The sequence below is a fragment of the Ceratotherium simum genome, chromosome 16 (genome assembly GCF_057802395.1).
Source record: "Ceratotherium simum simum isolate JZ-2026a chromosome 16, ASM5780239v1, whole genome shotgun sequence".
NCBI classification, from domain to species: Eukaryota; Metazoa; Chordata; class Mammalia; order Perissodactyla; family Rhinocerotidae; genus Ceratotherium; species Ceratotherium simum.
In genome coordinates, this window is record NC_141915.1 from 19,832,445 (window position 1) to 19,902,845 (window position 70,401).

Genomic DNA, 70,401 nt, shown 5'->3' on the forward strand with positions numbered 1-70,401 from the left:
GCTTTCTATCAAAAGACTATTCGGCCGGCCCCGCGGCCTTGCGGTTAAGTGCGCGTGCTCCACTACTGGCGGCCCGGGTTCAGATCCCGGGAGTGCACTGACGCACCGCTTCTCCGGTCATGCTGAGGCCACGTCCCACATACGCCAACTAGAAGGACGTGCAGCTATGACATACAACGATCTACTGGGGCTTTGGGGGAAAAAAGGAAGACGATTGGCAATAGATGTTAGCTCAGGGCTGATCTTCCTCACAAAAAAAAAAGAAAAAGACTATTGATCGAAAGGGGCAAAAGACAGGAGATTTTCACACATTGAGGTGTATGGGGTGAGTATTCGGGTTCAAAACTGATTCGGCCTGGACTAAAGAAGCCTGACTTATGGCCTATCTCACATACTACATACAGCTCCTTTAACCATTAAAGTAAGAATGCACTGTCTTAAGAGAAGAATGCGTACTTCCCCTCCCACCCCTTTTTGGTAATGCCACCCACCTTAGTCCCTTTCTTGGCATCAGGGTCATGTTGACCTGCTAATTTGCAACTGAATACCTCTTGGAAACTATGATGAAAATGTATCCTGGATGTGTTTAATGTACGTTCTTTGTTCTAAAAAAGATATAAGACTGTATTGAAAATCATGTTTCTCCAGAAGGTTTTCTTCCATTCTGGAAAAGGCTTTCCTGGGTTATAATTCTCACTCTGGCTCAAGTGAAACTCACCTATCTCTCTTATCTAGAGAACGGTTATTGGTTATTTTACGTCAACAACATGTAAGCTCATTCGTCTTATCATCACCAGGTAGGAACTTAGGAATCTTTCCCCTGGAGCACGCGGTGGGTCTGACACCCCTTGGGAATAGAGGTGGTTGGGGAGGAGGTGCAGGGGCTAGGTTCTAATCTTACCTGGTGCCTCCTTTGTTGGGTGGATAGGCAAGCCTTCCCCGGCAGTGTGGAAGAAAGACCTGAGTCATGGAGGAAGTGGCCTGGGATTTGCCATGTTTCTGGAACACCACAACCATCACTGCCTGCAGCTGGGCCCATTATGACGGTTGCTGGGAGGGGGCTGAGGAGCAGCTGCTACATGTGGAGAGAACTGTAGGGCTTTAGTCGGTGAGAACCACCGAGTGATATGGCTGCCCCCCAAAATAAAATCATCTTAGGCTGCATTCCTAGAGCTAGAATATCTAGAAACAAGGGAGGTGCAGGCCCCATATTGTGAGGTGTTGGCCAGATTCCTTGGGTACAGTGTCCAGTTCTGGGCACACACCAGGAGGCCAGGGACAAGCAACAGAACATCACTGAGTGTCTCCTATGCGGCAGGGCCATGCAATATGGTGATTTATAAGAAATATACATTTAGTCATTTAGATGATCAAAATATATTTCTCATATATGTTTGGTCTTCATCCACAGTTCCTGGTTCACAGCTCCCAAAACCCTTGGAATTTCTTGTTTATGTTACTGAAGATGACTTTCGGACCCACCCAAGGGAGGGGGCTGGTTGCCAGGAGAACCATCCATGTGATCAGAGGATTGGAACTTTCAGACCTACCCCCTGATTCCCGGGGTGAAGGGGTAGCAGGAGTGGGGGGCTCGAGGTGGAATCAATTCCCAACAGCCTAGTCAATCACGACTACCTAATGAAGCCTCCAGAAAACCCCAAAGCTCAGCTGTCTTTTTCTAAGAGCTTCCAGGTTGGTGAATACACGGAGGAGCTGGGAGAGTGGCATGCCCAGAGAGGGCGTGGATGCTCCGCACCCTTCACTCATTTCTTGCCCTACGCATCCCTTCCATCTGGATGCTCATCTGTATCCTTTATCACATCCTTTAATAAACTTAGTGAACCTAAGTAAGTGTTTCCCTGCGTCCTGTGAGCCGTTCTAGCAAAGGAATCGAACCTGAGGAGGTGATCATGGGAAGCTCTGATTTATAACCAGTCACTCAGAGGCACGGACAACAACCTGGACTTGCAACTGGCGTCCTGAGGTGGAGGGGTTGTTGGAACCTCCAGTCTGTACTGATCGATCAGAAGCACAGTGACAACTTGGACTTGCGACTGGCGTCTGTAGTGGGGGGCGGTCTTGTGGGACTGAGTCCTTTACCTGTGGAATCTGATTTTATCTCTGGGTAGGTAGTGTCAGGACTGAACTGAATTCTCAGACACCCAGCTGGCATCCAACAATGGCTTGTTGGTGTAGGGGAAGCCTACGCACACACACACACACACACACACACACACACACACACTGGAATCGGGTCCAGGCTGGGGTCAGGTGTTATGGCCAAACCAGTTTCATCTGCACCTGGCAAATACCACTGGCTGCCAGCCGGTCCGTCATCCCGCCCTCCGGCTGGTTTAGGGACTGAACCCAGAGGAGGGGTCGCTGAGAAGCTTGAACTTCAGGGCCCTTCACTGCATGGGCGATGGGTCTGCATGGTCTTAGGTGTCTGTAACGTTTGCAAAAGTTAAGACGTGGTAAATGAACTGATTAACCCTACTGTCTCCTTCCCCTCCATCACTCTTCCTCTTGAGTCAGGTAGTGTTGCAGAGGCTGTAACCACAGGCCTGTTTAGAGCCAGTTCCAACAGACTCCATCTCTTATCAACAAAGTGATTAAGGATTGTCTTTCAGAAAACTGCCAAGTCACGAAGCCCTAGCAGGCGTAAAAGAAGAAATCATGACCTGAAATGACCTCGAAACTAAAGACCCTCCTCCCGACGGAACCCAAGGGCCAGGACTCCACCGGAACTTGAAAGTCAGACTCTTATCAGAAGACAGGGGTCCCTCATTCAGGAAGGTCCTGTGTTAAAATGCCTTCTAGACCCCATCATAAATGTTTAGAACCCCATCATAAATGTTTAGAACCCCATCATAAATGTTTGTAACCCTGTCATAAATGTCTAAAACCTTACCATAAATAGTTGAAGTCCACCAATCAAAGCCTGTCCCACTAGTGTTTCCATGTGCCAACCTGTTCTCCCTAACCTCTTAAATTTGGCCCCAAATCCTGAATCGGGGAGACAGATCTGAGGGCACACTCCCCTAGTCTCCTTGTAGATCGATCTTGCAGAATAAAAGCTGATTTCTCTTCCCAACGGCTGATGCCGTAATTAATTGGCTTGTTTATGTGCATCGGGCAGAGAACCCCAATTTTGGGTGTTAACAATTGGCGACCCAGAAGGGACCAAGATCCTGTGATGGTCCACCTCTGTGACTGAAGGCTTCTCAAGGGACGGAGACATGTTTCCTTTTCAGGGGTGAACAAGGAGGGAGCTCAGGCAGAGGCGAAGTGGGGGTCTGGCAAAATCTGACCCCCAGCTTGGCTTTGGCCTCCCTGTCCTTGGCTCCCCGCCCACTTCTCCCCTCCCCGCTCCCACGAAAATGAGGGGGGGTAACGGGGGCATGCCAACCTCCACTGTACCAGAAATGCATCTGGGACCTGGTCAAGAATGCGGTCACCTAACCCGGTGCCCTTCACACTCTGACCTAACATGCACACCACCCCGCTGGTATCTCATTACAATGCAGACCTTGGTTCAGGAGGTCTGCCCCAGGGCCCAGCTTCTGCATATCTAACAGGCTTCCAGGTGCTGCTCGGTGCTACCGGCCTGAGGACTACACGTTGAGCCGCACCCTGGTTCCCGAGGCCCTAGATTCTTGATGGAGTTCAGGATGTGTCGGCATCATATGGACCTAGAGCCGGGCCACCTGCACCGCCCAGTGGCTGGCAGAACCCCACACACTGAGCCATTTTCCCCACCACACCCCAACCACTGAGGCCCAAGGCTAGCAGACCCATAGCAGAACCCCACGAACAGGACTCCATTCCAAGTCAGCTTCTCCAGACCCCACCTGCCACCTCCTCCGGCTGAGACACAGGGTTCTGACGAGCTGGCCCTGCCATCTAACGCCCCTGTGGGCTCAGGCCCAGCCCTTGGCCCATCTCGGGAACATGGGGCTGTTTCCTGGGTTCTCCTCTGTTCCCAAGATTCCTGCGTCAAAGATTCCTGCCCAAGAGGCCTGAGCCCGGCCTGCCTTCTCCCACACCCTGGTGGCGTTTGTAGTGGACCCACTGGGAGCAGGGGTGGATGTAGGGACTCCCCCCCAATCAAAACGAGCCCACACTCTCTCCTCCCGCCCACCTCAGCCAGGATCCCCCCAATTCCAGAGACTCCAAAATGTCTCCAAACACGTTAAAAGAGCCACAATCATCCCGGACACGTGTGCCGACAAGCATTTTTCTTTCTTTCTCTGAATGACACCGGGAAGGGGAGAGCCCCCTGCTGAGACAGTTCCCATCAGTTGGTGGAAACCAGCGGGGTGTCCCCAGGGCAGCTTTCCTGAAGCTGGGGTGCAGGTGCGGGAGAGGCGGAAGGTGGGAGAACGGGGAGTGGCCGAGGACACCGCCTCCCTCGTGGAGGGCACAGCTGGTGGCCTGGGACTGAGGTGGAGCTGAGTGGGGTGGGAATGTCATTGAGGGGCAGATGGGGTGTAGGCCTGGGCTGGGTGCTTGGGATGGCCCAGGACCTCCCTTTCTGCCGAGGGGACTGACCACAGGGCTTCAGCCTGCACGGACCACCCCTCTCCTCGGATGGTAGGACTTGGGCAGCTGGAGCCCCAGGTCCTGCCCCGACTGAGGAAGGCAGTCCCAGCCAGCTGCCCTCGCCACTCCAGGCTGGCTGCAGGCTCAGCAGGGCCAGACAAGGAAGGGGTCTCCCCAGCAGAGATCCTCAGCAGGCTGGGAAGCGCTGGGTCTGAGGCAGGGACAGGGAAGGTGGAGGTGATAAGCAGATCCGGACAGCAACATGCCCCAGCCCTCGTTCCCTGGGCAGGGATCCCGCCTATGTCTGCACGTGGCTCAGCTGGATGTCGCCCCCTACTTCCACGTTGTTGATAGCACGCAGGTTCTTCAGGCGGTGGTAGTATTCACACAGGTGCCCACCATCCACGGTCACCCTGAGGCAGTGGCTTTCACACGTGATACACACCTGGACAGAGACCACGTATTTGCACTCGGCTTGGAAAGTCCTCAACCCTAAATGCAGGCTTGTGTCTCCCTCCCTCCTTCCTGCCTTCCTCAAACAATAACCAAGCAGGCCCCACACCTGCCTTCTAGCCACTCTGAGGGATTCATTCTGCACTAAAAGCCGTGTGCTCTCCTGCCTGTACTTTTGCATATTCTGTTCCCACCGCCCGGGATGCCCTTCCTCCTCTGCTCCCCACTCTGCACACCTTGCCCACAGGGATAACTGTGCTCACCCTACTGCATTCTCCCCCCTACCTCCAGGAAGGCGAGCCTTCCCTGCCTTCCCCACCTCCTCACGCCCTCCTAGTCGAGTCAGGTGCCCCTTCAGGCCACGGCCCCACCCCCATCCTCATTCTCCAGCTGGACCCTGAGCCTCCAGGGGCAGGAATGCTGGCTTCTGCCATCCACGTCCCTAGTACCAGGCACACAGGAGTGCTCCGCACCTGCACTCCTGCAGGGCAGCCTCCTAACTTGTCTTTTTCACCCCAAACATTCTCCAGGAGGCTGTCAGAGCACGTCTGTGAAAATGTCATCACCCCATCGCAATAGCTGACCCTCGCACACTTACTGCACACCAGACACTGTCCTCAGCATGTCACAAACACGATTTCACTTCATTCTTACATCTCTATGAGATGATGTTATTATTTGCCCATTTGTAGATGAGGAAACTGAGGCACAGAGCAGTGGTCAGTTGCCTCAAGTACCACAGCTATCTATATATCACAGTATATGGCACTCTGGCTTGACACACACCAACACACTGTATTAAAATCCAAACTCCTTTCCATGGCCCTCAAGGCCCTATATCAGTCATTTTCCACCCTGGGTGAAGCGTATCAGGGTGTATTTAAAAATATGGAGGCCCAGGCTGACCCCCTCATTGGCCTGGGGCGGGCACAGGCATCGATTTTTCTTCTTTAATTTCCCCAGGGGACTTGACTGCGTAGTCAAGGCTGAGAACATCTGATCTGTGTGAGCCGGGCCTCAGCTGTGCCACCCACCCCTCTCTGTCCCACTCTCTCCAGGGAAGCCCCTGGCGCCCAGTTCCAGGACAGGCCACGCCCATGGCTCTCTGCCTTTGCAAAAACAGCTGCTCCCTCCGCTGCCCGCCTGAATGCACCCCGCAGATCTCTGGGAGGCGGGCTCCTTCTACCATTGAGGTCTCAGCTGCCCGGTGGCCTCCTCGGAGAGCTGTCCCCGTCTAAGGCAGCGTGGCCCCTGCCCCCGGGCTCACTTTGTCCTCTTATTCTGTGTTGCCTTCTGCAGAGAACCTGCTGTCATCTGCAAGGATCTGTCCAAGCATCTGTGTCCTTGTTCCTCTCCCACCTGAACTGTCAACTCCCTGGGCGCAGGACCCCGTCTGTCCGTTTCATGGCTGGCCCCCAGCTCCTGGGGCACTTCCTACACAAAGTGGGCCCTGATAGAACAGCTGAGAAATGATTGTTGATGAATGAGTGAGTGAGTGAGTGAGTGAGTGAGTGGATGAGGAATGACCCTCATTCTTGGGTTCCATCTGGCGCTGATCTGCTGTGTGACCTCAGGCGAGTAACCTGCATTGCGAGTCAGTTTCCTCACCTGTAAACAGCAGAGCCCCCACCTGCCATATGTGACAGAAACAGCAAAATCATAAGAATGGATTGAACACTTTCTCTTCTTCTGGGCCCAGGCCTCACCCAGAGTCATCAGCTCCCATCTCGTTCCAGGGGCCCCCAGCGCCCCCACCCCTTGCTCCGTTGGCCCCATGGGAGCCCCTCTGAGCGCAGCTTACCGAGAAGCTCTGGCCCCTGGTGAAGGGCATTTTTCCTGACAGGCTTCGCTCCTCAGGCCCCCAAGAACCGTTGACCTGCGTGTTGCGGACCACGGCATTCTCTTTGAAACGGGGGTTCAGGTGGAAGGCGATGTCATTCCCAGAGTGCAGGTTGATGTAGAACCTGGGGGTGGGCAGCTCACGTGGACCTCCTCTGCCCACTGAGCTCTGGGTCCCTGGCCCTCCCCAGCCTACCCAGAGCCAGGAGGATGGCCAGAAGGACCTTGGGCCGTCTCTCCTCCCCGAGAGCCCTGGCTTACCTCTGAGCACTGGGCAGGACGGTGCCCGACACGGTGATGCTCTTGGAGGGGTACAGCCCACCCAGGATGCTGGTGAAGAATGGCAGCGTCTGTCGGGAGGAGAGGGCCAGGTCAGCCCCAGCAGACAGAGCAGGCGCCACTGCAGAGGGCACTTTGTGCCAATTTCCATGAATCTGGACTGTCAACTGAGTTTGACAACCATGCCTCTCAGTCACACGTTTTCAAGAAAGAACTCCATGGTATCTTTACTTGGTTCAGTAAATGCCACATGAAAACTTCCCAGCGTCCCTCAAATGAATGGGCTTAAACTGTCATGAAAAGACCTTTGGCCAGGCACGACAGGACACTGGGCTGAGAGGGGAGACCGCATATATGCCCATGGGGAAGGGACAGTTTTAAAGGTGAAGCTCCTGTCAATAGTCTCCTCGTTTACTCGGGTGTTTGAGGAACTTCAGCCACTGGAAGATGCCTCACTGTTGTCACTGTCCCTCGCCTCCTGCCCTGCCCACTGCAAACCACATCCCCGCCCCCATGGAGCACACTCACATAGGCTGGGTTGGGATATGCTGGAGGTGGGACTAAGGGATTCTGTTGAGAAGGGACTAGGAAATTCAGTGTGGGAGTGACACACACACGGGCCCCACACTTTCGAGACGGGATGCTCCGCTGTGACACAGAGGTCGTGAGGCTTCAGCCCTTGGATTCTCCATCACCTTCCTTCTCATGTCAGCCTTGGTGGGACTTCCTGCCATGTTCCCAGACCCCATCAGGGTCACCTGCCCTTCCACCCACAGCAGCCCCACCAACTCTAGGCCTCCCGTCTGCTCTGCACTGGCAGGAGGAGGAACAGCAATGATATAACAGGGCTTGTCCTTGGATGCTGGGCCTTCTCCCCCAATGCTGGTCCACTGTACTCCCCTCCCAGTGACAGCAGGACCAGGTAAATCCAGTCTGCTCCAGACTGTGTTGGCCTAAGAGGAGTTTCACTCCATGTCTCCTGAGCAGAGGGCCCAGCCCCAGTGTCCCCATCCCCTTGCTACACTGCTTTCTCCCTGACTCTGGCACCAGAGAATTCACCCCCTTGGTGAAGGGGGAAGTGGGCGGGGCCGGGGTTGGAGGAGGGGACATGCGCATTGGCTCCTCCAGAGGGAGAGGAGGACGAGTCAGAGGTGGACCCGTCCGCTTCCCTTAGCTCCCAAGGCTCAGGGCCGCATTTCACCCGGAAGGTGAAGACTAGCATCTACTGAGCGCCTATCGCGTGCCGGGCTCAGCCTTCAGTGCCTCACGAGGGAGGCGATCCCGGCTCCTGTTTCCCTAGGGAGGCAGCCAGGCTCCGAAGGGCTAAGCAACGTGCCCAAGTTCGCCCAGGTAGCAGGGGATAAATCCAACATGGTGCCCGGTCTGTCTGGTTGTGTCCCACGCACCCTGTCCTGCCCAGGCCGGGGCCCAAGTCGGGCTGCCCTGCAGGGCTCCCTGGAGCTCCACAGTCCTGCAGTCAGCGGAGCAGGATGTGGGTGCCCGAGCGGGACAGTGATGGGCCCCAGGACGGCTGGGTGGAGAGACACCCCTTCCCCCCCACCCATCACTCGAGGAGCCAAATGAGGAGCCCTTCCCGTCCTCTTACTTTCCTGGGCCCTGTCCCCCCAGCAGACTGATCTTCCTGCCCTGATTGGTTTCCTCTTCTACTGGCTGTGCAAACCACATTCCACATTCACTTCCTGGGTCCCTCTTGCTCACCCGGCACTGTGCAGAGTGCTGGGGACACACAACTGAACAAGCCACAGTCCCAGCCCACAAGGCTCATGGGCAGAGGGAAGAGTGGGTGGAGTGATGGGGACAGACAGGTAAGCACAGTTAGACTGGGACATGGTGACTGGCACAGCACAGAGAAGTACAAAGTCCATGGGGACACGGGGGTGGGGGTGCATCCAGTGATCCTCAGGCAGGGAAGATGCTCCTGAGGAGGGACATTTAAGCACAGCACTGAAGGGCTATTAGGGGTTGGATGGGATTTCAGCACCAGGAGAGCATGTGTAAAAGCCTGGTGGCCCCGGAGAGCCTCGAGTGAGCAGTGGCGGCTGCGTGAGCTTCACGGGGGAGGGCTGAGGCCGGGAGATGCACTGGGGCAAGACTGGGGAGGATGCTGCACGTCCTGCTGGGGGGTTTGGCTTTCTTTAGAAGGACTTGGGGCCTTTAGGATTTTTAAGCAGGGAGAGGATGTGAGCAGATTGGCTTATAGGAAGGTCAATGCCGCAGCAGGTGGGTGTGAGGGGAGTGGGGAACTGGACCAGGGTCCTGGTGGTGAGGGGTCAGGTGGCCTGGACCAAGGCAGTGGCTTTGGGAGGGGGAGGTTTTGGTGCACTGGAGAGAGATGAAGGGAGGGAGGGAAGAACCGAGGATGACTGTGGGGTCCCCACTCTGGGTGCCTGGTGGAGGGAGATAGAGAACCATGGGTGGGGCCTGTAGGCCCTGGCTGGCCTGCTGGCCGGAACCAGCCTCTCAGACCCTCTGTCCTTCCTGCTAACTGCTCGACTTCCCGGACTCTTCGTGTTTAACTCTCTTGCAGTTTGTGCCCCTTGGACTTGTGTGGGAAATGGGCAACCTGGGAGAAGTGCATCGTGGAGAAGGCGGGCTAGACAGGGGCTGCGCGGGTGTTCTGTTAAAAGAAAAGGCACCAGGGGGTGAAGAGAAGCATTAATGAAGCCAAGGAGGAGCGGAAAGGCAGGGCCTGGGGCAAGAGGGAGAGAGCCAGGCAGACAGGGGGCGGGAGGGTGTTCAGGACCTCGTGGAGGGGCGGCAGGGACAATTAGGCTCCAGTGGGTGACAGCAGGATGGTGCTGTCTCTGTCTCTGTCTCTGTCTCTCTCTCTCTCTCTCTCTCTCTCTCTCTCTCTCTCTCTCTCGGCACAGCTTTCTCTCTCTCTCCCCCTCTCACTCTCTCTCCCCCACCCCTGTAGGGGAGACAGTTGGATAGGGAGGAATATGAGAGATGAGGACCTAAGAGAGAGGAGCTCATATTTGCTGAGGGCCTTTGTGTGTTGTCCCCATCTCAGGAGCACACGAAATACCGAAAGTGGTAACAACAGCTCCAGTCCAGCCTCCTGGGGCCTGTGGGAATGTGGGCCCAACATACCCCAATCCCTCCAGTTTTCAGAAAACACTAGAAATCCAGATTTTCATGTGATGTTTCCTGACATTTTTTTAAATTGTTGTAAAAAACACATAAAATATACCATCTTAACCGTTTTTGAGTTTACAGTTCAGTGGCTCTAGTGCATTAACGCCATTGTGTATACACCACCACCTTCCAGCTCGAGAATTTTCTCATCTTATAAACCTTTACTGACCTTTTATATGTTGGCAACACCTTCAAACATTTTAAAACACAGAAATGGTCAAGTAGACCCTGGTGTGGGCCCAGGCGGGCCATTTTACAGCCTCTGACATATATCACCTCACACAGTAACCCATGGGGTAGCAGCGACTATGCCCCTTCCACAGATGAGGAAACTGAGGCTGGGAGAGAGGAAGCCGCTTGTCTAAGATCCCACAGCCAATGAGAATGGCAGAACTGGGAATCTGAGCTGGATTCAGTTTGATTCTCAGGCCTGGGTTCTTTCTGGAACCACATGGCCTCCTAACCAGGGGGGAAATAGAGAGTGACACAGACGAGTGGCCTAGGAGTCTGGGAGACGGGGGCAAGTGTTCCAGAAGAGACGGCAACACCAGAAGGATGGGACACAGGAGCTGGAGGTGAGTCCCCAGAGTCACCTGGGTTTGGGCTCACCCAACAGAGCCAGGGCACAGCTAGACTGGGCCCGGCCCCCACCCCTGGGACAGGTGCCAGGTGGACCATCTGACCTGGAAGCTGATGGAGGACAGCTGCACAATGCCGGTGACAGAGAGGGTGTCCACGCGGTGGAAGGGTACACGGTGTGAGTACTGCACAAAGAAGCTCCTGTTCACTTTCACCTGCCAAGACGAGCACACATTCCAGGAGAGGGGTCCCAGGCCAGGGCGGGGGCACACCTGAGCCTATGGGACCCTGGCTTCTAGAAATTAAGACCTGCATCTGGTTTTCACACCCATCCCTGTGGGTCGGGGCACCAGCCTTCAGAGCTGTGCCAGGTACAGGAACATGCGTGGGATCCAGAGGGCATCCGCACTCATCTCTGCTTGGCTCTAGTTGTTGGCTTTTTGTTCTCACGGTTGTTCATTTACGCCAGTAGGTTTGTCTGTCTGATCATGGCTCACCTGGGGTGTTATTTAAATATGCCTCACAGTGTTCATAGGGAACAGAGGAGAGACGACCTCGGGTGGAATGTGGAGGGAATGGGAACATCCGCCTTCACTCAGGGAAGCGCAGACACAGATATATGCACCCCGACCAGTCTTCCCAATCCCAGAGACACGGCTCTGCTGGCAAAAGCAGTTTGCAATGCCTTGCAAAACCAAGCCATCAATAGAACTTGGATAAAGGCTGCAACAATGTTGCTGAAAAAGAAATGATCTCAGGGACCTGGATGGACAAATGGCTACAGAAGAGGAACAGAATTAACTCCAACTTTAAACACCCAGGAGGCCAAAAAACACCATGGTGACCTATCTTGTTCTTATTTCCTGAGTGAAAGAAGCAGCAGGTGCCCCTGTGGGTGCAGGTGAAGGTGTAAGGAGACTGCAGCCATCAGTAACACCCTTACCAGGAAATGATCCTGTTATCTGTCTAATGGCGTTGCTCAGCTAGACCTCAATGTGGGTGATTATTTTAAGGCTATCCACCATGCCTGTGAGGGCTGAAGGGACTGGCTGCGGGAGGGAGGGGACGAGAGCTCCTGCTCACCTGGAAATGTGATCTCTGCACCAGAAAGCTGAGCTCAAAAGGACTCCCTTCCTGAAAGGGTAGGTGCTTCTTCCTCTCCTCCGGCCCCCAGCGTCCGTTCTGCTTCGTGTTGCAGACCAAATACCCGCCTCTTTCAAACCGAGGGTTGAAGTGGAAGGCAATGTCATTGTCACTGGGGCCAATCTGAAAGTTCACAGCAAACCTAGGCGAGGGAAATCAGACAGTCACCTGTAGCCTGGCTCATGCCAACGGCAGGACCGGGAGGGCCTCGCCTTTGACTGGAGTCTGTCTGAGAACTTGCAAGGGACCTGCGATCCTCAGTCTGTTGCCTTCCTTTCTGTTCACCTAATTAGCACTTAGTGTCTTTTTGTGCAGTTATTGCATTTTGCCTTTACAGTGTGATTTTCTAAAAACAAGTAGAAATTGGGTAAAGAAAAATGTTCACGCTAGCAACAGGAAGCATAGGTCTTGGAAAGTAATTACAAATTTGTGTCAAAGAGAGAAGTTGGGAAACATGCCTAGAAGAGCCTTCAGCACCCAGTGGACACTCATTGGAGGCCGGCCCACGTGTACTCAATTGGGAAAGAAGAGAACAAGTTTAAAGAACATGTGACATTGATGGGAATATACCTACATAGACAAGGCCTAAAAGGGGAGGCGTAACCAAAAAATAAGTAAAATAAAAGGGGAGGCATAGAATAAATGTGAGCTCTCCAGGTGTGAGAACTTTCCTCAAATTACATTTGATGGCAAGTTTTAGTATTTCCCCAGTAGCCGGGTGAGGGTTCCGAGGTAGATGATGGCAGTTCCGGGAAATAGAGGAAGTGATATTTTTGCACCTCTGAGTCATCAGGTGAAAAGTTCAACCCTGTAAATAATCATCTGTCTCTGGCTTGCCTGCTTCTCTCCTAGACTGCGAGCTCCCGTCATCTGCATGTCTACAGGGAGTCTGTGTTAATGGGGCCCACACACTATTGTTAGAGGGCAGTGGTCCCATTCAGCATGGGCAGGGGCCGGGCCCCACTCATCTGGCATCTCCAGGAGCAGGCAGCTCGGAGAGTGTTGGGTGAACCAACCTGAGCGGACAGGTGCCATGGTTTGCAAAGGGGCGAGGCTGCAGAGAAACCACAGTTCCAGGTACCTGGTTCCACCGGAGGCTAAGACGGCTCCCTTGACAGTGATGCAATGTCCCTCCTGGAGACCCCCTTGGATGATCCCAGAGAAGGGGACGACCTGCAGAGAGAAGACAGATTCTCCTCTGAAGCCTCCAGAAGGAAACAGCCTTCCAGACACTTTGATTTTAGATTACTGACCCCCAGAACTGTGAGAGGACCGATTCATGTGGTTTAAGCCTGGCCAGCCAGGGCTGCTGTGGAGTTTGGACCTGTGTACGTGCATGGGTGTGTGCGTGTGTGTGTGAGTGTGTGTGAGTGAGGGATCTTAGCAGGAAATAACAGCACTCACTTGTGCTCCCTATGGAGCAGGAGGATGGGTTTTATGGCCCCACAGGCCTGGGCTCACCTGCAGCTCCCTGTGTGAGCAGCTCTGCTGTCGGGCAGGTCACTCGAGCTGTCTGCACCCCAGGTCCCTCCGTGGAGCAGCGACACAAGAGCACCAGCCTGGCAGAGTTCTCGAGAGGACTAGATGAGAGCCATGTGGAAAGCCCCGGGCTCGCCAGCCTTGACGGTGGCAGGTGTTTGCATCTGGAGGAATTAGTCTCTGTGCCCAGTCAGAATTGCTCTCTGCTTCTGGCTGTGCCTGGAGCCTGAGAACTTTATCCTTCCCTTCTTATCCAGAAGTCCAGACAGCAGAGCCAGGCCCTACAGGCCAGAGGGTGGGTAGCCTCTTTCTGGAGGCCCCCTGTCACCAGAGGGCACCCAGCCCTGCTGGCAGAGGGAACTCACCTGCAGGAGGCAGTGCGAGGCTTTTCGCCAGAGGACGCTGCTGCCCCAGACGTCCCGAGGCCCTTCTGGTGGCCGACGTTCCTGTCTGCGTTATCTCATTATCCTCATAACAACCCAGGCCGTGATTAGTGCCACCTCTACAGATGAGGAAACTGAGGCACAGAAAGGTTTGGGAACTTGCCCAAAGCCACACAGCAGGTGAGTGACAGAGTGGGATTTGAACCCCAGCACCCACGCTTGTAACCACCACACAGGCTTCTTCTCACGATGAAGCACAGAACACCCTCGCTCCTGGCTCACCAAGTGCTTCCCGGACCAAACAGCAAGTCCTGTGCTGCCTGTGGTCGCAGCTTCTGTCCTGGCCCTCTGAGGGGGCTGGGACTGAGCAGAACAGCTGGGCCCATGACCTCCAGCCGCACTTTGGAGGCAGCAGCCTGGTTCCTACCGCTGGAGGTCAGGGGGTCACCAGGGGCTCCGGGCGCCTGTGGGGATTGCACCCATCCTTTTTCTCGTCCCGACTCCAAGGCCCTGTTTGAACTCCGTGCTGCCCGTAGGAGGGTTGTCCCTCTGAGTGGAACAATCTGGCCTTGGAATCCATGGACTGGAAAGTAAAAACCAGTCCCCAGAATAATAAAGTGGCAGGGCCTTGACGGAGCCCCGGGCTCCCACACCTGACGGAGACGGTGCCCAGGGTGACATGTTCTGTCCCGGAGGCCCTTGCCGCCTGCCTGCCTTCCCCATTATCGCTCTCTCTGTGGGCGCCCCCCTCCTCTGGGGTAAATCAAGGCACCGTCCTTCTCGGCCTCTTACCATCGGGGACATTGGCCTGTGGCCCCAGCCTCCCTGAGCCGAGTTTTCCCCTGTGAGACACGGGGATGATGAGCCTCACGGGGTGAAACGAGACCACCTGCAGACAGGGCCTCCACACGTGTGGCAAAACGGTGCCAAAGGCAGCCCTTTGTGCCCCCACTGAGGGACAGCCCCTGTCCTCCCTCACTCCGGAGATGGGCCCCCTGCAGACACCCTTGACCCGCCCCGCCTTGTTAACTCACCCTCAGGGAGCAGACCCTCCTCGGGAGGCCTTCCCTGCTGCGCCCAGACTCCTAACAATACTAAACTCTTCCAAAGCCCCCATAGGTGCCAGGCATGTTCCGGCACTCTAGAGATGCTGCTTCCCTCAATCCTTACCCTAACCCTGGGAGGCGGGCCCCAAGATTATCCCCATTTTACAGACGTGGAAACTGAAGCCCACAGAGGTAAAAGGCACTTGCCTGAGGCCATCCAGCTAGGAAGTGGCTGACCCCAGGAAGGCCAGCTCCAAAGTAAGTGCCCTTGACTGCCATGCTGGGTTGTCATCCTCCCGACAAGTCCTGTTTACGGCACTTTCATGCAACCAGAACATCCCTCTTCCAGTTATTACGCCCGCCTGTCTTCTACCACCTTCCACCAGCCCCTAGGACAAGGCCCGCAGAGGGAGCTCAGTCAACCTCGTCAAATGCCCGAGTCCTGGCGCTTATCAGCCCTCCAGTCCTGAGAGGCACAGGGGAGACCAGCCTGGGACAGACGTTGTGTCAGGACTGCCCCATCGGGCACTTCTGCTCTTCTTGTGGTCTCTTTAGGATGCTGCCACCCAAGAGCTGTTTCCTCAGAGACCCAGAACTGCTTCCTCCCAGGGGCCGAGGCAGCCAGCTCAGCCTGGGCCAGCACCGCCCTCATGCCCACAGCCCGGGACTCACTGGGTCCTCGTAGGGAGGCTGGGTGCTGCTGGCCATCTCTCCACCGCCTCTGTGGCCACTGCTGCTTTTCACACCAGCTGGGCAGTTCTCTGTACTGGGGAGGACTTCACAAACACATAGATACCAACACAATTTGGCAGTCATTCAATGGGGAGGAGCCAGGAGCAAGAGGACGTGGATCTAGAGAAAAAGACAAGGTGGAGTCCCGGGAAGGAGGGGGAAGGGTGGGAACCGGAGAGAGGGAAGTGGACATTCCCCGCCCCAGTGACCCTCCCCCCCCTCCCCTCTCAGACCGAATCATATTTGGTTCATGTAGGTTCAAAGAGCCTGACCACACTGACATGACAGTGAGTTTCTAGACGATACCACCCATTGTATGTACCTGTCTCCTGAGCATGCTCGGTCAGTGTCCAGAACACAGTGGGGCTACATGACAGGGCCTGTGTGGCTGGACATGCCTGTGCCCAGGCTGGTGGTGGTGGTGGTGGGAAGGCCTGGTTATACCCATTTTACACACAGAGAAACCGAGGCTCAGAGAGTCTAAGGGACATGCTCAAGGTCACACAGCTCACTAGTGGCAGCCTGAGCTGTATGAGGACACGTACGTTCTCAAAAAAGTATTTCTCCCCTTTAAAATTCTATTCATCGTGTAAAAACATTATCACGTAGAAAGAAATGTTTTTCAAGAGAGTATGTCATAAAGGACATTGTTGCCCCGGAGTGCAGTGGTGCCCTGAAGCTCCCAAGCCCCTCTGTCTCCTTCTGCTCTTCTCCTCTCTCCCTTTCTCTGGGCTTCAGAAGGGAGACAGCAGAAGTCTTGGACATAAGAGAACATTCCAGGTGACATGGGGTGGGGAGGACATAATAAATAAACTGTCCTTACCTGGCTTTAGCACCCAGTTAAGGGACGTGATGGACTGAAGGAGACGAGCAGGATAGGCGGGGTGAGGGGAGTGGGGAGGAGGGGAGCCGTGAAGTCCAGCAGGCCCCTGCAGTGTGCCAGGGAGAGGCCCAGCGGTCAGCCGAGCATGAGCCGTTCAGGGTCCTACAGGCACCAGTGGGTAGAAGGCGCCCAGGGCCGCATATCTGTCTGCACCCCCTTCCTTCTTGCACCTTGCTCGATGCACCAACATTTGCAAAGACTGACTTCTTTGAGACGCTCCCATAGACAAGCCCCGGGCCCCCTTGCCCTCCCTCCATCCCCACTATATTCCCGGATCAATCAGCGTTTGACCAGATTGAAGGGGCCGACAGCACAGTTGGAGCAGAAAGGAGGGAAAGGAAGGGAAATTCTTTGCCATCCTCTCCGACACCAGGCACACCAGGGACACCGGGTACAACGTCATTGTGATTGGGATGTGGAACAACTGGAACCCCATTCATTGCCAGGTTGGAGCGTAAAATAACATAACTTTGGAAACTTTTGATGGATTCTAGTAAAGTCAAGTATCTACCTCTCCTGTGTCCCGGCTATTCTACTCCTAGCTATTTGCCCGCGAGAGGTCAAGACCCAACATATGTTCACACCAGCTTGACTCGCCACAGCCCCAAACTGGAAACCATGCAAATGTTCCCCAACTGGAGAAAGGAGACACAAACTGTAGTATTGATACGATGGAATAGCTGTCAGCAATCACAAGGAGCTGTGGATACAGGAAACAGCATCAATGAACCTCACGGTAGAGCAGAAGAAGCCAGACAGCAGCGAGCACGGCTGTGGTAAGAGGTCAGAAGAGCGATTTCCCTTGGAGGGGCCCGAGGAGTCTTCTGGGGCTGGAAGTGTTCTGAGCTTGATCTGGATGGCGGGCACACAGCTGTTTACATACGTAAGACTCATCCAGCAAACTAGGATTCCTGCATTTTACTCTACAGATATATCTCAGTAAAGTCCTGTCAAGAAAACCAAATGACTCCCAGAGCCCAGAGAGACACAGGGACAGCCAGAGTGCCAGCAAACAAGCGCTATGTCGTTGCCATGTACCTTGGAGGTGAGTCAGATGAGTCCAGCCCAGAAAGAGAGTCCCAGGGCCCTCTGCTCCCACCCTGCAGGGAGGGGCGATAGTCACACCAAAGAGCAGTGGGTTTTCTGACTAATTAAGACAGTAGGGAGGCATCTTCAAGACACAGCCCCAGGGCACAAGTGACCTCGGCAGCCTGGCATCACCGTGTAGTCACCACGATCCATTCCCAGGGCCTAGCTCTGGGCTAAAGGAGGCAGGAAGCAGCACTTGGGAAAGTTCCATCTCAGAGTTCTGTTGTTCCAAGTCCCAGACACTTGTCTAAGGCTCTCTGTTCACTGCACTATAGATCGAAGGATCTGTTCAAAATGTGAGTCTGCCACCACACACACACTCGTTAGGATGGCCACTGTCAAAAAACCAGAAAATGACAAGTTGATGAGGATGTGGAGAAGGAGCCCTTGGGCACTGTTGGTGGGCGTGTAAAATGGTGCGGCTGCTGTGGGAAAGGTAGTGAAAGTGCCTGACACTAAGCTTTTGATTGCTGAGGCATCCGTTTTGAAAGACATCCATCTTGAATGAACATATTGCCAGCTGTATGACACTGCTACTTGTGAAACAACCAGATAAGGAGCTAAGCTGTCCCCACCCATGAAGTTCTCTCTTTTGGAAATCCCTGGGTGACCTAGATAAGTGACTGAGTGAGTGACCCCACTATTCCCTTCCTGTACCCCAATCCCACCCAGTGACCCCACCCTTGGAACTCCAGCGTCTGTGGATTTTGGTATCTGTGGGGTCCTGGAACCAATCCTCCACAGATACTGAGGGATGACTGTTTGATTGATACAACAAATAGACAGCAAATCATTAAACAGAAGGATGATTTAAACAGTCAACCCAATTTAATTGTCATTTATGGAACAGCACTCTCAACAAGAGTAGGATATACCTTCTTCTCAAGGACACATCAAAATCAAATCAAAATCCCGGCAGACTTTTTTCTAGGGGGTCAGGGGTAATTAACAAGCTGATTCTAAAATTTATATGAAAAGCCAGAGGATATAGATGAGTCAAAACAATCTTAAAAAAGAGAAACAAAGATCATTTACACTATCTTGATTTCATGACTTACTCTAATACAAGCCCAATCAGAATAGTAAGGTATTGTTATAAAGATAGACAATTAGGTCAGACAGAATAGCAAGTCCTGAAGTAGACGCCCACTTCTTTGGTCAATTGATTATCAGCAAAGACACCAAAGCAATTCAATGTGGAAAGGAAATCCTTTTTAACAGTTGGTGCTAGACAAACTAGCTGTACATACGGAAAAATGTGAACCTTGAGCCGTACCTCACACTATACTCAAAAAAAAATTTAGAAATGGATTATAGACATAAACATAAAATCTAAAACTATAAAGCTTTTCGAAAAGAAATATAGGAGGTTGTCTACAACCTTAGGATAGCCAAAGGCTTCCTGGACAGTGCCAAAAACTCACAACCATAAAAGAAGAAAAATGATAAAATAGATTTCATCAAATTGAAAACTTCTGTTCATTAACCTCCTAAAATCGCCACAACTATAAAGACTGACAACACTGAATGTTAGCAAGAGTATGGAGCAACTGGAACTTTCACTAATTGCTGGTGAGAGTGTAAACCGCACCACAATGGTAAGGCACATTGGAAACTGTTCTGGTAGTTTCTCATAAAGTTAAACATGCCTTCCTTATAACCTAGAAATGCCACTCCTGGGTATTTACCTAAAGTAAATAAACTCACATGTCCACTCCTAGGTATTTACCTAAAGTAAATAAAATCACATGTCCACACAAAGACTTGTGCAAGAATTTCCTCACAGCTTTATACATAATAGCCTAAGTGTCCCTCAAAAAGCAAATGGATGAACACATCATAGGGCAGTCATACAATAGAATACCATACAGTCATAAAGGAAAACAAACTACTGATAAACACAACATAGATAAGTCTCAAAAATGTGGTGCTGAGAAAAAGAAGGCAGACACAAAATGTACACACCAAATGCTTCCGTTTATAGGAAGTTCCAGAACAGGCACAAGAAATCTGTGATGAAAGAAATCAGACAGTGGTTGGCGCTGGGAGGAGTGGGGGTTGCCTGGGAAGGGGCCAGAGGGACCTTTCTGGGGAGATAGAAATGTCCTCTATCTCGAGAAGAGAATGGGCCACTTGCCTATAAGTCGTTGTCAAACTCACTAAACTATACACGTAGGTCCTGTGCTTTTCTCTTGCATGGTAAGTACACTTCAATTTCTAAGAAATAGCTTGAGATAGACCCAAGGAACTCAATTCTGTTTGTACTTCAAATTAAAAAAAAAGCAAACAACCAGCCCTGCTGTATGCCAGCAGGAGAGACAGTGAGAGTGGAGAGACGCCTTGTGTCTCCCAGGAGACCCCGTGCAAATGAGGTCCCTGAGTCGTCTTCCAGCCTGGATGGGACCACCTCCAGGTAGGGCTGACTCTCCCACTGGCCTGGGGTCTGCAAGGGGGAGCGTCAACGTGGGGACAATGCCCTCCATCAGCAAAAGCTTTCCGCTGCCTTAGTGAAGGCGCTCCTCCAGCTCTCACCTCCTTCTCTTAGCCTCTGCTTGGCCAAGGCTCACATGGGCTCTGGCCCCAGGTTCTGTACAGGGCGAATCAAAAGGCAGCCGGGCTTCCCGGGAGTGACTCCCTGAGACCCAGTGATAAGGCCACCTGCACCCCAGGCCTGACCTTTCTCCACAGAGGCTGGTACCTGAGTCACTCCTTTCCACCCTCAGAATCAAAACTGAACACTTCTTTGGAAGGAATGGGGAGGGAAGGAGGCGGCTCGGCTTGGAAGGGGAAGGAGACGAGGACCCCTTTGTGAGGCAGAGAAGGGACCCTGGCAGGGCAGGTTGCAGGCTTCCCCCTAGCTTGACCCCCAGACGCTCTCCACCCCTCCCTCCAGCTGAACTCTCATTCGCAGAGCCTGGCGGGGCAAGTCTTGGCCTGAGGAGAAGGGACTTACACTATTTGGAGCTCAGGAGCCCCTTCCTACTGCAATCAGTTGTTTTCCAGGAAAAAGTGGGGTGCAGATGCCACCACTGCAACGACTCCCTTTTGAGCCCTGAAGCAAATACTCCGAGCACTGGGGGAAGAGAAGAGGCAGTCAGCATATGATGCTCAAACTTTGGTGAGTCCAGACTCTCTCCCAGGGGTTCGTAGTTTGAGGGTAGGGCTGGATATCTGCATTTTCAACAAGCACCCAGGCAGATCTGGGTTTGGTGGGGCAGCTTTAAGAAAAAAGTGTCTGTTTTCCAAAAGTAGATGACCATATACACAGGTTGCTGCAGCCTGAGCCTCGTTGACCTGCCCAAGTCCACCTCTGAGCCCAGGGGCTTCTGGTGGGAGAGGAAAGAGAAACTCTCTTGAAGAAGCACAGATGAGCACTTCATTCACAAGCATTTACTGAGCACCTGCTGGATGCCTGGCCCTGGGCTTGGCTCTGGGGACCACAGACCAAGAGGACATTGTCATTTCCTCCATTGTCATTTCCTCCAAAGGTGCAAAAATCATTAGAGTTGGTAGTGATGCCAATTATTAAATGCACCAACGTGCTATGAAGGAAGTGTATTCAGCTTCCAGTGGGCACAGCAGCTGGGGAAGCCAGGCAGGTTACTTGAACTCTCTAAGCCTCAATTTCCTCATCTGTAAAATGGAGCTAATCACAGGCCATATTTCATAAGGTTGCTGTGAGGATGAAAGGAGCTAAGGCACTTAAGTCAATGCCTGGCAGAGAGAGCACTCCATCAATTATATCTGTGTTTTCACGTGTCTTACCTGTGGGTGATGAGGCCAGGATGGAGTTCAGAGAGGAGGTGGCCCTTGGGCTGAGTCTTGAAGATCCGTGGTGTCCCTTCCATGGATGGCAGGACAAGGAGTGGCAGAGCGTGTAGCTCCGTGGCATCGAGCACACTCCGAGTCACTGTTTGGCCACACTTCCTCAGCGGGGAGCACATGTGAGCAAAGCTTTAGTTCCAGACGTGCAAAGGATTAGTGTCTTATCACTTAATTAGCCAGACACACAGCCGCCCCTGCCTTTAGTCCTCGTGGGACCAGCCTGAGACCAGCCTTCCTTCCCAATTTCCTTTAAATAAGCTACGATGCATTTATTTTAGAAGCAAACTTTGTGCCATGACCATAAATGAAAACCACTACCACTTCCATAAATAAAAACTAATGGTGAGTGAACTGGGTGATGGCGGTCATATGAATTTTGGGGGGACACAAACATTCAGACCATAGCAGTTGACAGATACCCCAAACACTATAATATCCAGAAAAATAATATTTTTATTCATTAATTTCCTGGCGCTAGAATACTTTCCTAGTTTTTTGCCTACATACTCTTTGCTTCTTCATGTGATGAAGATCTGACATATTTTCTATAGAGGAGTAGAAGATCACTCTGTGTTTCCAATGGCTTGCTTCTTCTCTGCTGCCCGCGTACTTTGGGTACCACACAACATGGGACACGTTCCTTCATGACGCACCTCTGGCCCTGCATCTTTGCATCTGGACCCAGGGAGGTGACACAATGAGCAGGAGGAAGCTTCCAGGAGCCAGTTCTAAGCTGGAACAGTTGGGAATAGCTGAATTACTCATGGAAGTGGCTGTCAACCACATAAACATGTCTCATTGAACCTGGAATAAATGTATGCCTAACTCAACTCCTCCTTAGCCAGATCCCCAAAATACATATGGCCTCTCCAACACTACCAGACTCAAGAGGAAGAGTGATGGAGGGGAAGGAGACAGTAGTGTGAATCAGTTCATTTAATATGCCTTAACTTTTGCAAATGTCACAGACCCCTATGACCATGCAAACCCATTGCCCAGGCAGTGAAGGGCCCTGAAGTTCAAGCTTCTCAGTGAACCCTCCTCTGGATTCAGTTCCTAAACCAGCTGGGAGGATGGGATGATGGACGGGCTAGCAGCCACTAGTGTTTGCCAGGCGGCCATGAAACCTGGTTTGGCCCTAGCCCACGCCCTCCCTCTTGGCTGCTCCCCATTCTTCCTTCTTTCCCCGCTCTGTGCTTTCAGGAAACAAAATTCCTCTTTGGTTCACCGTGAACACTCTCCAGGAAAGAAACCAGTTTACTAAAACCAGATTGCTCTCTGCCTGGCTCCTGGCCAGAGATTTTACATCTGTCATCCCTGGTCAAGCTCCTGGCAGCTGTCCCCAGGTTGAATAATTGATGACTCTAAGGATGAGAGAAGTGCCCAGGGCCACGCATGTAATGAGCAGCAGAACCAGATAAAAACCAGCTCAGCCTGGCACCTAGGTCTGTGTGCTCCCCCACCCCCAGCAGCCCCCACCCTCCATTTGGGTGTAGATTGAAGAGACCCCCTGAGGCAGCTGCCTGAGCAACCAGCAACCAGCTGCTGAGCTGCTGAGCTGAGCCCACCAGGGTAGATTCATCTAGTCCTTGTTCTGGTTACCTCTTGCTTCATAACAATTATACTAAAACTTAGCAGCTTAAAACAATGACAACACTTATCTGGCTCCCAAACCTGAACTTGGGCAGGGCTGGGTGGGGAGAGCTCATCTCTGCTCCACTCAGCGTCGGTTGGAATGGCTCAGAGGGTGGGGCTGGAATCATCTGAGGCCTCCTTCACTCACACGTCTGCCAGTTAGTCCACGCTGGCCGTTGGCTGAGAATTTGGCTGGTGCTACTGGCCTGAACACCAACAACTGGACTGTCCACATGGCTTGGGCTTCCTCACAATATGGTGGCTGGATCCCAAGGGTGAGCATCCTAGAGAGCAGGAGCCAGGTGGGAGTTGTATCTCTTTTATAACCCAGTCTCACAAGTCATGCTGCATCATTTCTACCACACTCTATTTGTTGAGGCAATCCCAAATGCCCCACCCAGGTTCAAGAGGAGAGAAGAGACTTTACCTTCTGATGGGGAGCATCAAGAATCTGGAATAGCATGTGGGACCTGAAATATTTGGAAAATCCAGTGATGGCCACAGTCAATAAACAAGGGCAGGGCCCCTCCTGGGCACTGGGGTACAGTAAGGACTTGGGCACAGTCCCTGCCTTGAGTAGCTCGTATTCCCACGGCTTAAGACATATGTACAGCTGGGAGCTAGATGGGCATAGAGGAGGGAGTGCTCAGAGATTGTTTCTAAGTTAATACCTATATGGTGTTGATTATGTGCTAGGCATCATTCTGAGTGCCTTACATTTAATCCTCCACCAGCTTTATCAAGTGAGTGCAATTAATTATGCCTCTTCTATCTGGGAAGAAAGGAAGGTACAGAGAGGTGAAGCAGATTCCCAAAGGTCACACAGCTAGAAAGTATCAGAGCTGGGACTCATCCTAGGCAGTACAGCAATGGAGCCTCTTCCACTAACCACTGCACCACTCTGCCTCACTTCTCAGATGGCTTCTCATGGGATGTGCCTCATTTCATGGGACCCAGCATGTCACAGGGAACATATGCCCACGTGGCTCTGTTCTTTGTGCCCCCAGGAGTAAGGAGGGCTCTGCCAGAACTGGTCTTTAGGTTTCTTTTTCTTTTTCTTTTTTTTTTTTTTTTTTTTGGTGAGGAAGATTGGCTCTGAGCTAACATCTGTTCCCAATCTTCCTCTTTTTGCTTTAGGAAGATTGTCCCTGAGCTAATGTCTGTGCCAATCTTCCTCTATTTTGTATTTGGGATGCCTCCACAGCATGGCTTAATGAGTGATGTGTAGGTTTGCACCTGGGATCCGAACCTGGGAACCCCAGGCTGTTGACGTGGGGCCTGCAGACTTAACCACTACGCCACTGGGCCGGCCCTCTTCGGTTTCATTTTTGATCAATATTTTCTGTACCTGGGGAGTGGGAGGCCCAGAGTGTCAGGCTCAGCTTTGGGTCCTGTCAACACCCTCTCATCCATGGCCCATTCCAGAGGAGTGGCAGGGAACGGGGGTGGGGGCTGATCTGCTGAGCAGGAAAGAACAATGAGTCCTTTCTCTTTTGTATCCAGGGACCCCTGAGAAGAATGTGATGTGGAATGAAACAGTATTTTCCACGGAGTGGAGCATCATCTCATAGGGGAGCCCAGGTGTGAAGCAAGAGCACACACTGTGGGAATCAGCCAGACGTGGCTTCAAATCCAAGCTCCTCCCTTGCTGGTTGGATGACCCCGAGCAGGTCACTTCACCTCAGTGACCCCCCGTTTCTCCTTCTGTAAATGGGGGTAATACTTGTCTCCCATCATTTTTCTGATATGAAATGAGAGATCACAGGTAAAGCACCTTGCACGGCTGCAAAAGTTCCTGGACCCGATTCCAACGTGTGTGTGTGTGTGTGTGTGTGCGCGCGTGCGTGCGCACGTGTGTCTGTGTGTGTAGGCTTCCCCACACCAAGAAGCAGTTCTCGGATGCAAGCAGAGTGTCTGAGAATTCGACTCAATTCTGACACTCTCTACTCTTTTCTGCCCAACCTGGATAACTGGGTAAATCCACAAAATAAAGGCCCAGCTCCAAGGGGCGTGAGGGACCCAGGGCAGGCAGCAACCACCCTTGCACCAGGGACAGTAACTTGATCATCAATGCTTTCCATCAAAAGATTATTGATCATAAGAGGAAAAATGATAAAAAGAATAAGAATATTAAGAAGTTTTCACACACTGAGGCATGTGGGGAAGCTGTTCTAGTTTAAATCTGATTCGGCCTAAAGCTTGTTTTTCCCAGAGCAGCGTGACTTATGGCCCAGCAAACATGCATTGTACACCTGCTCCCAACATTTCCCAAAGGAAAGAAAGAGTCCACTCTTTCAAGATAGGGATGAATGTCTGCCTCTCTCTGATGCTGATATGAGTACTTCTTTTAAGATTAGCTTTTTTTCCCGGAACCAAGGTCAAGTTGACCTGCTGTGTATGTGCCAAACTGCAGCAAAATATCTCCTTGTGACTTTGGGAAAAAAACTGTATTCCTGTCATGCTTGATGTATGTTCTTTGTTCTGACATGGTAACCAGGCTATAAACCACGCTTCCCCTCAGTGCTTTCTTCCCTGGGGAAGGGATCGCTTCCGGACTAGTCCTCACATTAGGCTCAATAAATATCACTCTAACTTATTATCTGTAAATTGGTAATTGATTATTTGGGTTGACATTTTCCTCCCTTTTTCTCCACAGACCAGCCTATAACACCTGCCAGCACCGCCCCCAGCCCCCAACAAATCCTGGGGAAGTTCCTCCCTCTTGTGTCCAAATCTGGACCCATCTGCTCCTGCAGAGGCCATGGACCTGCTTGAATGGAAGAGCAGGTAAAGATCAGGTTTCAGGGCACAGAGGTAACTAGGAAACTTTAGATGTGAAACAACGGGTCAAATGCAGAGCCGTTGTCTGCCAAATGCTCCCTCTGCCTACTGCTTTCTTTTTTTCTTTTCTTTTCTTTCTTTATTTTTTTTGTGAGGGAGATCAGCCCTGAGCTAACATCCGATGATGATCCTCCTTCTTTTCCCTTGCTGAGGAAGATTGGCCCTGAGCTAACATCTGTGCCCATCTTCCTCTACTTTATATGGGACGCCACCACAGCATGGCGTGACAAACAGTGCGTCAGTGCACGCCTGGGATCCGAACCCGTGAACCCCAGGCTGCCAAAGGGGAACGCATGCACTTAACCACTTGTGCCACCGGGCCGGTCCCATGCCTACTGCTTTCTCAGACAATCAGGAGCTTAGATTAGAGGTAGGACAAAGGGACTCTCACCAGGAGCTCAAAGTGCTCTAGTTAATCTCTAACCGAACCCACCTTCACTCAGGCCCAGATTTTATTTGAATGAAGGAAAGAACAGAGCAAGCCAGTCTTTGAAAGGAAGGGAGAGAGGAGTCCGCTGGCATTAGCAACGATGCATCAGTAGGGCCAGCTTGACTGGTAACCCCTGTGGCCACCAGCACCCTTGTGTCTGGTCTCCACTAACCACGGGCCAGTTTCCCAGCTTGGGACCTCGGCACCTGCTTCACTTCCTGTCCCTTGTCCCTTAACCCTTTCACTACAAGGGGAAAGCAAGAGAAATTCAACCCATTTGGCTCTTTGTTCACAACTTTCAGGAAAGGTTTGGCAGGGAAGAACCTTTCCCCGCCAGGAGAGGCAAGTGTTGTGAACTCTCCACAGGTTTTGTTTATCTGCGCTGCCCTCCCCCATTCATTAGGAAAACTGGGCTTTGTTTTAGTAACTGGATTTGTGCTGGGGACAGGGAAAGGTTTGTCCCAACGCCCACGTATCTCCCAGCGGGATGCTCTCTTTAGGCAGAGTCTGTGGGCAAGCCCTCGGGGGCTCAGAGGGCTGCACAGGGAGGGGTGCGGCCCATCCTCTCCCCACAGGGAAGCCACAGGCCTGATCAGCCCCAGGGCCCTCTTGAGCGCCCCAGCGTCAGGGGACGCTGGCGACCTGTGCTCATGGAACCAGGCAGGAAGATGAAAGGAGGGCACATTTCCTAGGGAAACTGGCCCACCCATCAGGGAGCTCTGGAGGAAATCCTGCTGGCGTTCACCAGAGGCTTCTTTTTCCTTCTCCAGCCGCACCACCCTCCTGGTGGAACTCTCCATTGAGGCCAGCCGAGGGCTGAGCTACCTGCCAGGGGAGCACCTTGGGGTTTTCCCAGGCAACCAGCCAGCTCTGGTCCAAGGCATCTTAGAGCGAGTGGTGGATGGCCCTGCACCCCACCAACCCGTGTGCCTGCAGACCCTCGACGAGAGCGGTGAGCCCTCTGCACGGAGCCTCCGCTGAGGTGGCCCCGCATCCTCCTGCATATCCCCCACCTGGCTGACAGACTGGGCCCGGGCCTGTGCTGGGGCAGCTAACCCTGTCCTTCCTGCTGAGTGGGCGGGCCACCCAAGCCCGCACTAAAGCAGCCTTGCAAACAGTCCTCGCCCGGCTGGCAGGCCAGCAAGAAGGGCCGCTTCTTTGGGACGATCTGCCCAGCACCAGAGCCTGGGGACTCTTTTTCCGTTCATCCTGCTGTTCACTAACCACTTTTTTGTCGATAGACTGATTCATTTATTTTCCTTCGAAATTTTAACTGTCACATCTATACACCTGGCAGGTCCTGGGCGACAAAGAGGAGTGAGACTCAGTGTCTGCCCTCAGAAAGCTCACCACCTAGTACAGGAGGCAGACGCAAGAATATTCGTAAGTGTTATCATAATAAGAGGAGCAGCTAGCATTTGTTGGGTGATTACTACATGCCAGCATTTTACATGCATTGTGTCTTTAGTCCCTGCAATAGGCGTGTGTGTGCGGCTTGCTTGGTGACGGAATAGAGAAATGTGGAAACAGTGTAGAAAGGGTGAGCTTTGAGGGTTCAAGTCCCTGAGCCATCACTTACTAGCTGTGTGACCTTGGACATAGGAGTTCACCTTTCAAGGCTTTCTTTCTCTGTCTCTAAAATAGAGACAACAGAGCCTTGCTTGTAGGGTTGTTGTGAAGAACAAATGAGCAGACATACGTGCCAGCTTCACAATTCCTGGCACCAAATAAATGCAGGAGTAGAGGAATTTATATTTCCCACAGGCTAATGAGAATTTGTCCAGAGTCAGAGAAGGGGTCTAGCACACGCTGAGAGTCTCCTTGGATCCCAGAATTCATAACCTCCTTGCATTTCGTGGTGTCTAATTTCACACTGCTTCACCACCGAGGGTCTCATTTACCCCTGCTTCCCTGGACAATGGGCAGGGACAGGCCACAGGTGACCAGGAGAGCGTGGCTCCTCCTGGCCATCCTCACCGGGGAGAAGATGCTGTCCCAGGGAGGGTCCAGAGCACCCCTTCCTGTGCTGAGGTGACGCTCTCAGTCAACAGGGCGAGCACAGCACAGGGGTGACAGGCCCCAGGAGAGATGAACTCATGAAATCAGCGATCACGGCCCCCAGCCCAAAGGAATAGCTCCCTGGCCTTGGCTTCCTCAGTGATAATGACACCTCCAAAGACTGTGTCCCCCTAAAGGGAGTGGCCAAAATAGGAAAGTGGAGTGAGAGAAGCAAAGTCTGGCATTGTCCCCCACTGTCCAGGAGAACGTGAGAGAGCCTGAAACTTGGGGACAAGGGGACAGGGATGTCCTCATGACTGTAGGGAGACAGATGTGGTTCATCAGGCCTTGGGTCTAGATGAAATAGCATAATACTAATACTTTTACCTACTATTTACTGAGCAAATGTGTACCAGACCCTGTACCATTACATATACATATTTGAATCAATGCTCCCATAAGCCCAGAGACGTAGGTCTTGTTATCAATTCCTTTTCGCAGAGGTGGAACCCAGGGCTTAGAGGGTTCAGTCACCCAGCTAGTAAGTGGGGAGCCAGAGTTTGAAACCACGTCCACTGACCCCAGGGTCAATGCTGGTACCACCCTGCACACTGCCTCTTGGGACTCCTTGAGACTTGTCACCTCTCTTGGGCTGATTTGCTGCTCACCTGGCACCTCTTGGTTTGGCACACAGGGATTTGCAGTCATGGGCTTTTCTCTAAATGAACACCTGGCCTCTGGGGTGTACATCAGTCTTTGGTGAATTTAGTCACTGTGAGTCTGAAGTTCACCTGCTAAAGTTCAGATCTGGGCCCGAGAGGGACTGGACTCTGGTGCATAGTTAGTTTTACAGGATCATGTCAACTTGGGTGCCCTTTGGAGGGCTGTTGATCAGCCTTCCCTGGCAGCCCTATCTCTGGGCACCACCTTCCCAAACATGAGTTGAGCACATGCACCCTTTGGCTCTTCCTGGAGCCAGAACTTCACTGTCCTCTCTCCCCTGCAGTGGGAAGGTGGAAGGTTCTGCCCCAGAGGCCTCAGTGGGGCTTTATTTTCCATCCTGATTTCTTCCTTCTCTATCCAGGGAGCTACTGTGTCAAGGACAAGCGGCTGCCCCGCTGCTCACTCAGCCAGGTCCTCACCTACTTCCTGGACATCACCACCCCCCCAACCCAGATGCTGCTCTGAAAGCTGGCCCAGCTGGTACGAAAGAGGCCGAGAGGCAGAGGCTGGAGACCCTGTGCCAGGTGAAGGTCGGGGCTGGGTGATGAGGTGGGACCGGGTCCCAGAGTTGGGGAGCGCCAGAGCACAGAGTGGTCTTTCACCTCCAAGGGGGATCCACCCCAGCTTCCCAAAGTGAGACTTTTCAAAGGCCGATCGGACATCAGCCATCCTCTTGCATCCCATCTCTAGGACACAGTTGCGTTGAGTGAACTGAATTTTTCTGAATGTCTGCAGGATACAAGCAAAGTGCTTCTTCAGAAATTGGCTAGAAAAGGAGAGCCACTATGTCTTGTCTGTTTTTGTATTCCCCAAACCTGGAACAAGCCTGAAACACAGGAGGTGTTAGAGGATGGATGGTGCGGATGAATGGATAAATGGTCATAGTGACAGATGGGTAGTTGGATTAATAAATTAATGAGAGAATGCATTAACTCACCTGCCATGTTCCAGGCCCAAGTCTTTGCAAAAGGTGTTCCATGTCATTATTACCATCATCATTATGCTAATTATCTAGATTCCAGTTACCTCCACTGCCATTATTCTGTGGCTGCACTGTACTAACTTGGCACATGTTTTCTCATTTAATTCCCACAGCATCCCCACGAGGTAGGGTATACCATCCTCATCTCACAATGGTTAAGTAATTGGGACAAGATCCACATCTAGTAAAGGCATCCAGTCAAGATTTGAACCCAGGTCTGTATGATTTCAAAGCCCTGCCCCCCAGCGAGATTACATTAAAGTTTTGACTCCTGCCCACAAGTTGCTGACAGTGAAGTCCTAAGCACACAAGGCAGATAAGTGCCACTCGCTGGCCTGAGTTCCTCCAGGACAGGAACTGTTTCCTCTCCAGCTTAGTCGTCTCAGCACCCTGGACAGCGCCCAGTACTTCAAAGTGTCTGTTGAGGGAGGGAATGAATAAAGGAATGAATGAATACCACGCTGTGACAGCCTCTTCCTGGTGTGGGGCAGGCACCCTGAGTGGCTCACACTGCTCTTGGCTTTCAGCCCTCGCAGTACAGCAAGTGGAAGTTCACCAACAGCCCCACCTTCCTGGAGGTGCTGGAGGAGTTCCCGTCCCTGCGGGTGTCTGCTGGCTTCCTGCTCTCCCAGCTCCCTATTCTGAAACCCCAGGACTACTCCATCAGCTCCTCCCGGGACCGCACACCCACGGAGGTCCACCTCACTGTGGCCGTGCTCACGTACCGCACCCGAGGTAAGGCTGGGGCTGGGGCTCTGGGGCGTCCAACTCTGGTATTTACAGCCAGCTGTTCAACATCTCTGAGCTTCATTCTCCTCATCAGTTAAACACCCACCTTCCAGAGTTGTTAACAGCAAGAGGAGGTGTGTGGGAGAGATGACTATGAAGCAAGCACTGAGCTGACCCCTTTGTAAGTGTATTATTGGTAACCATGTGAGATGGGTACTGTGTGCATTTTAAGGTGAGGAAACTGAGGCACAAAGAGGTTAAGCCAGTTGCTTAAAATCACACTGTTAGCAAGTAATAACTGAGATTCAGACCCAAGGAGTCTGACCGCTGAGTCCAAGTTCTTAACCACCCCACTCCACTCTGCTATTGTACTACTGTTGGGACGATTTAGTGAGATCGGATGTGGAAAGCACCCAGTCCTTAGTGGGAGCCCAATGAGTCTTCATCTTCCTGAGAGTCCAGCTGAACACAGGGATGATTCCGCCTGGATTGTTCACTCACTCACTCAGTGATGATCTATTTCATCTGTCTCTGTGCTTGGCACCACAGTGGGTGTGGAAATACAGTACATGTAGCCCTTGACTTCATGGAGCTTCCCATCCAGAAGGGGCAACGAAGAGAGAGCATGGAAATACATGATTGTTATTATGTGGGTGCTAAGAAGGAGAGCACAGGGGCTGTAAGAGCAGAGGATGGGGGATGGGCTCACATTGGCTAGAAGGTCCAAACCTTATCCAGTAGGGTTGACTCCTCTGCTGGATGAGCTGTGCCCCTGCCTTGCCCTCTGTAACTGAGTGTTGCCTGCGTTGGCAAAGCTGGAAGCTGGCCCACTCCTAACAGCCCTCGGCGCACTGAGAACTTTCTAAAACCTGGGCAGAGACTCTATTTGCTCTGCCAGAGAACATCTGCCCAGGCCAAATCTTCATCCTCAAACCAGGAGAAGACAGGCAGGCACATCCTGTGAGAGCAAGATTCCATGCAGAGGAAAACCAAAGGGACTTCTCAAGTTGGTGGGAGGTCCCCTTTAATACTGGGCCATTGGGAAGAGAATGTAACCCAGAGAAAGGTGGGGTTTCCACAAGCCCAGGAGGGGCCACTGGGGGAGACAGAGAGACACCGCAGAGGACTGGAATGCTCAGGAGGTTGTCCATCACCCAGAGTTCCTACCAGCAAGGGCTATACTCATGGAGACACTCTGGGGCAGTGACTGTGGCCACCCTGAGGGGCCACTTTATGCTACTGTCATCGGAGCTGAGTGGTGGGCTGGACGGGTCCCTGGAGAAACTCTTAGAGGCAGCATCGGAGTAGGAGTCAGGGAAGCTGAGCTGTGACCTGACTCTACTGCTGCCTGAGTGACCTTGTACAAGTCACTTTTCCTCTCCGAGACTCGGTTTCTGTAGTGGAGACAGGAGAGACTTGCACACTCTCTAAGTCCCTTCCAGCTTTCACCAGCTCTGGGTGTATAGAGGGTGGATCTCAGAAAATCAGCCCCTCAGTAAAGCTGGCAGAGCACCTGAGCGGGCTGTTGGAGGAGGCGCTGGGACGGCCCCGCACAGGCGCTAGGGGGCGATGTTGGTCAGGTCTGTACTGTCCTTGCAGATGGCCAGGGTCCCCTGCCCCAGGGTGTCTGCAGCACATGGCTCAGCAGCCTGAAGCCCCAAGGCCTGGTGCCCTGCTTTGTGCGAAGGTAAGCGCCCCTCACACTCTGTCCATGGTGGGCCCACTGGCCCAAGGGAGTTCTGGGTTGAACGGGAGGGATCTGGGGTTTAGGTGCCGCTCTGAGCCCCTTTCCCATGAAGAAGGCATTGGGCTCACACTGGGCCTCTCCATTCTATCCCCTGCTAGAGAGCGTGGCCAAGTCTCTAGCAGGGATAGAGATGCAGTGCTGGTGGGGCTCAGAGAACAATGAGGCTCAGCCCTTTCTCACAAGGCCCTAGGGTGAGGTGACCATGTGGGTGGACAGGGGAATGAAACAGTGTGCAGGACTGGGGAAATCTGATTTGAGCTCATGGTCCTCTCTACCTCCCAACACCACCACCCCCAACCACACCCCCAGCTCCCCAGCCCCTGTCCTGCCTGTGCATCAGGCCAGGGTGTCTGAGGACTGGGGCCTCTCTCCTCTCTCCCCTTCAGTGCCAGCGGCTTTCAGCTCCCCGAGGACCCCTCCCATCCTTGCATCCTCATCGGGCCTGGCACGGGCATCGCCCCCTTCCGCAGTTTCTGGCAGCAGCGGCTCCGTGACACCAAGCACAAAGGTACAGCTGGAGGGTTTGCGGGGCCTGGGGAGGGGGCACCCTTGGCCAGCACCTGCCTGGGAGCAGAACTGGAGCTGTGGGAGAGTTGTGCCACCGCCCCACAAACATTTCCTGGCCCCTCTCCCAAGTTTCCCTCAGCCTGTGTGGATGAGTGATCTGAACGCCCTGGGCTCAGTTTCCTCATTTGTAAAGTGGGGACAATACTAGATCAGATGCTTGTGGGGATGAAATGAATTTTCAAGTTGGGCATCCAGCTCCTCAGGCCTCGAGCCGGGGCCGGCCCTCTGGTGGCCACCCTGGTAACTGCAGCCCACTGGGTCTTGCAGGGCTCCAAGGTGGCCGCATGACCCTGGTGTTCGGGTGCTGCCACCCAGATGAGGACCACCTCTCTCGGGAGGAGATGCTGGAGGTGGCCCAGAAGGGGGTGCTGCATGCGGTGCACACGGCCTATTCTCGCCTGCCTGGCCAGCCCAAGGTAAATGCAGCAGCTGCCCACGCAGTGAGGGGAGCATTCAAAGCAAAGGCTATAGGGGGTGCCCTGGCTCCCAACAAGCCCCTCGCCTCTCTGAGCCTTCGTCTCCTCAGCTCTAAAGGGGAAGAGGTTAGATATTATGTTCACTCTTCCAGGAGAAGAGACAGGCTCCGAGACAGTCAGGACTAAGTCAGGGTCACCTGGTGGTTCAATCCCCAGTGCCCAGGCCCCTGAAGGTCCTCCTCCCGGGATACATGGCTGCCTGGGGAGAGCTGGTCCAGGCCGGCTTCATGCTCAAGCACAGCAAGGCTGGAGGGAAGTGGCTGCTCAGACACAGCCAATGACGGCCTCTGCTGCTCTGGGGGGCACTTTGCCCCAGGAGCCTGGGGAGTCAGGACAGACTCTTGGCTCAGCCCTTGTGAACTTGCCCCATCAGAGCTCCTCCCCGACCCAGAGCTCCATGCCATTGCTGGGGTCACTGGGCATCTTGTGTGAAACAAGAGCAGAGAGTCCCCGATGGATCCTGACTCCTGTGTAACCGGGGAGCCCAGGGCTCTGTGCCCTGTTCTGAATGACAGTGGGGATCCCACAGACTGTCTGCACCGAGAGGCCCCCCTCTGTGGGGAGCAGGCAGTTGGGCCTCACTGGGCAGGGGAAGTGGCTGGAGTGATGCCTCTTTGAAGCATGGTGAATTGTGAGTAAGGCCAGGAGCCCCACTGGATGGTCAGCTTCTCGTGGCCAATGTCCATCTCTCCAGCCCCAGCCCAGGCCTGTACTTCCTCATCCCAAGCCTGGTCCCCTGTGAGGTCCTGGATGGGACGGTGCTCACCCTGCCCGCCTCCCTGTGGCCAGCAGGCCTGACTACAAGCTTCGCCCCCCGCAGCAGGGCCCGGATCCACCGTCTCCTCTGGTTTCAGGTCTACGTTCAAGACATCCTGCGGCAGCAGATGGCTGGTGAGGTGCTCCGCGTGCTCCATGAGGAGCACGGCCACCTCTGTGTCTGCGGGGACGCGCGCATGGCCCGGAAGTGGCCCACACCCTGAAGCAGCTGGTGGCTGCCAAGCTGAGCCTGAGTGAGGAGCAGGTCGAGGACTATTTCTTCCAGTTTAAGGCAGAGCGCCTGGTGTGTGGGCTAGGGATGGAGGTCAAGGGCACGGGCCAGGGAGCCGGGACTCGAAAGTCTGGCTCAGAACAGTCCTGGACCCAACGGAATCCTAGAGGCGGCTGGAGGTCAGAGCTGGACGGGCAGTGAGAGGCCTGAGTGTGCGTCCCCGTCTGGTTGCTCAGCTCAACAGAGGCAAACGTCTTGTTTACGACAAGACTTGTCAGAGCCTCTAACATGACACTTCAAGCCTGGGAGCAAGTACGCAGCATCTCCCAAACATATTGATCTCAGAGCCCACATCACCTGGAGCATCTGATGGGACAAACACTAGGCAGGCTTTACTGTCTGTCATGGAGCCTGGGGAGATGTTTAGACGGTCCACACCATCAGAGCAGGCGCTGATGGCGGGTGGAAAGAGCCCAGGCGAGGTCAAGCATAATCTAAGCACGGCGGTGGGAAGGGAAATGGCTCCTGAGTGTACGTGTGACAGGGAAGCGGGGAACCCCAGGGCCTCGTCAGGCTGCACCTGATGAATGAGAGGCGGCTGGACCAGCAGAGCTGACACGTTGGTCTCTGTTTTCCCTTAAAGAGCCAGAAGCGCTACCATGAAGACATCTTTGGTGCTGTGGTTCCCCACAGGCTGAAAAAGGATGGGGCCACTGGGCAGCCCAGCGATCCCAGAGCGCCATCAGCCGACAGGAACAGTTAAAGCTGCCGCCACAGGATTTAATGACGGAGCCAACTCTGGATTATGGCCTCGAGAGATGGAGGGAAATTATAGCCCCAAGCCTCACATCTTATTTCCCCATCTCCTTCCCCCCAACTGTTTACATAACCTGCTGCCAAGTAGCAGCCTGGACGGAGAGGAACCTCTTGTCTCCCTTGATTCCACTCTTCCCTGGGTAATGGAGAGTAGGGGCCTCCCTCGTTCCTTGGAGAAGAAATCTGCAGTGCGGGTCGCAGCCAGTGGGTGAGGATGGAACTGGCTTCTGATTGCACCACTTGGATTGACCACCAGGAGGCGGTGTCGCACCACTCTCTATTTCCTGCCCCATGGACAGTTATTTATGTCTCTGTATTTAAATAAAACAAACCCCAGTCAGCTCCCAACCGGCACTTGGGCCTTCCCCGTATAACTCCTCCATGGAGATATTTATAAGAAATGCATTTTATTTTAACCACATTGTCTATGCGGGTGTTTGGTAGAGAAAGCAGCCCTAAATAATATAGCACTGGGGATTCGTGGAGGCCACATCTGGACATAAATCCCCCACAATGGGACATTGCAGTGTGGCCACGCTGCTTCTCTGAGATGCCACCACGTGGGGGCAGCATGCAGAGCTGCGTGCACATGTGACAGCGTGGGACGGGGGCGGGAACACAGGCTAACCTGTGGGGCTGAGCTGACCCTCCCGCAGGAGGCGTCTCACACGGGGCCATGGAGGTGCCGCGCCCCCACGAGGCCCGTTCTCCAGCGAGGGTCTGGGCCACAGCCCTGTCCTAGGAAGTCACTGTGTTTGCTCTGGGGCTGCCTGTGTCGTGAGGGTTTGGGCAATAACATTGGCACCTGGTGAGAAAGCAGGTGAGATGGGGCTGCGTGTCCAGGACTCGGCAGGGAGTGAGGACACACGTCTTCCCTGGGGAAGCCTCCTCAGGGGACAGAGCCATGTCCCTTCTCCCGTGAGAACAGGAAGGACTCAGCCAGGGGAGAAGTGGGGGTCTGGCAAAATCTGGCCCCCAGCTCAGCTTCGGCCTCTGTGTCATTGGCTCCCTGCCCACTTCCCCCTCCCCGCTCCTCCTCAGATGAGGGGAAGGACATGCCAACCTCCAGTGTCCCAGCAGTGCACCCGGGACGTGGTCAAGAATGCAGCCACATAGCCCGGGGCCCCTCACGCTGTACCGTCACACAAACCCCCTGGGGTCTGGTTACAGTGCAGACGCTGATTCAGGACGGCTGCCCCGGGGCCCAGGCTTCTGCATTTCTAACAAGCTCCCGGGTGTCTGGTGCTGCTGCTCTGAGGACTGCGCCCTGAGCCCCACCCTGGTTCCCGAGGCCCTAGGTTCTTGATGGAGGGGGCAGGATGTGTGAGCATCCTGTGGGCCCAGAGCCTGGCCCCCTGCACTGGCCCTGCACTGGCAGAACCCCACACACCGAGCCACTTTCCCCACCACACTCCACCACTAAGGCCGGGGGCCGCCAGTGGAACCCCGCAAACAGGCCTCTCTTACGGGTCAGCTTCTCCTGAGCCCACTGTCATCTCCTCCGCTGGGACACACGGATCTGAGGAGCTGGCCCTGCCATCTGGCCTCCTGGTCCTGCCTCGGCCCCCACGGGCTCAGGCCCATCCCTTGGCCCGTCTCGGGAGCATGGGGCTGTTTCCCGGGTTCCCCTCTGTTCCCAAGCTTCCTGCGTCACAGATTCCTGCCCAAGAGGCCTGAGCCTGGTCTGCCTTCTCCCGCACCCTTGTGGAGTTTTGGGGGACCCACTGGGAGCAGGTGTGGATGTCAGGACCCCCCCATCAAAATGGGACCTCTTAGCCAGGACCTCCCCAATTCCAGAGACTCCAAGATGTCTCCAAAAACATTAAAAGAGCCACAATCATCCTGCACACGGGAGCCGACAAGCATTTTTCTCTCTTTCCCTGAAGGACACTGGGAAGGGGAGAGCCCCTGCTGGGAAGGTCCTGACAGTTGGTGGAAACCAGCGGGGTGTCCTCAGGGCAGCTTTCCTGGAGCGGGGAAGGGAGGGTGCAGGTGCGGGAGAGGCGGAAGGTGGGAGAATGGGGAGAGGCCAAGGACACCACCTCCCCCGTGGAGGGCACAGCTGGTGGCCTGGGACGGAGGTGGAGCTGAGTGGGGTGGGAATGTCGTTGAGGGGCAGATGGGGTGTAGGCTTGGGTTGGGTGCTTGGGAACGCCCAGTACCTCCCTTTCTGCCGAGGGGACTGACCACAGGGCTTCAGCCTGCACGGACCACCCCTCTCCTCGGATGGTAGGACTTGGGCAGCTGGAGCCCCAGGTCCCGCCCCGAGCAAGGAAGGGAGTCCCAGCCAGCTGCCCTCGCCACTCCAGGCTGGCTGCAGCCTCAGCAGGGCCAGACAAGGACGTGGTCTCCCCAGCAGAGATCCTCGGCAGGCTGGGAAGGGCTGGGGCAGGGACAGGGAAGGTGGAGGTGATGAGCAGTCCAGACAGCAACATGCCCCAGCCCTGTCCCCAGGGCAGGGATCCCGCCTACGTCCGCACATGGGTCAGGTGGATGTCACCCGCCACCTCCAGGTTGTTGATGGCGGGCAGGTCCCTCAGGCGGTGGTGGTATTCACACAGGTGCCCACCATTCACAGCCACCCTTAGGCAGTGGCCTTCACACTGGATCCACACCTGGACGGAGAGGCCACGTCATTTGCACTCCACTTGGAAAGTCCTCAACCCTAAATGCAGGCTCATGTCTCCCTCCCTCCTTCCTGCCTTCCTCAAACATTAGTCAAGCAGGCCCCACACCTGCCCTCTAGCCACTCTGAAGGACTCATTCTTCACTCAACACTCCGAGTGCTCTCCTGCCTGTACTTTTGCATATTCTGTTCCCAACGCCCAGGATGCCCTTCCTCCTCTGCTCCCCACTCTGCACACCTGGCCCACAGGGATAACTCTAACCACCCTACAGGATTCTCCCCCCTCCCTCCAGGAAGGCGAGCCTTCCCTCCCTTCCCCACCTCCTGACGCCCTCCTAGTCGAGTCAGGTGCCTCCTCAGGCCATGGCCCCCACCCCCATCCTCATTCTCCAGCTGGACCCTGAGCCTCCAGGGGCAGGAATGCTGGCTTCTACCATCCACGTCCCTAGTACCCGGCACACAGGAGCGCTCCGTGCCTGCACTCCTGCGTGGCAGCCTCCTAACTTGTCTTTTCCACCCCAAACATTCTCCAGGAGGCCGTCAGAGCACATCTGTGAAAATGTCATCATCCCCATCACACTAGCTGACCCTCGCACATTTACTGCACACCAGACCCTGTCCTCAGCATGTCACAAACACGATTTCATTTCATTCTCACATCTCTATGAGATGATGTTATTGTTAGCCCATTTTTGTATGAGGTAACTGAGGCATAGCGCAGTTAAGTCCCTTGCTCAAAGTCACACAGCTATCTATAAATCAAGGTATATGGCCCTCTGGTTTGAAACACACACCCACACACTGTATTAAAATCCAGGGCCCCGTGGCTTAGTGGTTAAGTGCGCGCACTCTGCTACTGGCGGCCCGGGTTCGGATCCCAGGCGCGCGCTGACGTACCGCTTCTCCAGCCATGCTGAGGCTGCGTCCCGCATGCAGCAACTATAAGGATATGCAACTATGACATACAACTGTCTACTGGGGCTTTGGGGGAAAAAAAAAAGAGGAGGATTGGCAATAGATGTTAGCTCAGAGCCAGACTTCCTCAGCAAATAGAGGAGGATTAGCATGGATGTTAGCTCAGGGCTGATCTTCCTCACAAAATAAATAAATAAAACTTTTTAAAATAAATAAATAAAATCCAAACTCCTTTCCATGGCCCTCAAGACCCTACATCAGTCATTTTCAACCCTGGGTGAAGAGTATCAGGGTGTATTTAAAAATACGGAGGCCCAGGCTCACCCCATCATTGGCCAGCAGAGGGGCCAGGTACTGATTTTTCTTCAAGCTCCCCAGGTGATTAGACTGCGTAATCATGGCTGAAAACACCTGCTCTCTGTGAAGCCGAGCCTCCAGCGCACCACCCACCCCTCTCTGTCCCCACTGTCTCCGGGAAAGCCCCTGGCCTCCAGCCACACCCATGACTCTCTGCCTTTGCAATAACAGCTGCTCCCTCCGCTGCCCGCCTGAATGCACCCCGCAGACATTTTCGAGGCCTGCTCCTTCTACCACTGAGGTCTCAACAGCTCAGTGGCCTCCTCAGAGGGCTGTCCCCATCTAAGGCAGCCCAGCCCCTGCCCCCGGGCTCATTCTGTCCCCTTATTCTGTGTTGCCTTCTGCAGAGAACCTGCTGTCATCTGCAAGGACCTGTCCAACATCTGTGTCCTTGAACTCTCCCACCTGAACTGTCAACTCCGAGGGGCCAGGACCTCGTCTGTCTGCTTTGTGGCTGTCCCCCCGCTCCTGGGGCACTTCCTGCACAAAGTGGGCCCTGACAGAACAGCTGAGAAATGATTGCTGACCGAGTGAGTGAGTGAGTGAGTGAGTGAGTGAATGAGGAATGACCCTCATTCTTGGGTTCCATCTGGCGCTGATCGGCTGTGTGACCTCAGGCAAGTAACCTGCATTGTGAGTCTGTTTCCTCACCTGTAAACAGCAGATCCCCTACCTGCCATATGTGGGAGGGAAATAGTAACATAATAACAACAATGGGTTGAACACTTTCTCTTCTTCTGGGCCCAGCCCTCACCTAGAGGCTCAGCGCCCATCTCGTTCCAGGGGCCCCCAGTGCCCCCGCCCCCTGCTCCGTTGGCCCCGTGAGAGCCCCTCTGAGCGCAGCTTACCGAGAAGCTCTGGCCACGGGTGAAGGGCATTTTTCCTGACAGCCTTCGCTCCTCAGACCCCCAAGAGCCATTGACCTGCGTGTTGCGGACCACGGCATTCTCATCGAAACGGGGGTTCAGGTGGAAGGCGATGTCACTCCCAGAGCGCAGGTTGATGTGGAACCTGGGGGTGGGCAGCTCACATGGACTTCCTCTGCCCACTGAGCTCTGTGTCCCTAGCCCTCCCCAGCCTGCCCAGAGCCAGGGGGATGGCCAGAATGACCTTGGGCCGTCTCTCCTCCCCGAGAGCCCTGGCTTACCTCTGAGCACTGGGCAGGACGGTGCCAAACACGATGATGCTCTTGGAGGGGTACAGCCCACCAGGGATGCCGGTGAAGAAAGGCAGCGGCTGTGGGGAGGAGAGGGCCAGGTCAGCCCCAGCAGACAGAGCAGGCACCACTGCAGGGGGACCTTCGTGCCAATTTCTATAAATCTGGACTGTCAACTGAGTTTGACAACCGTGCCTGTGAGTAATATATTTTCAAGAAAGAACTCCATGATATCTTTACTTGGTTCAGTAAACGTCACATGAAAACTTCCCAGCGTCCCTCAAATGAATGGGCTTAAACTGTCATGAAAAGACCTTTGGCCTGACACGACAGGACAGTGGGCTGAAAGGGGAGGCCGCATATATGCTCATGGGGGAAGGGACAGTTTTAAAGGTGAAGCTCATGTCAATAGTCTCCTCGTTTACTCGGGTGTTTGAGGAACTTCAGCCACTGGAGGATGCCTCACTGTTGTCACTGCCCCTCGCCTCCCGCCCTGCCCACCGCAAACCACAACCCCGCCCTCCCTGGAGCACACTCACGTAGGCTGGGTTGGGATATGCCGGAGGTGGGACTGCAGGATTCTGTGGAAAAGAGACCAGGAAATTCAGTGTGGGAGTGACACACACATGGGCCCCACACATTCCAGAGGGGATGCTCCGCTGTGACACTGAGGTCGTGAGGCTTCAGCCCTTGGATTCTCCATCACCTTCCTTCTCTCGTCAGCCAGGGTCAGACTTCTTGCCATGTTCCCAGACCCCATCATAGCCTCCTTCCCCTCAACCTCTGCACAGGCAGCCCCACCCACTCCAGGCCTCCCGTCTGCTCAGCACTGGCAGGAGGGGGAGCAGCAGCTCACTCCTGTGAGCAGCAGTGACACCCTTGGGCTCTTCCTCAGGATCCAGGGCCTCCTCCCCAGATGCTGGACCACAGCACTCCCCTCCTAGTGACAGAAGGACCCGTTTTCCTGCTGGTCCCTAGGGGACCTGCCTCTGGGGCCGCTGGCTGAGTCCAGCCTTCTCCAGGGTCACTCCATGTCTCCTGAGATGAGGGCCTGGCCCCAATGTCCCCATCCCCTTGCTAAACTGTTTTCTCCTCCACTCTCAGACCAGAAATCAGTCCTTGGTGAAGGGGCTCGCGGTGGCACTGTGACCTGACCAGAGCTTCCAGACTTACCGGGCACATATGTTGAGGGGCGCTCAACACGGCGTGGTTGACTCTTTCCTTCTGGAGGAAAGAAACCTGCATTGTAACCAGCCCTCACGAACGTGAAGACCACCACCTGCCAGCAGAGGGCACCACATAACACAGTCCTTTGAAGTGAGTTAATCGAGCGGCTAACAGCCCTTGGCCCCGAGCAGCCCCCCAAAATTGGAGGATAGGCGTGCTTCTCTCAAGGGGACGAGGCAGGGGCAAAGGTTTCCTCTGAGAAGAAACATGGCTGCACTCTGGCCCATCTTTCTTCTCAGGGAGCGTCTCCAGCACAGCCTCACTTGGCAGGAGGCATTGAATGTGAGGCCTCGCTCTTCTGGGGCCGCCCACAGACGGCGGAGGACTGAGCCCACAAGTGCGATTCAGGGAGTTTCCCAACTCATCAGGGCCACCCCCACCCCCACAGCACCACAGCCAAGGAGAGGGTCAGGGGTCTGCCCCACCCTCCCTATAGGAGAGGCCGGATGCCTGGCCCTGCCTCCTCCCTTCAACCCACAGGAAGATGCAAAATGAAGAGGTTCCCAAGAGAGAGCAAGGGACTTAAAATGGGAGCTGAGCTGGCGGCCTGATCCCTGGAGACGGAAGGGATGAGCAAGTCAAAATGGCAGTGGACGTCGGTGCCACACGAGCGTGAGACCACGGCAGAAACTGTGGTCAGAAATGCCTCCCCTGACTCCCCCTCGCCTCCGTCCTGTCCCCTCTAACCTTCCTGAGCCCGAGGCGCCCAGAGGTCCCCGCCCTCCCAGGTGCTCTCTGGTTAGGAGGGGGCGGGACCGGGGTGGAGGAGGGGACATGCGCATTGGCTCCTCCAGAGGGAGAGGAGGACGAGTCAGAGGTAGACCCGCCCGCTTCCCTTAGCTCCCACGGCTCAGGGCCGCGTTACACCCGGAAGGTGAAGACTAGCATCTACTGAGCGCCTATCGCGTGCCGGGCTCGGCCTTCAGTGCTTCACGAGGGAGGCGATCCCGGCTCCTGTTTCCCTAGGGAGGCAGCCAGGCTCTGAAGGGCTAAGCAACGTGCCCAAGCTCGCCCAGGTAGCAGGGGATAAATGCAACATGGTGCCCAGTCTGTCTGGTTGTGTCCCCCGCACCCTGTCCTGCCCAGGCCAGGGCCCAAGTCGGGCTGCCCTGCAGGGCTCCCCGGAGCTCCCCAGTCCTGCAGTCAGCGGGGCAGGAGGCGGGTGCCCGAGCAGGGCAGTGATGGGCCCCAGGAAGGCTGGGTGGAGAGACATCCCTTCCCACCCACCCACTGCTCTGGAGCCAAAGAGGGGGCCAGGTCCTGCTCCCCTTCCTGTTCTGGACTCTGTCCCCACCAACAGACTGATCTTCCTGCCCTGATTGGTTTCTTCTTCTACTGGCTGTGCAAACCACACTCGGCATTTACTTACCCGGTCCCTCCTGCTCACCCGGCACTGTGCAGAGTGCTGGGGACACACAACTGAACAAGCCACAGTCCTAGCCTGCAAGGCTCATGGGCATGGGGAAGGAGTGGGTGGAGTGATGGGGACAGACAGGTAAGGAGAGTTACATGGGGACGTCATGACTGGCACGGCACAGACACGTACAAAGTCCATGGGGACATAGGGTGGGGGTGCATCCAGTGATCTGCCAGGCAGGGAAGATGCTCCCAAGGAGAGACATTTAAGCAGAGCATTGAAGGGCCATTAGGGGTTGGCTGCGGGTGAGGTGGCAAAGGGTGCCTTCAGCACCAAGACAGCATGTGCAAAAGCCTAGTGGCCCCAGAGAGCCTCGAGTGAGCAGTGGAGGCTGGGTGAGCTTCATGGGGGACGGCTGAGGCCAGAAGATGGGCTTGGGCAATGCTGGGGAGGATACCACACGTCCTGCTGGGGGATTGGCTTTCTTTAGAAGGACTTGGGGCCTTTAGGATTTTTAAGCAGGGAGAGGATGCGAGCAGATTGGCTTATAGGAAGGTCACTGCCGCAGTGGGTGGGTGTGAGGGGAGTGGGGAACTGGACCAGGGTCCTCGTGCTGAGGGGTCAGGTGGCCTGGACCAAGGCAGTGGCTTCGGAAGGGTGAGGTGGTGGTGCTCTGGAGAGAGATGAAGGGAGGGAGGGAAGAACCAAGGACGACTGTGGGGTCCCCACTCTGGGGGCCTGGTGGAGGGAGACAGGGAACTGTTGGTGGGGCCTGTAGGCCCCGGCTGGCCTGCTGGCTGGAACCAGCCTCTCGGACCCTCTGTCCTTCCTGCTAACAGCTCCGCTTCCTGGACTCTCCGTGTTTAACTCACTTGTGGTTTGCGCCCCTTGGGCTTGTGCGGGAAGCGGGCAGCCTGGGAGAAGTGCATCGTGGAGAAGGCGGGCTGGACAGGGGCTGCGCGGGTGTTCTGTTAAAACAAAAGGCACCAGGGGGGCGAAGAGAAGCATTAATGAAGCCAAGGAGGAGCGGAAAGGCAGGGCCCGGGGCAAGAGGGAGAGAGCCAGGCAGACAGGGGGCGGGAGGGTGTTCAGGACCTCGTGGAGGGGCAGCAGGGACAATTAGGCTCCAGTGGGTGACAGCAGGATGGTGCTGTCTCTCTCTCTCTCGGCACAGCTTTTTCTGTCTCTCTCTCTCCCTCTCTCTCTCTCTCTCTCCCTCCCTCCCTCTCTCTCTCTCTCCCCCACCCCTGTAGGGGAGACAGTTGGATAGGGAGGAATATGAGAGATGAGGACCTAAGAGAGAGGAGCTCATATTTGCTGAGGGCCTCTGTGTGTTGTCCCCATCTCAGGAGCACACGAAATACCGAAAGTGGTCACAACAGCTCCAGTCAGCCTCCTGTGCCCTGAGGGAATGTGGGCCCAGCATACTCCAATCTTCCCAGTCTTCACAAAACACCAGAAATCCAGATTTCCATGTGTAGTTTCCTGACATTCTTTTTAATTCTGGTTAAAATACACATAAAATGTACCATCTTAACCTTTTTTTTTTTTTTTTTTTTTGGTGAGGAAGATTAGCCCTGAGCTAACATCTATTGCCAATCCTCATCTTTTTGCTGAGGAAGATTGGCCCTGGACTAACATCCATGCCCATCTTCCTCTACTATATACGTGGGAGCCCTGCCACAGCATGGCTTGATAAGCAGTGTGTAGGTCCACATCTGGGATCCGAACCTGTGAACCCTGGGCCAACGAAGCAGAGCACACGAACTTGACCACTATGCCACTGGGCTGGCCCCATCATAACAGTTTTTGAGTTTATAGTTCAGTGGCTCTAGTACATTCACATCGTTGTGTAAACATCACCACCATCCAGCTCGAAAACTTTCTCATCTTATAAACTTTGCCTGACGTTTTAGATGTTGGCAACATACTCAAAAATTTTAAAACACAGAGATGGTCAAGTAGACCCTGGTGTGGGCACATGCGGGCCATTTTATAACCTCTGACATACATCACCTCGTGAGCTCACACAGTAACCCTTGGGGCAGCAGCGACTATGCCCCTTCCACAGATGAGCAAACTGAGGCTGGGAGAGAGGAAGCCGCTTGTCTAAGATCCCACAGCCAATGAGAAGGGCAGAACTGGGAATCTGAGCTGGATTCAGTTTGATTCCCAGGCCTGGGTTCTTTCTGGAACCACACGGCCTCCTAACCAGGGGGGAAATAGAGAGTGACACAGACGAGTGGCCTAGGAGTCTGGGAGACGGGGGCAAGTGTTCCAGAAGAGACGGCAACACCAGAAGGATGGGACACAGGAGCTGGAGGTGAGTCCCCAGAGTCACCTGGGTTTGGGCTCACCCAACAGAGCCAGGGCACAGCTAGACTGGGCCCGGCCCCCACCCCTGGGACAGGTGCCAGGTGGACCATCTGACCTGGAAGCTGATGGAGGACAGCTGCACAATGCCGGTGACAGAGAGGGTGTCCACGCGGTGGAAGGGCACGCGGTGTGAGTACTGCACAAAGAGGCTCCCGTTCACTGTCACCTGCCAAGATGAGCACACATTCCAGGAGAGGGGTCCCAGGCCAGGGCTGGGGCACACGTGAGCCTCTGGGACCCGGGCTTCTAGAAATTAAGACCTGCATCTGGTTTTCACACCCATCCCTGTGGGTCGAGGCACCAGCCTTCAGAGCTGTGCCAGGTACAGGAACATGCGTGGGATCCAGAGGGCATCCGCACTCATCTCTGCTTGGCTCTAGTTGTTGGCTTTTTGTTCTCATGGTTGTTCATTTATGGCAGTAGGTTTGTCTGTCTGATCATGGCTCACCTGGGGTGTTATTTAAATATGCCTCACAATGTTCATAGGGAACAGAGGAGAGACGATCTCGGGTGGAATGTGGAGGGAATGGGAACATCCGCCTTCACTCAGGGAAGCGCAGACACAGATATATTCACCCCGACCTGTTTTCCAAAGCCCAGAGACACGGCTCTGCTCACAAAAGCAATTTGCAACACCTTGCAAAACTAAGTTATTAATAGAACCTGGATAAAGGCTTCAACAATGTTGCCAAAAAAGAAGTGATCTCAGAGAACTGAATGGATCAATGGCTACAGCTCAGGAAGAGAATTAACTTGGACTTAAAGACCCAGGAAGCCAAAATACACCATGGAGACTTATCTAGTTCTTATTCCCTGAGTGACAGAAGCAGCAGGTGCCCCTGTGGGTGCAGGTGAAGGTGTAAGGAGACTGCAGCCATCAGTAACACCCTGACAAGGAAGTGGTCCTATTATCTGTCTAGTGGTGTTGCTCAGCCAGATGTCAATGCGTGTGATTACTTTAAGGCTATTCAGCACCTGTTAGGGCTGAGGCGACAGGCAGCAGGAGGGAGGGGAGGAGAGCTCCTGCTCACCTGGAAATGGGAGCTCTGCACCAGGAAGCTGAGCTCAAAGGGACTCCCCCTCTGTAAGGGCAGTGGCGTCTTCCTCTCCTCTGGCCCCCAGCGTCCGTTCTGCTTCGTGTTGCAGACCAAATACCCGCCACTTTCAAACCGAGGGTTGAAGTGGAAGGCAATGTCATTGTCACTGGGGCCAGTCTGAAAGTTCACAGCAAACCTAGGCGAGGGAAATCAGATAGTCACCTGTAGCCTGGCTCATGCCAATGGCAGGACCAAGAGGGCCTCGCCTTTGACTGGCATCTGTCGGGGAAGTTACACACAACCCGCGATCCTCAGTCTGTTGCCATCCTGTCTGTTCCCCTAATTAGCACTTAGTGTGTTTTTGTGCAATTATTGCATTTTGTCTTTACAGTGTAATTTTCTAAAAATAAGTAGAAATTGGGTAAAGAAAAATGTTGATGCTAGCGACAAGAAGTATAGATCTTGGAAACTAATTACAAATTAGTGTCAAAGGTGGAAGTTGGGAAACGTGCCTAGAAGAGCCTTCAGCACCCAGTGGACACTCATTGGAGGCTGGCCCACGTCTGCTCAATTGGGAAAGAAGAGAACAAGTTTAAAGAACATGTGAAATTGACAGGACTATACCTACATAGACAAGGCCTAAAAGGGAGGCGTAATCAAAAAATAAATAAAATTAAAAGGGAGGCATAGAATAAATACTAGCTCTCCAGGTGTGAGAACTTTCATCAAATTACATTTGATGGCAAGTTGAAACATCTCAACATTATCCGAATGAGGGTTCCAAAGTAGGTGAGGGCAGTTCCAGGAAGTAAAGGAATTGATATTTTTGCACCTCTGAATCATCAGGTACAAAGTTCAACCCTGTAAATAATCATCTGCCTCCGGGCTTGCCTGCTTCTCTCCTAGACTGTGAGCTCCCGTCATCCCTATGTCTACCAGGGGTCTGTGTTAATGGGGCCCACACCCTATTGGCAGAGGGCAGTGGTGCCATTCAGCATTGGCAGGGGCCGGGCCCTGCCATCTCATCTGGCATCTCCAGGTGCAGGCAGCTCCGAGGGTGTTGGGTGAACCAACCTGAGCGGGCAGGTGCCAATCTTTGCTAAGGGGCGAGGCTGCAGAGAAACCACAGTTCCAAGTACCTGGTTCCACTGGAGGCTAAAACGGCCCCATTGACAGTGATCTGAAGTCCCTCCTGGAGACTCCCTTGGATGATCCCAGAGAAGGGGACGACCTGCAGAGAGAAGACAGATTCTGAAACCTCCAGAAGGAAAGGCTTGCTGACACTTTCATTTTTGATTTCTGACTTCCAGAACTGAGAGAACAAATTTGTGTTGTTTTAAGCCTGGCCAGCCAAAGCTGCCGTGGAGTTTGGACCTGTGTGCGCGTGTGTGTATGTGTGTGTGAGTGAGGGATCTTAGCAGGAAACAGCAGCACTGGCTTTTGCTCCCTATGGAGCAGGAGGATGGGTTTTTGCACTGGTTTTATGGCCCCACAGGCCTGGGCTCGCTTCTAGTTCCCCGTGTGAGCAGCTCGGCTGTTGGGCAAATCACTCTGCACCCCAGGTCCCTCCGTGGAGCAGCGACACAACAGCACCAGCCTGGCAGAGTTCTCGAGAGGACTAGATAAGATGCCACATGGAAAGCCCCGGGCTCACCGGCCCTGACAGTGGCGGCTGTTTGCATCTGGAAGAATTAGTCTCTGTGCTGGGTCAGAATTGCTCTCTGCTTCTGGCTGGGCCTGGAGCCTGAGAACTTTTTCCTTCCCTTCCTATCCAGAAGTCCAGACAGCAGAGCCAGGCCCTACAGGCCACAGGGTGGGCAGCCTCCTTCTGGAGGCCCCGTGTCACCAGAGTGTAACCAGCCCTGCTGGCAGAGAGAGCTCACCTGCAGGAGGCAGTGCGAGGCTTTTCGCCAGAGGACGCTGCTGCCCCAGAGGTTCCAAGGCCCTTCTGGTGGCCGACTTTCCTGTCTCTGTTATCTCGTTATCCTCACAACAACCCAGGCCGTGATTAGTGCCACCTCTACAGATGAGGAAACTGAGGCAAAGAAAGTCTGGTATCTTGCCCAAAGCCACACAGCAGGTGAGTGACAGAGTGGGGTTTGAACCCCAGCACCCACGCTTGTAACCACCACACAGACTTCTTCTCACCATGAAGCACAGAACACCCTCGCTCCTGGCTCACCAAGTGCTTCCCGGACCAAACAGTGAGTCCTGTGCTGCCTGTGGTCGCAGCTTCCATCCTGGCCCTCTGAGGGGCTGGGACTGAGCAGAACAGCAGGGCCCGTGACCTTCCCGCCGCACTTTGCAGGCAGCGGGGCCTGGTTCCTACTGCTGGAGGTCAGGGGGTCACCAGGGGCTCCGGGCGCCTGTGGGGACTGCACCCATCCTCTTTCTTGTCCCGACTCCAAGGCCCTGTTTGAACTCCGTGCTGCCCGTAGGAGGATTGTCCCTCTGAATGGAACAATCTGGCTTTGGAATCCATGGACTGGAAAGTAAAAACCAGTCCCCAGAATAATAAAGTGGCAGGGCCTGGACGGAGCCCTGGGCTCCCCCACCTGATGGAGACGGTGCCCAGGGTGACATGTTCTGTCCCGGAGGCCCTTGCCGCCTGCCTGCCTTCCCCATTATCCCTCTTCTGTTGGCTCCTCCCTCCTCTGGGGTAAATCAAGGCACTGTCCTTCTCGGCCTCTTACCATCGGGGACATTGGCCTGTGACCTCAGCCTATCTGAGCCGAGTTTTCCCCTGTGTGACGGGGGGATGATGAGCCTCATGGGGGTGAAACGAGACCACCTGCAGACAGGACCTCCACACATGTGGCAAAATGGTGCCAAAGGCAGCCCTTTGTGTCCCCCACTGAGGGACAGCCCCTGTCCTCCCTCACTCCTGAGATGGGCCCCCTGCAGACACTCTGTCCCGCCCCGCCTTGTTAACTTGCCCTCAGGGAGCAGACCCTCCTCAGGAGGGCTTCCCTGCTGCACCCAGATTCCTAACAATAGTAAACTCTTCCAAAGCCCCCATAGGTGCCAGGCATGTTCCGGCACTCTAGAAATTCTGCTGTCCCATCGTGCACTCCTGCCCTTCTTGTGTTCTCTTTAGGATGCCACCCTCCCCTACCCGCTGTCACCCAAGAGCTGTTTCCTCAGAGACCCAGAGCTGCTTCCCCCAGGCCAGACCGCCCCATGCCAACAGCCCCGGGACTCACCGGGTTCAGGTAGGGAGGCTGGGGGCAGATGAAGGCCATCTCTCCACCACCTCTGTGGCCACTGCTGCTTTTCACACCAGCCCGGCAGCAGTCTGCACTGGAGAGGACTTCACAAGGAAATCGAAACCTATGCAAGTTGGCCGTCATTCAACAGGGAGGAGCCAGGAGCAGGAGGAAGTGGATCTGGAAAAAGAGAGAGGATGGAGTCCTGGGGGAGGAGGGGTGAGGGTAAGAACCAGAGAGAGGGAAGTGGACATTCCCCACCCCAGTGACCCTCCCCTCCTCTCTCCTCCTGTGCTCCGCCCCTGAGACCAAATCATATTTGGTTCATATAGGTTCAAAGAACCTGACCACACTGACATGACAGTGAGTTTCTAGACGATACCGCCCATTGTATGTAACTGTCTCCTGAGCATGCTCGGTCAGTGTCCAGAAAACAGTGGGGCTACATGACAGGGCCTGTGTGGCTGGACATGCCTGTGCCCAGGGTGGTGGTGGTGGTGGGATGGCCTCTTTATACCCATTTTACACACAGAGAAACTGAGGCTCAGAGAGTCTAAGGGACATGCTCAAGGTCACACAGCTCACTAGAGCAGCCTGAGCTGTATGAGGACACGTACGTTCTCTAAAAGGTATTTCTCCCCTTTAAAATTCTATTCATCATGTAAAAACATCATCACATGGAAAGAAATGTTTTTCAAGAGAGTATGTCATAAAGGACATTGTTGTCCCGGAGTGCAGTGGTGCCCTGAAGCTCCCGAGCCCCTCTATCTCCTTCTGCTCCTCTCCTCTCTCCCTTTCTCTGGGCTTCAGAAGGGAGACAGCAGAAGTCTTGGACATAGAGAACGTTCCAGGTGACATGCGGTGGACATAATATTTATTATGTTCCAGAGGACATAATAAATAAACTGTCCTTACCTGGCTTTAGCACCCAGTTAAGGGACGTGATGGACTGAAGGAGACGAGCAGGATAGGCGGGGTGGGGGGAGTGGGGAGGAGGGGAGCAGTAAAGTCCAGCAGACCCCTGCAGTGTGCCAGGGAGAGGCCCAGCGGTCAGCCGAGCACGAGCCGTTCAGGGTCCTACAGGCACCAGTGGGTAGAAGGCGCCCAGGGCCGCACGTCTGTCTGCACCCCCTTCCTTCTTGCACCTTGCTCGATGCAGCTGCATTTGCAAAGACTGACTTCTTTGAGACGCTCCCATAGACAGGCCCCATGTCCCCCTGCCCTCCCTCCATCCCCACTATATTCCCGGATCAACCAGAGATTGACCAGATTGAAGGGGCCAACAGCACAGTTGGAGCAGAAAGGAGGGAAAGGAAGGGAGATTCTTTGCCATCCTCGCCAACACCAGGCACACCAGGCACACCAGGGACACCGGGGACAACGTCATCGTGATTGGGATGTGGAACAACTGGAACCCCATTCATTGACAGGTTGGAGCGTAAAATAACATAACTTTGGAAACTTTTGATGGATTCTAGTCAAGTCAAGTCTCCTGTCTCCTGGCTATTCTACTCCTAGCTATTTGCCTGAGAGAGGTAAAGACCCAACATATGTTCATACCAGCTTGACTCGCTATAGCCCCAAACTGGAAACAACACAAATGTTCCCCAACTGGAGAAAGGCAAAACAAACTTTAGTATTCATACGATGGAATAGCTGTCAGCAATCACAAGGAGCTGTGGATACAGGAAACAACATCAATGAACCTCAGGGTTGAGCAGAAGAAGCCAGACACCAGCGAGCACGGCTGTGGTAACAGGTCAGAAGAGCGATTTCCCTTGGAGGGGCCCGAGGGGTCTTCTGGGGCTGGAAGTGTTCTGAGCCTGATCTGGATGGCGGGCACACAGCTGTTTACATAGGTCAGACTCATCCAGCAAACTAGGATCCCTGCATTTTACTCTACGGATATAATATCTCAGTAAAGTCCTGTTTAGAAAACAAAATGACTCCCAGAGCCCAGGGGGACACAGGGACGGCCAGAGTGCCAGCAACAAGCACTATGGTGTCTCCGTGTACCTTGGAGGTGAGTCACATGAGTCCAGCCCAGAAAGAGAGCCCCAGGGCCCTCTGCTCCTGCCCTGCAGGGAGGGGCGACAGTCACGCCCAAAGGGCAGTGGCTTTTCTGACTAATTAAGACAGTATGGGGGCATCTTCAAGACACAGCCCCAGGGCACTGCTGACCTCGGCAGCCTGGCATCACCGTGTGGTCACCACAATCCATTCCCAGTGCCTAGCTCTGGGCTAAAGGAGGCGGGAGGCAGCCCTTGGGAAAGTTCCATCTCAGAGCTCTGTTGTTCCAAGTCCCAGACACTTGTCTGAGGCTCTCTGTTCTTTGCACCATGGAGCAATGGATCTGTTCAAAATGTAAGTCCACCTCACCCCCATTAGGATGGCCACCATCAAAATCCAGAAGATGGCAAGTTGATGAGGATGTGGAGAAGGAGCCCTTGGGCACTGTGGGGTGGGGCGTGTAAAATGGTGCGGCTGCTGTGGAAAAGGTAGTGAAAGTGCCTGACGATAAGCTTTGATTGCTGAGGCATCTGTTTCAAGACAGTCATCTTGAAAGAACATATCACCAGCTTATGACACAGCTACTTGTGAAACAACCAGAGGAGGAACTAGGCTGTCCCTCCCCATGAAGTTCTGTCTTCAGAAAGCCCTGGGTGATCTAGATAAGTGACAAATGAGTGACCCCAGTCTTCCCTTCCTGCACCCTAATTCCCACCCAGTGACCCCACCCTTAGGACTCCAACATCTGTGGATTTTGGTATCTGCGCAGGTCCTGGAACTAATCCCCCACAGATACTGAGGGACGACAGTAACTGATAGAACAACCTGACAGCAAATTACTAAAGAGATGGAGGTTTTAAACACTATCAACCCAACTTAATTGTCATTTCCAGAACAGCACTCTCAACAACAGTAGGACGTACCTTCTTCTCAAGGACACATCAAAATCAAATCAAAATCTCAGCAGACCTTTTTCTGGGAGTTCGGGAGGAATTAACAAGCTGATTCTAATATTCATATGAAAAGCCAGAAGATCTAGATGCGTCAAAACAATCTTAAAAAGGAAAACAAAGATTATTTACATTATCTTAATTCCATGACTTACTCTAACGCTAGCCTAATCAGGAGAGTAAAGTATTGTTGTAAAGACAGACAATTAGGTCAGACAGAGTAGAAAGTCCTGAAGTAGACCCACACTTGTTTGATCAATTGATTTTCAACAAAGGCACCAGAGCAATTCCATGTGGAAAGGAAATCCTTTTTAACAATTGGTGCTAGAGAAACTAGCTGTATATACAGAAAAATGTGAATCTTGATCTATACCTCACACCGTACACAAAAAATAATCTAGAAATGGATCATAGATGTAATTGTAAAACCTAAAACTGTAAAGCTTTTAGAAAGAAATATAGGAGGTTGTCTATAACCTCAGCATAGGCAAAGGCTTCCTGGACAGCGCCGAAAAACTCACAACCATAAAAGAAAAAAAAAGAGAAAATAGATTTCATCAAAATTAAAAACTTCTGTTCATCCACCTGCTAAAATCACCACAATTATGAAGACTGACAACACTGAATGTTAGCAAGAGTATGGAGCAACTGGAACTTTCACTAACTGCTGGTGAGAGTGGTAAACCACACCACAATGGTAAGGCACATTGGAAGTTGTTCTGGTAGTTTCTCATAAAGTTAAACACACCTTCCTTACAACCTAGAAATTCTACTCCTAGATATTTACCGAAAGTACATTAAAGCTGGCTCTTAAAGGGCCCACGCACAAACTCACCCGTTTCAGAAAGCAACCTAAAATCACCAGAAAGAAAGGTACACAGTGCTTTGGTGAAAAGAGACTCACCTAATAGGCCCTGTGTGCATCTCGGTGAGAGGTGAGACCTCTCCAGGGACTGGGACATTGACGGCGGCCATTGTTGTGGCCTGGTGTGGGCGTGCTGACACAGATGCCATTGGAATTCTCCCTGAGGCCTGCTAGCCCAGGTCTGCCCTACCCTCTAGAGCACCGATTTAATCCAGCTCAGCCAGGGCAGGCAGTCCACCCTAGAGACTGGCCCCACCAACAACAAGCCCTCAGGCAACTTGTGGGCCTGCATAGATTGGTGACTGGATTCTCTGCAGCCTTGCAACTGAGCCCACTTCAGTGGGGCAGGGTGTGCACAAGGAGCGGGTGGAGAGTGTGAGGCAGCAGTGGAGTGTGTGGGGCTCCCGCCGTGGAGAGACTGGGTCCGCTTCGGGTGGTCAGGGCACGCACACAGGGCAGGACTATGTTGACTGTGTGTGTGGACCTGTGGGCGGCAGGGCTTGTCAGCTGCAGAAGACTTGTGCTTCTCAAAGACCCACATAGGGGGTTTGCCCCACCCTCCAAAGCCTGAAACAATTGGGTGCTCTCGTGCCTGAGGCCAGCCCCACTCAGCTGCAATCCTCAGAGAGCTGACAAGAGACCTAAAGGCTGGAGGCTTACAGCAATTGTAAGGCCCTGAGCCTAACAACCTGCCACGCTGGGAGCCTACTCACTTAAAAGAAATACTGCAACACAAATGTGGTATTAGAACTTGCAGCCAACTGTGCTGGGGCTCCCCACACCTGATAAAGAGACTGAAGGGCCCACAACAACTACAAGCACCTGAACATTACAACAGCTGGCCAGGAGCATAACTCGGCCTCCCTGGGTGCCTACGGGGAGAGCAAACAGGCCACAACAGAAGGACACACGTAGCCCACATAGGGGTCACCCCTGGAACATTGAGAACTGAGGGAAGCACACTGGAAGCCTCCTAAGCCATCACTTACATAAGGTCACCTATCCAAGATCAGGAGATGTAGCTGAACTACCTAATACGTAGTCACAAGCACAGGGAAAGAGGCAAAATGAGGAGGCAAAGGAATAAATTCCAAGTCAGGGAACAGGACAAAACCCCAGAAAAGGAACTAAGTGAAACAGAAATGAGCAACCTACCTGACAGAGAGTTCAAACTAAGAGTGTTAAGGATGCTGATGTGGGGAGAAGAATAGATGAACTCAGTGAGAATGTCAACAAAGAAATGGAAGATATAAAAAAGAACCAATCAGAAATGAAGAATACAATACTGGAAATGAAAAATTCACTAGAGGGACTCAAAAGCAGAGTAGAGGATACAGAAGAACGGATCTGTGAGCTGGACAAAAGACTGGAAGAAATTACCCAAGCTGAACAGGTAAAAGAGAAAAGAATTAAAAAGAGTGAGGACAGTCTAAGGGACCTCTGGGATAACATCAAGTGCACTAACATCCGTGTTATAGGTGTCCCGGAAGGAGAAGAGCGAGACAAAGGGGCAGAGAATCTATTTCAAGAAATAATAGATGAAAACTTCCCTAACCTAAGGAAGGAAACAGACACCCAGGTACAGGAAGCACAGAGAGCCCCAAACAAGATAAACCCAAAGAGGCCCACACCAAGACACATCATAATCAAAATGTCCAGAATTAAAGATAAAGAGAGAATCCTAAAAGCCGCAAGAGAAAGTCAAGTTACATACAAAGGAAACCCCATAAGACTATCAGCTGACTTCTCAGCAGAAACCTTACAGGCTACAAGAGAATGGCATGATATATTTAAAGTGCTAAAAGGAAAAAACTTACAGCCAAGAATACTCTACCCAGCAAGGTTATCATTCAAAATGGAAGGAGAGATCAAAAATTTCCCAGACAAGCAAAAATTAAAGGAGTTTGTCACCAAGAAACCAGTGCTACAAGAAATGTTAAAGGGACTGATTTAAGGGGAAAAGAGAAGACCACAAATAGGAAAAATTATCTATTTCCATGATAAGAGGGTAATGGATACAAATGCACAAAAAAGAAGTTAGATATGATATCAAAAACATAAAAGGACGGAGGAGGAGAGTTAAAGAGTAGAGCTTTCAGACAGAGGTCAAACTAAAGAGACCATCAATTCTGTATAGAAGAAGGAAGAAACAGAGAAGGACTACTAAAACACTGAGAAAAAAAAAGTTTAAAAATGGCAGTAAGTACATACTTATCAATAGCTACTTTAAACGTCAATGGACTAAATGCTCCAATTAAAAGACATAGGGTGGCTGATTGGATAAAAAAAACAAGACCCATATATATGCTGCATACAAGGGACACACTTCAGACCTAAAGACACTCACAAACTGAAAGTGAAGGGATGGAAAAAGATACTCCATGCAAATGACAATGAAAAGAAAGCTGGGGTAGCAGTACTCGTATCAGACAAAATAGACTTTAAAACAAAAACTGTAAAAAGAGACAAAGAAGGGCATTACATAATGATCAAGGGAACAATCCAAAAAGAGGATATAACATTTGTAAATATCTATGCACCCAATGTAGGTGCACCTAAATATATAAAGCAATTATTAACAGACATAAAAACAGAAATAGACAATAACACAATAATAGTAGGCGACTTTAACACTCCACTTACACCAACTGATAGATCATCCAAACAGAAGATCAATAAGGAAACATTGGCCTTAAATGATACACTAGAACAGATGGACCTAGTAGATATGTACAGAGCATTCCATCCAAAAACCGAAGAATACACGTTCTTTCCAAATGCACATGGAACATTCTCCAGGATTGATCACATATTAGGCCACAAAACAAGTCTCCATAAATTTAAGAAGATTGAAATAATACCAAGCATCTTTTCTGACCACAACGGTATGAAACTAGAAATCAACTATAGGAAGAAAATCAGAAAAGCCACAAATATGTGGAGATTAAACAATATGCTACTGAACAATGACTGGGTCAACAAAGAAATCAAAGAATAAATAAAAAAATACCTGGAGACAAATGAAAATGAAAATACGACATGCCAGAATTTATGGGATACAGCAAAAGTGGTTTTAAGAGGGAAGTTTATAGCAATAAAGGCCTATCTCAACAAACAAGAAAAATCTCAGATAAACAATCTAACAATGCACCTAAAGGAACTGGAAAAAGAAGAACAAACCAAGCCCAAAATCAGTAGAAGAAGGGAAATAATAAAAATCAGAGCAGAAATAAATGAAATAGAGACCAAAAAAAACAATAGAAAAAATTAATAAAACCAAGAGCTGGTTCTTTGAAAAGATAAACAAAATTGACAAACCTTTAGCTAGACTCACCAAGAAAAAAAGAGAGAAGGCACAAATAAGTAAAATCAGAAATGAAAGAGGAGAAATTACAACAGACACCTCAGAAATACAAAAGATTATAAGAGAATACTATGAAAAGCTATATGCCAACCAATTCAACAATCTGGAAGAAATGGATAAATTCTTAGAATCATACAACCTTCCAAAACTGGATCAAGAAGAAGTAGAGAATTTGAATAGACCAATCACCAGTAAGGAGATTGAAACAGTAATCAAAAACCTCCCCAAAAGTAAAAGTCCAGGACCAGACAGCTTCCCTGGTGAATTCTACCAAACATTCAAAGAAGACTTAATACCTATCCTTCTCCTCAAAAAATTGAGGAGGGGGGGAAGCTCCCTAACTCCTTCTATGAAGCCGACATTACCCTGATACCAAAACCAGACAAGGACAACACAAAAAAAGAAAACTACAGGCCAATATCACTGATGAACATTGATGCAAAAATCCTCAACAAAATACTAGCAAATCGCATACAACAATACGTTAAAAAGATTATACACCATGATCAAGTGGGATTTATTCCAGGTATGCAGGGATGGTTTAACATTCGCAAATCAATCAACGTGATACACCACATTAATAAAATGAAGAATAAAAATCACATGATCATCTCAATAGATGCAGAGAAAGCATTTGACAAGATACAGCATCCATTTATGATAAAAACTCTGAATAAAATGGGTATAGAAGGAAAGTACCTCAACATAATAAAGACCATATATGAGAAACCCACAGCTAATATCATCCTCAATGGTGAAAAACTGAAAGCTATCCCTCTAAGAACAGGAACCAGACAAGGATGCCCACTGACACCACTCCTATTTAACATAGTACTGGAAGTCCTAGCCAGAGCAATCAGGCAAGAGAAAGAAATAAAAGGGATCCAAATTGGAAAGGAAGAAGTGAAACTGTCACTATTTGCAAATGACATGATTTTATATATAGAAAATCCTAAAGAATCCACCAGAAAACTTTTAGAAGTAATAAACGAATATGGTAAAGTTGCAGGATACAAAATCAACATACAAAAATCAGTTGCATTTCTATACACTAACAACGAAGTAGCAGAAAGAGAAATTAAGAATACAATCCCATTTACAATTGCAACAAAAAGAATAAAATACCTAGGAATAAACTTAACCAAAGAGGTGAAAGAGCTGTACATGGAAAACTATAAAACATTGCTGAAAGAAATTGAAGAAGACACAAAGAAATGGAAAGCTATTCCGTGCTCTTGGATTGGAAGAATTAACATAGTTAAGATGTCCATACTTCCTAAAGCCATCTATAGGTTCAATGAAATCCCTATCAAAGTTCCAACAACATTTTTCACAGAAATAGAACAAAGAATCCTAAAATTTATTTGGAAAAACAAAAGACCCCAAATAAGTAAAGGAATCCTGAGAAAAAAGAACAAAGCTGGAGGTATCACACTCCCTGATTTCAAAATATACTACAAAGCTATAGTAACCAAAACAGCATGGTACTGGCACAAAAACAGACACACAGATCAATGGAATGGAATTGAAAGCCCAGAAATAAACCCACACATCTATGGACAGCTAATCTTTGACAAAGGAGCCAAGAACATACAATGGAGAAAAGAAAGTCTCTTCAACAAATGGTGTTGGGAAAACTGGATAGCCACATGTAAAAAAATGAAAGTAGACCCTTACCTTACACCATACACAAAAATTAACTCCAAATGGATTAAAGACTTGAATGTAAGACCTGAAACTATGAAACTTCTAGAAGAAAACATAGGCAGTATGCTCTTTGACATCAGTCTTAGCAACATATTTTCAAGCACCATGTCTGACCGGGAAAGAGAAACAATAGAAAAAATAAACAAATGGGACTACATCAAACTAAAACCTTCTGCACAGCAAAGGAAACCATCAACAAAACGAAAAGACAACCTAACAACTGGGAGAAGATATTTGCAAACCATACATCTGATAAGGGCTTAATCTCCAAAATATACAAGGAACTGATGCATCTCAACAACAAAAAAAACTAACAACCCAACTAAAAAATGGGCAAAAGACCTGAACAGACATTTCTCCAAAGAAGATATACAGATGCCCAACAGGCACATGAAAAGTTGGTCAAAATCATTAACTATCAGGGAAATGCAAATCAAAACTACAATGAGATATCACCTCACGCCCGTCAGAATGGCTATAATTAACAAGACAGGAAACAACATGTGTTGGAGAGGATGTGGAGAGAAGGGAACTCTCATACACTGCTGGTGGGAGTGCAAACTGGTGCAGCCACTATGGAAAACAGTATGGAGATTCCTCAAAAAATCAAGGATAGAACTACCATATGATCCAGCTATTCCACTGCTGGGTATTTATCCAAAGAACTTCAAAACACCAATGCGTAAAGGTACATGCATCCCTGTGTTCATTGCAGCGTTATTCACAATAGCCAAGACTTAGAAGCAACCTAAGTGCCCATCAAGGGACGAATGGATAAAGAAGCTGTGGTATATATACACAATGGAATACTACTCAGCCATAAGAAATGATGAAATCCAGCCATTTGTGACAACATGGATGGACATTGAGGGTGTTATGTGGAGTGAAATAGGTCAGAGGGAGAAGGTCAAATACCGTATGATTTCCTTCATTAAGTAGTAGATAACAACAACAATAAACAAACACATAGAGACAGAGATTGGATTGGTGGTCACCAGAGAGGAAGAGGGGAGGGAGGAGGGCAAAAGGGATAATTCGGCACAGGTGTGTGGTGATGGGTTTGGTGATACCACCAAATTAGTATTTGGGTGGTGAACGTGATGTAATCTATGCAAAAATAGAAGTATAATGATATGCACCTGAAATGTATACAATGTTATAAACCAATGTTACTGCAATAAACAAAAAATTAAAAAAAAAAAAAAGAAATATCGTTTTTTCAAAAATAGATGACCACACACACACACTTTGCTAGAGCCCTCCCAGAGTCCACACAAGTGAGGGGCCTGCAGCCCAAGCCTTGTCGTCCTGCCCATGAGTCCACCTCTGAGCCCAGAGGATTCTGGTGGGAGAGGACAGCGAAACTCTTTTGAAGAAGCACAGATGAGCACTTCATTTACAAGCTTTTATTGAGCACCTGCTGCATGCTCAGGCCTGTGCTTGGCTCTGGGGACCACAGACCAAGAGGATATTGTCATTTCCCTCCAAAGGTGCAAAAATCATTAGAGTTGGTAGTAATGCCAATTATTAAATGCACGAACGTGCTATGAAGGAAGTGTATTCAGCTTCCAGTGGGCACAGCAGCTGGGGAAGCCAGGCAGGTTACTTGAACTCTCTAAGCCTCAGTTTCCTCATCTGTAAAATGGAGCTAATCACAGGCCATATTTCATAAGGTTGCTGTGAGGATGAAAGGAGCTAAGGCACTTAAGTCAATGCCTGGCAGAGAGAGCACTCCATCAATTATATCTGTGTTTTCACGTGTCTTACCTGTGGGTGGTGAGGCCAGGATGGAGTTCAGAGAGGAGGTGGCCCTTGGGCTGAGTCTTGAAGATCCGTGGTGTCCCTTCCATGGATGGCAGGACAAGGAGTGGCAGGGCGTGTAGCTCCGTGGCATCGAGCACACTCCGAGTCACTGTTTGGCCACACTTCCTCAGCGGGGACACATGTGAGCAAAGCTTTAGTTCCAGACGTGCAAAGGATTAGTGTCCTATCACTTAATTAGCCAGACACACAGCCGCCCCTGCCTTTAGTCCTCGTGGGACCAGCCTGAGACCAGCCTTCCTTCCCAATTTCCTTCAAACGAATTTCAATGCATTTATTTTAAAAGGAAACTTTATGCCATGACCATAAATGAAAACCATTAACACTTCCATAAATAAAAACTAGTGGATGACAACATGGACGGACCTTGAGGGCATTATGCAAAGTGAAATAAGTCAGAGGCAGAAGGTCAAATACCATATGATTTCCTCCATTAAGTAGTAGATAATAACTACAACAAACACATAGAGACAGAGATTGGATTGGTGGTTACCAGAGGGAAAGGGGGGGAGGGAAGAGGGCGAAAGGGATAATTAGGCACATGTGTGTGGTGATGGGTTGTAATTAGTATTTGGGTGGTGATCGTGATGTAATCTATGCAGAAATAGAAGTATAATGATGTGCACCTGAAATGTATACAATGTTATAGACCAATGTTACTGCAATAAACAAAAAATTAAAAAAAAAAAAACTAATGGTGGGCAAAATGGGTGAAGGTGGTTGTGAATTTTGGAGGGACACAAACATTCAGACCATAGCAGTTGACAGATACCCCAAACATCAGAGAATCCAGAATAATCATGTTTTTATTAATCATTTCTTGGCGGTATAATAGTTATCTATTGTTTTGGCCACACACTCTTTGCGTCTTCCTGTGATGAAGGTCTGACATATTTCCTGTAGAGAAAGTGGGAAGACCACTCTGTCTCTCCAATGTCCTGCTGCTTCTCCGCTGCCTGTGGACTTGGGTACCGTGCAACGTTGCACGCATTCCTTCGTGATGCATCTCTGGCCCTGCATCTTTGTATCTGGACCCAGCTGACTTTGCACATGGGCAGGAGGAGCGTTCCATAAACCAGTCCTACGCTGTGCTGATGCAAAAAAATCAATAAGCAATCTATAGATATGAAAAAATAGAGCAATATTTAATAAGCCTAATGTAAGAACTAGCCCAGGAGTTCTCCCCTCCCTGAGGGAAGAAAGCACTGTGGGGAAGCGTGGTTACAGCACGGGTATATACTGTTTCAGAACAAAGAACATACATCAAGATAACGGGAATACAATTTTTTCCCCCAAAGTCACAAGGAGATATTTTGTCTCAGTTTAGCACATACACAGCAGGTCAACTTGACCTTAGTTCCACGCCGATCTTCCACCACTTTATGTGGGACGCCGCCACAGCATGGCCTGACAAGCGGTGCATCGGTGCACCCTGGATCTAAACCTGGGCCACCAGCAGTGGAGCACGTGCACTTAACTACTTTGCCACGGAGCCGGCTGGAAAAAGAGGTTTTAAGCTGAATCAGACTTCCCAGACTGAACCAGAATGGCTTCCCCATATACCTCAATATGTGAAAACTTCTTATTATTCTTATTCTTTTCTTTTCTTTTTTGTGAGGAAGATCAGCCCTGAGCTAACATCCATGCTAATCCTCCTCTTTTTTTGCTGAGGAAGACCGGCTCTGAGCTAACATCTATTGCCAATCCTCCTCCTTTTTTTTCCCCCAAAGCCCCAGTAGATAGTTGTATGTCATGGTTGCACATCCTTCTAGTTGCTGTATGTGGGACGCAGCCTCAGCATGGCCAGAGAAGCGGTGCGTCGGTGTGCACCCCGGATTCGAACTGGGGCCTCCAGTAGTGGAGCGCGCGCACTTAACCGCTAAGCCCCTAGTCATATTATTTTCATCAGCTGGGACAGCTGGGAATAACTGAATTATTCATGGAAGTGGCTGTGAACCACATAAACACATCTCGCTAAAGCTAGAATAAATGTATGCCCAACTCAACTCCTCCTTAGCCAGGTCCCAAAAAAGAAAAAGACCTCTGCAACACTGTCAGACTCAAGAGGAAGAGTGATGGATGGGAAGGAGACAGTAATGTCAATCAATTCATTTAATATGTCTTAACTTTTGCAAATGTTACAGACACCTGTGACCATGCAGAGCCATCGCCCGTGCAGTGAAGGCCCCTGAAGTTCAAGATTCTCTGTGAACTCCTCCTCCTACACCAGCCAGGAAGATGGGATGATGGACGGGCTGGCAGCCAGTCGTGTTTCCCAGGTGTAGATGAAACCTTGTTTGGCCATAACACCTGATCCCAGCCCACACCCTCCCTCTTGGCTGCTCCCCCTTCTTCCTTCCCTACTCCGTGCTTTTTGTGTGTGTGTGTGAGGAAGATGGGCCCTGAGCTAACATCTGCCAAACCTCCTCTTTTTGCTGAGGAAGACTGGCCGTGAGCTAACATCCATGCCCATCTTCCTTCACTTTATATGTGACACCGCCACAGCATGGCTTGCCAAGCGGTCTGTTTGTGCGAGCCTGGGAACAGAACCGGCGAACCCCGGGCCGGCGTAGCGGAGCATGCGCACTTAACTGCTTGTGCCACCGGGCCGGCCCCACTCTGTGCTTTCTGAAAACAAAATTTCCCTTTGGTTCACCGTGAACACTCTCCAGGAAGAAACCAGTTTACTAACAGCAGATTGCTCTCTGCCTGGCTCCTGGCCAGAGACTTTACATCTGTCATCTCTGGTCAAGCTCCTGGCAGCCCTTCCCAAGTTGAATAATTGGTGACTCTAAGGATCGGAGAAGTGCCCAGGGCCACGCATGTAATGAGCAGCAGAACCAGATAAAAACCAGCTCAGCCTGGTGCCTAGGTCTGTGTGCTCCCCCACCCCCAGCAGCCCCCACCCTCCATTTGGGTGTAGATTGAAGAGACCCCCTGAGGCAGCTGCCTGAGCAACCAGCAACCAGCTGCTGAGCTGCTGAGCTAAGCCCACCAGGGTTGACTCGTCTAGTCCGTGTTCTGGTTACCTATCACTTCATAAAAATTATACGAAAACTTAGTAGCTTAAAAGAATGACAACGTTTATCTGGCTCACAAACTGAACTTGTGCAGGGCAGGTGGAGAGAGCTCATCTCTGCTCCACTCAGCATCAGTTGGAGTGGCTCAGAGGGTGGGGCTGGAATCATCTGAGGGTTCCTTCACTCACACGTCTGCCTGTTAGTAGATGCTGCCCGTTGGCTGAGAATTTAGCTAGAGCTATTGGCCTGAACACCTACGAGTGGCCTTTCCACATGGCTTCAGCTTCCTCACAATATGGTGGCTGGATTCCAAGGGTGAGCACCCCAAGAGAGCAGGAGCCACGTGAAAGTTGTATCCCTTTTATAACCAAGTCTCAGAAGTCATGCAGCACCCTTTCTCCCACATTCTATTTCTCGAGGCAATCCCAAAAGCCCCACTCAGGTTCAAGAGGAGAGAAGAGACCTTATTCTTTTTTTTTTTTTTTTTGGTGAGGAAGATTGGCCCTGAGATAATATCTTTTGCTGATCTTCCTCTTTTTGCTTGAGGAAGATTGTCACTGAGCTAACATCTGTGCCAATCTTCTTCTATTTTTTGCATGTGGGATGCCTGCACAGCACGGCTTGACGAGCGGTGTGTAGGTGTGCACCTGGGATCTGAACCTGCGAACCCTGGGCCACTGAAGCAGAGCACGCAAACTTAACCACTACACCACTGGGCCGGCCCCGAGACCTTACCTCTTGATGGGAAGCATCAAGATTCCGGAAGATCATGTGGGACCAGAAATATTTGGAAAATCCGCAGTCAATAAACAAGGGCTGGGCTGCTCCTGGGCACTGGGATACAGTAAGGACTTGGGCACAGTCCCCACCTTGAGTAGCTCATATTCCAAAGGGTTAAGACATACATACAGCTGGGAGCTAGATGGGCATAGAGAAGGGAGTGCTCAGAGATTGTTGCTAAGTTAATACCTATATAGTGTTGATTATGTGCTAGGCATCCTTCTGAGTGCCTTACATTTAATCCTCCACCAGCTTTATGAAGTAGATGCAATTAATTATGCCTAGTCTACCTGGGAAGAAGTGAAGTCACAGAGAGGTGAAGTAACTTGCCCAAGGTCACACAGCTAGAAAGTATCAGAGCTGGGACTAATCCCAGGCAGTGCAGCAATGGAGCCTGCACCACCCTGCCTCACTTCTCAGATGCCTTCTCATGGATGGGCCTCCTTTCATGGGACCCAACATGTCACAGGGAACAAGAGCCCCTGTGGCTCTGTGCTTTGTGCCCCCAGGGGCAAAGAGGGCTCTGCCAAAACCGGTCTCCTATTCTAACCGGTTTAAGTTTTCATCAATATTTTCTGTACCTGGAGAGTGGGAAGCCCAACGTGTCAGGCTCAGTTTTGGGTCCTGTCAACACCCTCTCATCCATGGCCCATTCCAGAGGCTTGGCAGGGAATGGGGGGTGGGGGCTGATCTGCTAAGCGGGAAGGAACATTTAGTCCATTCTCTTTTGTATCCAGAAATCTCCTGAGAAGAATGTAACGTGGAATGAAATGGTATTTTCCACGGAGTGGAGCATCATGTCATAGGGGAGCCCAGGTGTGAAGCAAGAGACACACTTTGAGAATCAGCCAGATGTGGCTTCAAATCTAAGCTCCTTCCCTTGCTGATTGGATGACCCTGAGCAGGTTACTTCACCTCAGTGACCCTCAGTTCCTCCTTCTGTAAATGGGGGTAATACTTGTCTTGCATCATTTTGCTGATATGAAATGAGAGATCACAGGTAAAGCACCTTGCGTGGCTGCAAAAGGTTCCTGGACCCGATTCCAATGTGTGTGTGTGTGTGTGTGTGTGTGTGTGTGTGTGTGTGTAGGCTTCCAACAAACAGTCCTCAGGTGCCAGCAGGGTGTCTGAGAATTCAACTCAATTCTGACACTATCTACCCAGACACAGTATCAGATTCCACAGGTAAAGGACTTGGTCCCACAAGACCGCTCCCACTTCAGATGCCAGTCGCAAGTCCAAGTTGTCACTGTGCTTCTGACCGATCGGTATGGACTGGAGCTTCCAACAATCCCTCCACCTCAGGATGCCAGTCGCATGTCCAGCCTCTGACTGACTGGCTATAAATCATAGATTCCCGCAACCTCCTCCTCAGGTTCGATTAGTTTGCTATAATGGCTCATAGAACTCAGGGAAATGCTTACTTAGGTTCACCAGTTTCTTAAAGGATATAATAAAGGATACAGATGAACATCCAGATGGAAGAGATGTGTAGGGAAAGGTATGAGGGAAGGGGTGTGGAGCTTCCGTGCCCTCTCTGGGCGTGCCACTCTCCCAACACCTCTGTGTATTCACCAACCCAGAAGGTCTTGGAAAAACACAGACTAGCTGACCTTTTGGGTCTATTTGGAGGTTTCATTATGTAGTCATGATTGACTAAGTCATTGGCTGTTGACAACTGAGTCAACTTCAAGCTCCCCTCCCCTCCTAAGTAATCAGGGGGTGGGACGGAAAGTTCCAATACTCTGATCATGTGGCTGGTTCTCCTGGCAACCAGCCCCCACCCTTGGGTGGGGCCTAAAAGTCACCTTCAGTAACAAACAAGAAATTCCAAGGGTTTTGGGAGCTGTGAGCCAGGAACTGTGGATGAAGACCACACATATATGAGAAATATATTGTGCTTATCTGAAAGACCAAATATACTTTTCTTATAAATCACAATATTGCAGTGGCCCTGCCACATAGTAGGCACTCAGGGACGTTCTCTTGCTTTGCCCTGGCTTCCTGGTGTGGGCCCAGAACTGGACACTGTACCCAAGGAATCCGACCAACATCTAACAGTATGGGGTTTTCACCTCCCTTGTTTCCAGATATTCTACCTCTAGGAATGCAGCCTAAGATGATTTTATTCTTTTGGGCAGCCATATCACTTAGTGAGTCTCACTAACTAAAATCCTACAGTTCTTTCCACATGTAGCAGCTGCTCCTCAGCCCCCTCCCAGCAGCCATCATAATGGGCCCAGCTGCAGACAGCGATGGTTGTGGTGTTCCAGAAACATGGCAAATCCCAGGCCTTTCTTCTACACTGCCATGGGAGGCTTGTCCAATTCACCCAACAAAGGAAGGACTAGGTAAGATTCAGAACCTAGCCCCTGTGGGGGTCAGAAAGGCCACCCCAAAATGTGCCTCTTTGGCTTATTTTTAAGAACAAAAGACTCTGAAAGAAACCTTGATCTTCCCCCTAACTGCCTAAAAGAATTTAAAGTGGAAGGGCCTCTTCCAGGAAGGAGCTAATACCATAAGATAACTGTACTATAATGTCAAATGTGTCTCTCATGTCACATTATCTATACTTGGCCCATTTGCATTTCCATCTCCATGTAAATTGCCTTCCTCCCCCTTGAAGTCCCAAACCACTACCCTGAAGGAGAGGAACACTATCATCTACCCACTCTAGGTCCTTTCTGCCTGGGCTATAAATTAAATTGAAGTAAGATCAAATAGCAGAAGAAAATCAAACAAACCTTTATAACATGTATACATGGGAGAAACCCAGGGAAAGTGAGTAACTCGACAAAAGGGTGGAGGTTCTCCTCTTAAATACACTCTTCAGCTAAAGACAAAGGAGCATGTTGAGAGTGGGGGGAGTCAGTTATGGGAGATTACTAGAAAAGCACAGGAAACAAGAGTAAGGTAATTATGCAGCCTCACCTTCCACATTGATAAGTTTCTAGAGATGAGGTCATCCCCCCTTCTTCCCAGTACAGAAAGGGAGATACCTTTACAAATGGAGATTTCCCTTACACATGTAAATGTTTGGTAAACAGAACTTTGATAAGAATGGGCTTAGCAAGAACCCTCCCAGTCTATAGATACCCAGAGTTATATATGGTGATGGCCTGTCCTGGGGACAGGCCTCTTATCTTAAATTCTTTTAGGCAGTTAGTGAGGGAGGAGGTCAAAGTGTCTTTCAGAAAATAATCAAGGTAAAGAGACCTATTTTGAGGTGGCCAATTCTGATCTCCCACAACCCCCAACATCTTCCTTTGTCTTTAGCTGAAAATGGTATTTAAGTCGGCAGCTTTGGCCATTCTGGCAAGTTACTCAGATTTCCTGGGTTTGTCCCATGTATACATGTTATAAAGGTTTGTTTGATTTTCTCTTGTTATTCTGTCTCATATCAATTTAATACTTAGACCAGCCAGAAGGACCTAGAGGGTTGATGAATTGTCTTCAATCCTCTACGCCCCCTGCACCTCCTCCCCGACCACCTCTACTCCCAAGGAGTGTCAGACTCATCATGTGCTGAAGGGTGAAATGTAGTAGACACTCGTTTCCTACCTGGTGATGATGAGACACATGAGCTTCCATACTGTTGATGCAAAATAACCAATAACCATTCTCCAGATAAGAGAGATAGGTGAGTTTTACTTGAGCCAGAATGAGGATTACAACCTGGGAAGGCCTTTTCCAGAAAGGAAGAAATTGTTTCAGAGAAGCCTGGTTTTCAGTACAGTTCTATCTTTTTAGACAAAGAACATACAGTAAATAAACCCAGGATACATTTTCACCAAAGTTTCAAAGAGATATTCAGTTGCAAATTAGCAGGTCAACATGACCCTGATGTGGGGAAAGGGACTAATATGGACATTACCAATAGGTGGTAGGAGGGGAAGTATGAGTTCTTCTCTTCAGAGAATGCATTCTTTACTTTAATGGTTAAGCAGATGTACAATGTGCGTTTGATGGGCTATAAATCAGGCTTCATTAGTCCAAACTGAATTGGTTTTGCATCTGAATAGTTATGCCATATACCTCAATACATGAAAATCTCTTGTCAATGCGCATGCTTCTCCGATGCTGCTCTGCCTCCCAGCCTAGAACCTTCTGAAATGACTGGCTTTTTTTTTTTTTTTCCAATTTAAAGGTGGGATGGGGGTGGGAGGTGGAAACCTTCATCCACATTGGAAACCAGAGAGTGTCATGGGCCACCCACACGATACAAACATTGAAGATGATCTGCTGCTGGAGTCCCCTTGGGCTGGAGAGAAGGAATCACCAGGGTGTATGCACAGCTCCCCTTCCAGGGAAGAGCCTGGTGTTCCGCGTGGTGAGGGTGCAGATCCTGGCTGGATGTGGGCAGCCATTGGGCTTTGAACATTCACAGTGGGCTTCACATGCTGCATTTTTCTACTCTTTGCAACACCTATGCCAGGTGGCAACATCCCACTTTCTTTATCGATGAGGAGAGCAAGGTTCCAGGAGGTATGAGAACTCATGCCAGGTCATACAGCCAATAAGCGAGAGGGCTGAGATTTGAGTCCTGATCAGTGTCCCCTGATGTCCATGCTACCTTTTCAAATAGTGCTCAAACCTCTGAGTTTTATCAGGTGTAGCTGCCTAAATTAAGGGATGCACTGCTAGCTGAGTGATTTGAACAAACAACTTGACTTTTAACATCTCTGTTTCTTGTCTCATTTATAAGACTGGGATGATAATAGTACCTACAAGGCAGAGTGGTAGAAGGATTAATGAGTTAAATGAGTTAATCACATACACTGCTTAGAACAGGGCCTGGACATAGCTTGTGCTCAATAATATTTACTTTGAGCTACTGGACCTCATGGAAAATAGGGGCAGCTGTCCACTGGTGCTGTGGATTCTCCACCAGAGGCAGGAAAGAAACCGCAAGACTCCACGTGTTGTCACTGGGCCACTCTTGCCAAGCCCCTCCCATTCCAAGCAGCTTTGAGGAGCAACAGAGGGGCCTGGCTTTCCCTTGCCAGAATTAATCTAAAACAGGGGAACTTGTCCCCTCTGAGAGCTTAAATTCGAATGGCTAGCACATGAAAGGTCTTTACAAATACTCTTCTTGTGATAGCTCCTTACAGTAATGGCCCCAAAGAGTCATGCTTCCCTGTGTCCAACCCTTTGCCATGTGACTTTGCCCTTCCTCCCATCAAGACATGGAGTCTATTTTCCCAACCCTGAATTTTGGCTGGCCTATGACTTGCTGTGGCCAACAGAATGCAGCAGAAGTCACATTGTGCAATTTCTGGGGTGAGGCCTTAAGAGACTTTGCAGCCAAATGGGTAAAATGACCACTTCTATGTCATGTTCATTTTACTACAATAAAAAAAGGCGGGGAGGAGGGCTATTAAATTCCAGCTGGGGAATGCTGTCCACCACAAGTTCTGAGTCTGACGCCTGCCCTCTCTGTGTTAAAAGGGAGTCCAGCTCTGCTGGGGAGGTGGTGCCAGCACCCACCTGAGACTTTCTTCTGGAGGTCCTCAGAAGGATTGAAAGATACTTGGAAGGAGAATGACTTTCTCGCTGTGTGACTCTAGGTCATTTAATTTTGTGTCTCAGTTCTGCCCAAAGACATCGTAGGAACCACTAGTAGTAGGGGCACCCACTGGGGAGCTCTCAGCTAGGAGGAAAGTGAACATGTTCCAGGACACACAGGATGACTCAGGGTCAGGCCCTCACTGGGTAGGCCTGTTAAGAAGGCAGGAACCACAGGAGGGCTGGGACTGTCCAGTACCCAATGTGAAGCAATATTGAGCAGAGTGGACAGATGCCAGAGCTCTGCTGTGTAAGTCAGTTTCCCCTCCATCCCTACCCCTGACTCCTGCACTATCAGAGGAGACCGCCCCTTACACTAAAGCCCACTGACACCCTGTCAGGCCCCCATCACTGACTCTGGGCCTTGGGGAGGGGCACAATGGTTTGTAGTAGGTTGGAGCACATCACCAGAGGACATAGCACGTAGGAGCAGAAAGTTAGGAGAGTGAGCATGTGGTATCTTTCCTGATGTCTGGTGTAGGCACTCTAAATATAATTATTGGGCGCAAGTAAACTAAATACATATGAAAAAGATAAAAGTTTTTGAGTGAACTTTTTAATAATAATTATGTGTTATGGTATATGTACTTCAAAGAGCTTCAAAACCTTTGATAACTGAAAACCTTAGAGCTTTGCTAAATTAAGTTAAATGATTAAAATTTATTTAGTATCTAGGTCATTTCCACATAAGGTGAAATA

At 51.4% G+C, this 70,401-nt stretch overlaps 2 protein-coding genes across 5 annotated transcripts; both read right to left on the bottom strand.

The window, feature by feature from the left end:
- Positions 1-4,232: 4,232 nt before the first annotated feature.
- On the bottom strand, positions 4,233-15,610 carry LOC101392231 (galectin-9-like). Its single transcript, XM_087440250.1, has 7 exons — positions 15,575-15,610; positions 13,076-13,167; positions 11,935-12,136; positions 10,908-11,066; positions 7,096-7,184; positions 6,797-6,959; positions 4,233-4,987 (listed from the first exon to the last, which is right to left on the bottom strand). Exons 1-7 carry the CDS (start codon positions 15,608-15,610, stop codon positions 4,841-4,843), a joined length of 888 nt encoding a protein of 295 aa, XP_087296376.1. The 3' UTR covers positions 4,233-4,840.
- A 14,779-nt stretch (positions 15,611-30,389) lies between these two features.
- On the bottom strand, positions 30,390-53,563 carry LOC101391972 (galectin-9-like). Of its 4 annotated transcripts, XM_087440760.1 has the most exons (12): positions 53,485-53,563; positions 52,554-52,684; positions 49,618-49,800; positions 47,554-47,645; positions 46,409-46,610; positions 45,433-45,543; positions 43,874-43,969; positions 41,591-41,641; positions 40,957-40,998; positions 40,409-40,497; positions 40,110-40,272; positions 37,204-37,978 (listed from the first exon to the last, which is right to left on the bottom strand). In XM_087440760.1, exons 3-12 carry the CDS (start codon positions 49,762-49,764, stop codon positions 37,832-37,834), a joined length of 1,140 nt encoding a protein of 379 aa, XP_087296886.1. In that variant the 5' UTR covers positions 49,765-49,800; positions 52,554-52,684; positions 53,485-53,563; the 3' UTR covers positions 37,204-37,831. The 4 variants fall into 4 exon arrangements, with proteins under 4 accessions (XP_087296889.1, XP_087296886.1, XP_087296887.1 ...); XM_087440763.1 differs by lacking the exon at positions 37,204-37,978 and adding an exon at positions 30,390-30,458 and having other exon boundaries at positions 52,554-53,561; XM_087440761.1 differs by having other exon boundaries at positions 41,591-41,638; positions 52,554-53,557.
- Positions 53,564-70,401: the final 16,838 nt, after the last annotated feature.

Excerpts from the sequence above, each read along its gene's own strand:
- LOC101392231 (XM_087440250.1), bottom strand. The coding sequence starts at position 15,610 with ATGGCCAGCAGCACCCAGCCTCCCTACGAGGACCCA. Across the intron at positions 11,067-11,934 it reads TGCAGAGATCACATTTCCAG|GTGAAAGTGAACAGGAGCTT; the intron begins GTGAGCAGGAGC and ends TCGTCTTGGCAG. Across the intron at positions 7,185-10,907 it reads AGGGGTGGGGGCCGGGCCCA|ACGCTGCCATTCTTCACCAG; the intron begins GTCTAGCTGTGC and ends TCCTCCCGACAG.
- LOC101391972 (XM_087440760.1), bottom strand. The coding sequence starts at position 49,764 with ATGACGGCCAACTTGCATAGGTTTCGATTTCCTTGTGAAGTCCTCTCC. Across the intron at positions 46,611-47,553 it reads TTAGCCTCCAGTGGAACCAG|GTTTGCTGTGAACTTTCAGA; the intron begins GTACTTGGAACT and ends TCCCTCGCCTAG. Across the intron at positions 40,273-40,408 it reads GTCCTGCCCAGTGCTCAGAG|GTTCCACATCAACCTGCGCT; the intron begins GTAAGCCAGGGC and ends GCCCACCCCCAG.